This window comes from Phaseolus vulgaris, chromosome 3, assembly GCF_000499845.2.
Source record: "Phaseolus vulgaris cultivar G19833 chromosome 3, P. vulgaris v2.0, whole genome shotgun sequence".
In the NCBI taxonomy this organism is placed as follows: Eukaryota; Viridiplantae; Streptophyta; class Magnoliopsida; order Fabales; family Fabaceae; genus Phaseolus; species Phaseolus vulgaris.
The window spans coordinates 42,366,815-42,420,933 of NC_023757.2; the positions used below are offsets into that span (position 1 = coordinate 42,366,815).

General features: G+C 28.7%; 5 protein-coding genes across 6 annotated transcripts; 3 read left to right on the top strand and 2 right to left on the bottom strand.

The window, feature by feature from the left end:
• Positions 1 to 969: 969 nt before the first annotated feature.
• LOC137807854 (aldehyde dehydrogenase family 2 member B4, mitochondrial-like) lies at positions 970 to 5,729 on the top strand. 2 transcript variants are annotated; one of them, XM_068608682.1, is made up of 11 exons: positions 970 to 1,246; positions 1,571 to 1,690; positions 2,028 to 2,170; positions 2,251 to 2,404; positions 2,519 to 2,748; positions 3,356 to 3,445; positions 4,189 to 4,362; positions 4,445 to 4,582; positions 4,768 to 4,905; positions 4,995 to 5,056; positions 5,316 to 5,729. In XM_068608682.1, the coding sequence occupies exons 1-11, from the start codon at positions 1,159 to 1,161 to the stop codon at positions 5,587 to 5,589; spliced, it is 1,611 nt and encodes a 536-aa protein (XP_068464783.1). In that variant the 5' UTR covers positions 970 to 1,158; the 3' UTR covers positions 5,590 to 5,729. The 2 variants fall into 2 exon arrangements, with proteins under 2 accessions (XP_068464783.1, XP_068464784.1); XM_068608683.1 differs by having other exon boundaries at positions 1,013 to 1,246; positions 1,574 to 1,690.
• Positions 5,730 to 12,473: 6,744 nt separating this feature from the next.
• LOC137807853 (U-box domain-containing protein 19-like) lies at positions 12,474 to 15,125 on the top strand. Its single transcript, XM_068608681.1, has one exon. It carries the CDS (start codon positions 12,791 to 12,793, stop codon positions 14,837 to 14,839), a length of 2,049 nt encoding a protein of 682 aa, XP_068464782.1. The 5' UTR covers positions 12,474 to 12,790; the 3' UTR covers positions 14,840 to 15,125.
• A 3,660-nt stretch (positions 15,126 to 18,785) lies between these two features.
• LOC137807856 (bidirectional sugar transporter SWEET5) lies at positions 18,786 to 20,642 on the top strand. Its single transcript, XM_068608685.1, has 6 exons — positions 18,786 to 18,899; positions 19,305 to 19,341; positions 19,425 to 19,641; positions 19,736 to 19,897; positions 20,046 to 20,165; positions 20,253 to 20,642. The coding sequence occupies exons 1-6, from the start codon at positions 18,857 to 18,859 to the stop codon at positions 20,361 to 20,363; spliced, it is 690 nt and encodes a 229-aa protein (XP_068464786.1). The 5' UTR covers positions 18,786 to 18,856; the 3' UTR covers positions 20,364 to 20,642.
• Positions 20,643 to 23,283: 2,641 nt separating this feature from the next.
• Positions 23,284 to 27,538, bottom strand: LOC137807855 (serine/threonine-protein kinase 52-like). Its single transcript, XM_068608684.1, has 6 exons — positions 26,971 to 27,538; positions 26,334 to 26,455; positions 24,718 to 24,914; positions 24,443 to 24,617; positions 23,956 to 24,090; positions 23,284 to 23,838 (listed from the first exon to the last, which is right to left on the bottom strand). The coding sequence occupies exons 1-6, from the start codon at positions 27,293 to 27,295 to the stop codon at positions 23,632 to 23,634; spliced, it is 1,161 nt and encodes a 386-aa protein (XP_068464785.1). The 5' UTR covers positions 27,296 to 27,538; the 3' UTR covers positions 23,284 to 23,631.
• A 23,035-nt stretch (positions 27,539 to 50,573) lies between these two features.
• Positions 50,574 to 51,865, bottom strand: LOC137807857 (transcription factor bHLH162-like). The gene is made up of 3 exons (XM_068608686.1): positions 51,556 to 51,865; positions 51,085 to 51,420; positions 50,574 to 50,925 (listed from the first exon to the last, which is right to left on the bottom strand). The coding sequence occupies exons 1-3, from the start codon at positions 51,694 to 51,696 to the stop codon at positions 50,812 to 50,814; spliced, it is 591 nt and encodes a 196-aa protein (XP_068464787.1). The 5' UTR covers positions 51,697 to 51,865; the 3' UTR covers positions 50,574 to 50,811.
• Between the last annotated feature and the right edge of the window lie 2,254 nt (positions 51,866 to 54,119).

Genomic DNA, 54,119 nt, shown 5'->3' on the forward strand with positions numbered 1-54,119 from the left:
ATTTATAATACAAAAGAAACTACATTCTTTTCCATGGTCCCCGCAATCTTCCACCTCCACCTTCACAAAATTCTTATTGCCTAACAGAAATACAAGCATTTTTTGTATGACTTATCTCTTCACACTTAATTACAAATTTCAAATAATACTTTAATTTTATTCTAAAACTATCTTATTTCAAAACTCTTGGCCATGGGAAAAATTAGTGCTACATTCACTTTTAGGGAAGACAAATAAATCCCATTTCACTTATTATTACAATTCATTTTAATTTTCATGAAAATTTCTTGCATTAATGGGACACTTCAAGATATTTTCTTTCTATTCACAATTCCAATTATACATTTTTTTTTTCTTGTGTGATTCTTTTAATGATGTAGAAAACATAAACGTCACTTATATTGAATAAATCGTTTTTAGGAGGTACATCTAATAATTTTTATCTCTTTTTAGTATTTTTATTCTTTGTGACATGAGAATATCAATTCTTAGAAAGTTCAATAATGTAAATCTTTCGTTTATTCAGGAACCTAAAAATAACTTATATTTTTTTGTTTTTGTTTTTTAATTTTTGTTTTATTTAAAGATTTTTTCTTTCACTATATTAATATATAATTAATAATTTTTTGTTCTTTCTTTTCGTTCTTTCCAAATATATTAGATACTTTTTGCCTTAAAAAAATATTATAGTTGTTCTAAAATTTCAACAAGTAATTTTATTTTTTATAAAAAAAAATTAATTAATATTTAATAGAATTCTGGATTTATCCGATAAATAAAAAAAAACATAAATATTAATTTTTAGTTAAAAAAAAAATGAGAAGGGATATAATGAAACCCATAAAATGCAAACATTGATGTATTAGCGTCAACTTAGTTCGCAAAGGCTAATAATATAAACCAAGTATTTCAAATATCAATAACGGGGTGTAAAAACAAATAAAAAAAATATCAATTATCCTAAATTCAACACATTGATCTCCTATTCAAACCCGTAAGTTGAGCATTCACCACGTCACACTTTAAGATAGCGGTTATGATGGCAAAGCATGGATGCATGGTGAAACCATTCTTATCTATGAAAAAAGTCTGTTTTATGATTCATAAGAAGAAGAAGAAGGTGGAGGATAAGACGAAGAAGCAAGAAAACAATCTTTGATGATGGCTGCTCGAAGACTTTCCTCGCTACTCTCTCGCTCTCTATCTTTTTCTTCTTCTGGAGCTGCTTCTCTGCTTCACTCATTAGGTGACCAGCTCAGTTTCACCCTCATCTTTTTGTTATGTTAATACTTAATTGGTTTCCTACTCCTTTATGAATATGCCATGAGTTTCCCAGATTCCAAAGGATATGAAAATTCACTTTTGCTTTTGAACAACAAATTTATTGTATAGAATTATATAATTTAAGTTCAGGGACTCTCCATTTCTCCCACTGTCTATATATATAGTTTATAATGGTGTATGGAGTGTAGCTAATATCAATATTAAATGTAGTGATTCAAAACTGGATTATCAGAATGCATTATTCAATTCGTTTCATGAAACTTCCACATATTTTTTTTGTTTACAGCAGGAAGAAACATTAACAGATTTAGCACGGCTGCAGCAGTTGAGGACCTAATCACTCCACAAGTTCCAATACGTTATACACAGCACCTGATAAATGGACAATTTGTGGATGCTGCATCAGGTGTGTCTAGCTTGAAAAAATCTTGGCATAGCATGCTCGGATTCTTGTTTGAGCACCCTATAAATAAGGTTACGTTTAAAAGAAAGTTGAGAAAGTATTTTTGCAAATTTCAATGCACAAAATGAAGACAGAAGAATTTGTTGCTCGGAACTTAAAAATACTTCTGAACTCTTCCAACTGAAATTTGAACACGTACTACTATAACGTGTTTACCAAAATCACGGTTAGGTTGTCTTTAAGAATGAATATTGGGTCTCGATTCATGTGAAAAGAAGTTAGCTTATCCCAGTTGCAAAATCATGTGATGGACCTTATCTTCAATTTGTTGTCGTCTCAGGGAAAACATTTCCAGCTTATGACCCGCGCTCGGGAGAAGTGATTGCTAATGTTGCTGAAGGGGATGTTGAAGACATCAACCGCGCAGTATCAGCAGCTCGCAAGGCCTTTGATGAAGGGCCTTGGCCTAAAATGACTGCATATGTAGGCATTTCCTGAGTATCATCCTCTCTTGTTCAACCTTCAATTAATGTTTGATAATGATTTATGGATAACTCCTTCAGGAAAGAAGTCGAATATTGCTTCGCTTTGCTGATTTGGTTGAGAAACACAGCGATGAGCTTGCTGCTCTGGAGACATGGAACAATGGAAAGCCTTTTGAACAGGCTGCCAAGTCAGAACTTCCATTGTTTGTGCGATTATTTCACTATTATGCTGGTAAGAACTGTAACAGGAGTTAGGCCTGGGCGTTTATTATGTTAATCCATCGTTGTTTTTTGTTTTAAGAAGTTTCTTGTTGACTCCCTCATCCTAACAATCATTATTGTTCAGGTTGGGCGGATAAAATTCACGGGTTGACCGTCCCAGCTGATGGAGATTATCATGTTCAGACATTGCATGAACCAGTTGGTGTAGCAGGACAAATTATACCTTGGAACTTTCCTTTAATTATGTTTGCTTGGAAAGTTGGACCAGCTCTGGCATGTGGTAACACCATTGTCCTGAAGACTGCAGAGCAAACACCACTAACAGCTCTCTTAGTTGCAAAACTATTTCATGAGGTCAGCTCCTAACTCAACCTATGTTTTTCCTGTCTCCTATGCATGGACACAGTCGAATATCTAGTCATCAAGTCATAAACTGAACACTTGTTAGTTGACCTTGTAATTTCTTATTCCCCTTTAACATTTCTCCAGTGACACTTCATTCTGCTTTTACCTACCGAGAAAATTGGAAAACCAATGAAGCAAAGATCACGTTCTCTAGTTGGGGGAAGGCACCCCTTCCCCTACATGAACGAAACCTCATCCATGGACTATTAATAAATTCTACCTGACTGGATATAGCCGATGAACTTAAAAATCTACTAGTAACCACAGTTTGCTTTGTCAACGTGTACTTAAAATATGAAGTTTGTACAATGTTCATTCATGTCACAATCACAAAAGGTTTTCATGGATGTTTTTCTCTATAATTTTTCATGAGGTATTCATTATCTCAATAGGTTTTGGAGTAATGTTGCAGAAGATATAAAGAAATACAGAATGTTTTGATATGATATGTCAATTGTCAATGAAGTACTATAGCCGCTTAGTTCTGATGACCATTTCATTTATATTTGTGCTTCCCGAGATAATTTGTATTTTATAATTTTCACCCATTGGGCAGGCTGGTCTTCCGAAAGGTGTTCTGAATGTAGTTTCTGGGTATGGCCCAACTGCTGGTGCAGCTCTTGCAAGCCATATGGACGTGGACAAGGTATTTTGGGAACCAAGCATCTTAGACTCTCTTATTGCTTTGCAGTTTTGCAATGAGTCAAGAATGAACCTGTCTTGATTTTAAACATGTTTCTGTTCTAGTTCTAATCTTGAAAGTCTGAATTGCTAGTGTGAAAGAGTGGTGGATCTTTACCAATAATTTTCGAGAATCAAAATAATATACTCAAATTAAGCTTAGTTTTAGTGTCTAATCTCTATGCAAAGTCACTAGAATCTATTCTCCATAAGTCGCAAGGTATCTGAACCGACTCCTCCTTTTTCTACACGTGAATAAAGGATAAGGAACAACTATACCCACCTTAATCACCAACAATATTGGTCCCTTTCTCTGCTTTGGAGGAAGAAGGTCGAAAACGATGGATCTGCGACGGGGTTGGAGGAAGAGGCTCTCCCACCCTATTACGATCTGCCACTGGTGTTAAGGGTACAGTCTGTCATGGTGTATTATATTTGAGTACGGTCTGAATCCCATGCAAGTCTATTTCATGTTTGTTGTTGCCTGCTACTCATGACAGAAGAGTAATGACTATCATGGACATTAAATTAAAACTCATCGTACATATTTGGGAAAATTGGTTCATGCTGTCTAGTGTTAGTGTGAGAACAGTGGCATCCATTTGTTTATCGTCTGTGTGATTGTATCCTTCAGCTTGAGCATAGTGGTAAGCAAACCATTTTTATCAACATATAAAGTTAAAAAAGAATTCTATTATATTTTTGCAGCTAGCATTTACTGGCTCGACAGATACTGGAAAAATTGTACTTGAATTGGCTGCAAGAAGCAATCTTAAGCCAGTGACATTGGAGCTTGGAGGGAAATCACCTTTCATAGTGTTCGAGGATGCTGATGTTGACAAGGCTGTTGAACTTGCACACTTTGCTCTGTTCTTTAATCAGGTTTATTCCCAGATTCCATCGCTTCCTTTAACCTAAAATTTAAGAAGAAGAAAGCTAATGCCTAATGTTGGATTCATTGTAGGGGCAATGTTGTTGTGCTGGATCTCGTACTTTTGTACATGAGCGTGTCTATGATGAGTTCTTGGAGAAATCAAAGAAACGGGCTTTGAGACGTGTTGTTGGAGATCCATTCAAGAAAGGTGTTGAACAAGGTCCTCAGGTAATTTTCTTTCGAAGTGACAAATGTCTTCTTGTACTTGACTCGTTCTTTCTTTCTTTTACTTTTTTTTCCTCCTTAGAATCATGAGGGCATGCAAAAAGTTGATGTTTAATGGAACAATACATTGATCATACTATCTGGTGTAACTAATTGACACTATTTCACGGTTCATGCAAAATTCCCAGATTGACGGAGAACAATTTGAGAAAGTCCTTAGTTACATAAGGTCTGGGATTGAAAGCAATGCTACCCTTGAATGTGGGGGGAATAGATTGGGCTCAAAAGGATTCTTTATCCAGCCAACTGTCTTCTCAAATGTTCAGGTATTGATTATTTGCCACAAGTAATTTGCATAAATGGAGTAAGACAAGATTCTATACTGAAGCTTTTTCTAACAAGTGCTGATAATTAGGATGACATGGTGATAGCACAAGACGAAATATTTGGTCCAGTTCAGTCCATCTTGAAATTCAAGTGAGTGAAATTTGATTGCTCACTTTCCTATACTAAATTTTTTTAATCAAATTAATTCCGCAAATATGTGGTGATACATCATCCTAATATTGGTGGATTCTTCTAAATGAACTAATTTCATCGTCATCGTTCATGTTGGAAGTGGCCCACCTGAATAAAGAGACAACACCATTTTTGTAAATCCTAACAACAAAAACCAAACATGTTGATTTTAATGAAGTATCATGGGATTTTTTTAATAAAATTTTACTTATACTAGGGACATTGATGAAGTAATTCAACGGGCAAATAGAACACGTTATGGTCTAGCGGCAGGCGTGTTTACCAAGAACGTGGACACGGCCAACAGATTGATGCGGGCATTGAGAGCTGGAACTGTGTGGATTAATTGCTTTGATGTTTTTGATGCTGCAATTCCTTTTGGTGGGTACAAGATGAGTGGTATTGGCAGGGAGAAAGGAATCTATAGTCTTCACAACTACCTCCAGGTGAAAGCTGTTGTCACACCATTGAAGAATCCTGCTTGGATATAGATAGTCGTATTTTTGGTTCTTGTGTTCGAGAATAAACATAGCAGGACATCTTGAGTTGGTTATTCTCTTTGTTTTTTGTTTTGTCTCTTGCTGTATACATACCATGTTTCTTCTCAATAAATGGTATATATTATGTGTTATGTTCCAGCAATTCATATCGAGGTTCAAAAGAAGAGTTACTACAACCATTCTTGAAGAAGTTATCTTAGAAGTTTTCTCAAAGTAGTTATTGCTTCAATATAAACAACATCAAGTTCCATTCCCACGAATCATCCAAGATGAAGAACTATGATAATTGGAAGATACCTTGTATTTCAAAAAATTTACTTGAGAGATAAACTAGTTGAATTGTAAATTATAAAAAATGTGTTGTGTACATTATCACTGAAATTTGATCATATAGTAGTGTGATCAAGGAGTCAAGTTTGAAGTCATATGAACAAAGGAGGATTGAAAGGAGTGAAGAAAGAAAGACTAAACAAGCATTTCAATTCAATGTAACCCAAACAACAAACAACATAATGAAGAAAAAGAAGAAGAATAAAGATAGATTGAGGCATGATTTAGGTATAGTTGAAGGAAATTAGGTTTAAGATACTAGAAAAAGCATTGAATGTCAACAAAAGAAAGGATGTAACAGCACTATACGTATTAAATACTACGGTTGTAATAAGCTTGGTCATTAGGCCATTGTTGTTGGTATCCTAATTCTAGAGCAAATGAAACTCAAATGTCTCAAGAAGAGAAAAATAAAGATTTAAAACTAGTTCTCTTAATGATTCCCAACACTTAAAAGAGGAAGTGTTGGAGAGGGTTGTTGGTGTCTTAATGTAAAATGTTTGACACGTGATGAGAATGAAAGATTGGTTTGAAAATAATAAATCAAGAAGTAAAAATAAACTTTATTGATGATCGAATTTTGATAACAAAAGGGGTTGGAGAGATATTAATTAGGAGAAAAAATGATAGTCAAATTTTCATCACTTATGTATTGTCTATTTTGAAAAATATCTTAGTCTCATAACTTCTTACAAAAGGATATGTATTGACGTTAGAAGATAAAATGCTTGTAGTATATGAAAATAATGTTAATTGTTATTTAAATCACTTTTGATCAATAATTGAACATTCAAAATCAATATCAAAGTACTCATGAATCATGAGTGTTTTATAGTTAGTTAGTAAGGAGGAATGATTTTAACATTATCAATTTGGACATCTTAACTTCAGAGATCTATATACCTTGAAATAAAAAAGCATGGTAAAAGGATTTTTTCCTTGTAATCAACCTAGTGATGTTTGTAAAGACGACTTAGAGTCTTAATAGTCCAAAAACTCTTTCTCAACACATGTGACAATGAAAACAACAAAGATGTTGGAACTAATATATTAAGATGGCTATGGTCTGATTTAGAGTGAGTCCTTTGGACAAAATATATATTTCATTTCTTTCATTGACGATTTTTCAAAAATCAAGTGTTTACCTAATCAAAAGAAAGAGTAAAGTGTTGACAACTTTTTAGAGGTTTCGGTTGATGGTGGAATACAACAATGACATCTTAGTTTTTAAAAGTTGATGTAGGAGGTAAGTACATTGCAAGAGAGTTTCAAAAGTTTTATGATCAAGAGAACATTGAACATGAGGTTACTCCACCATATACATTCAAAGTATTTGCCTCCATATATTAAAAAAAAACTATTAGTGTTGTTAAAATATATAAAACAATGGCTACAAGTTGTTTCATCCAATTAGTAAGCAAATTGTGGTAAGTAAAGATGTTGTATTTGGTGAATTGAGAAGATGAAATTTGAAGTTAAGTTTAGATAATGGATACAATTGTATTGCCATTGATTATGAGGAGATAGAAATTAAGGACAGTCCAAAATTTGGTTCATCAACATGTAAAAACATAGCTCTAAGTTAAAGAAGTCTAATCGGAGGTTTTTAAATGATGTTAACTACAAATTTCAATAAAAAATGGTATCCAAAGTTGGACTTCTTAATTTTAAAGAAACTACAAGTTGTTTCTTCTTAATAAATAACATATGTGTTTTTTTAATTAGAAAATAAGATCTTAAGTGTAACTATGAATTATCTTATATAGTGGAATAATATTACATTGTATTAATAATGTTAGATATATAACTACGTAATTTTTATAATGATGGATCCTGATGAAAGAATAATAATAATAATAATAATATTATTATTATTATTATTATATTATAAAAATATGCATTTGATTACCTATGAGTTGTGAATTTTTTTTTATTTTACATCCAGCGTTAACCTTAACTAAACTTTTAACTCTATATTTTAATTTATTTTATTTAAATTAGAGTGTGTTTGATAAGATTAATAAGTTAGTTACTAACTTATAAATTAATTTGACCAATAAATGTTTGATAAATACTTTAAAGTAGCTTATTATAAGCTACAAGTTAATTTAACTAACTTGTAACTTGTAGTTTATTTAATTTTCTTATATTATTACTCCTTTATTTTAATAATTTTTTATTATCTTTAATTTATTTTATCTATTACTAATTGTTTCGGTTTTATAGAAATAATTAATTATTTCACTATTTTAGTATTTGCTAGGTTATCTTTTAATTTTTATATAGTTCAAAAAAATTAACATTGTAAATTGAAATAAGTAATATTTCATTATATCATCTATACTTATATATTTATATCTATATAGGATTATCCATTATAACGGTTTTTTATATAACATATATATATTTGTTCCAATTTTATCTTTATTAATATTTTATTTTATTAATTTATTTTGTCTATTTTGTAATTTCAACATTTATCAAAATAATTTTTTAGTTTTAAAATTTATTTTATTTGTTGTCACTTAGTTACTTAGTTGCTAGGTGTGGACTAAATTATTTGGAGAGAGGGAAAAAATTAATACGTTGCTGTTTTAGACTCATTTTTATTCTGAATTTCCTATTTTATTTTTATTAATATTTTATTTTATTAATTTACTTTGGTTATTTTTTTTATTTTAGCAGTTAATAAAACAATTTTTTTTAGTTTTAAAAATTTATATTAATAATATAAGTATGTGTATAATAACATTGTTTATTCAAATTTTAATATTAAACATAAATATATATAAATGATAAAAATAAATATTCTTGCACCTTACCAGTAATATATAAAAATTATACAAAGTGAAAATTGTAAAAAAACACATATTTATGAAAATTTAAATAGTAGTTTAAATTAAGAAATAAAAAAATTCCAAAAATAAATAGAAATAATTTTGATTAATAATGAATTTATTAATTCATTTAACTAAAATTACTTATCTAAATAAATAAAAATATACAAATTTTAAAAAATAAATAGAGGTGTTAAGAAGTTTAATAAAAAAAATAATTATTTAAAAATATCTAATATTATTGATATATTTTATGTAATTATATCCTTTGATCTAATTTCACATTTTTTTAATATCATTTTATTTCGTTTCAAAACAGTATTTAATAGCCTTTTTCTTAACTACATTTAACAATCATTTTAGTATAAGTGTAAGAGGCCAGATTTTTCCATATTTTATTTTTTTGGCATCGTTTTATCGGTAAAATATATTTGGTTTCTTTGTACAATTTCTAAAATATCAAATTATTTATTAATAGGTATACTTTATTTATTTTTTTTTTAATATATATGAGTTTTGGTTTAGTTCCTCCAAATTTTTATATTTTTTTAATAATATTTTTTTCTGTGATTGCAAATTATTGTTGTTACTTGAAGTGTTAGCCTAACTGAAATATCAAGTAGCATAATAATTTCTAATATGAAAACTTTTTAAAAAAAAATGTTATTAAATATATTTTATATTATATTTTTTTATAAAATTTAAATTAAAAGTGATTTTTGGTTTAATTTGATTTGATGAATGGATATTATTGTATTAGTACCGTGATGTAGATGGATTTTATCTATAGTTATAATTAAAAAATATCTTAAAGAAAATATCTATAAATTTGAGAGATACCAATAATGTCTGAACAGGTACATTTATTATCTTAGAAATTTTAGATATAGAAGAAACATATTTTGTTTTGATCCAAATAAATATCTGCCACTTCCATGATGTTATAATTAGGCCAATTGCTTTGCGTTTGTGGTTCAACAAGCCACCTTCCTACCTTCTTCCTGCTTTGAAGTTTGACTTCCACCAAAAACAAAATCAAACCAATCAATGACCTTCCACAATAATAACTATCTACGTTTCAACATCCCAATCACAATTATTCTCATCAAATATTCCATATAAACCCTTCAATTCAATTTTCATCAAACTTTACAAATCTAATAATAAGGTAAGATAATTATATCTATTCAAATGTAACTTAGATGTCAAAATCTTAGCAGTAAGTATTATCTTAAAATGTTCTACACACATGCTTGACAGAGATATCCAAAGATTTTTTTTCTTCTAGGGGTGCATGTTTAAATTCATTTTAAAGTGTTATAATAATTTAATATTTAATTTTAAAAGTAACAAATAAAGCCACATTTTCTTATACATCATTTTTCGCTTTCTTATTATATAATTTTAAAGTCGTTGAATGGGTCTATCGGCTTTAACACCAAAAGAAAGCATGACCTGAACTATTACGGCAAGATGGTGGTAGGTGAGTGATAACAACGGGTAATACATTTTAGTTAAATGAAAATTGCCATAACATTTCTAAAACAAATGAGATAGTGTTTTGTCTGAAATTAAAACGAGTATCCATGAATTCCCTTGAACCAGTTAAACCACAGTGTATAAATTGAAAAGTTTGGGTAAGTTTGTAATTGTGAAATGGTAGTAGGTGTTTGTTCTATATTATTATTATCCAATTTCGTGTGGTGGTGGCAACAGAAGAATGAAAGGATGCAGTTACGTCTCATTATAATTATTATGAACGCGTAGATTATGCCTAATACATGAAAGCGAGAGTGGTGAACAGTGGTAAGTGATTTTCCAATATCCAAGCACCAATAGCACAGCTCTCGCAGAGCAACAAATACCTTGAAGGGACAAACAAACATTTGTAAATAACTAACACATTTGTCCATTCACATACATAAACCACGTAACTCATTTAACAAATTAAGACAACCCACTTTGCCTGTTCAACCTCCATCTCCACTATCATCATATTTAGTTATTATTACCTTTCAAATGATAGCTTTCCACCTAGCACATGTCCAATCAAAGCGTTTTCATTTGGTTCTCAGAAGATGCATAAAAAAAGCAGAACAAATTTTATTAATTTTAGTTGAAAGCATTGTCATTTTCTCCACAATGACTTTTTACGTTATTTCTTTTATTTTAATTCAGATTTGCAATGGCTAACACTTTTCCTTCGATGGTATTATTATTGTGTTTGTTAAATAATTGTGATATAGAAAGGAAACGCGTTATATTAGGCACAGCGTGATTGGTCCACGTGAAGGGTGTTGGGATGGTTTGGTCAGATATCATAATTGGATTAGCGAGTAATTGAAGAAGCCATTGCATGAATGTGTGACCACAAATAAGATCAGTGCGGGAAAACCTCAAAGATCGATATGTGAAGTTAATTATGCACTTAATAAGGACATATGCATTCATTCATGTGTCACCACCATGCCGTACACTTCAACAAAACCGATCTTCTTAACATTATCAATTATTTATTTTCTTTACTTTATTTTAAAACTATTTAACCTTATAAATATATACAAATAATTTAAACTACCATTTGGGGAAGAAAGTATTCAGGTCATGTATGTCCATTTTTTATTTTCTTTATTAAATATTAAATTTTGTAATTATTACTATCCGAGTTATATTTATAGGAAAATTATCCTTATATTCTCTTGGAATAAATCATAAGTATTAAACAAATTTTTAACACTACAAATTTGGACTAAATATTAACTCAAGCTTCCAAAATTTTAATAACAAAATTGTGATTCCTACCAAGCTACAATAAACTAGGATTCCTTAAAAATAACAATGGAATAATTATTTTTACTATTTTTTAATAAATATGAGATATTACGTTACTCGTTTATGAGATATTATAAAGAAAATATCTTTAAAACCTTGAAATGAAGAATAGATCCATTAGAAAAAAAAGTTCAAATAACAAATTAGAAGGATTTAGGGCTAAGCTAGTTAGCAAATGAATAAGAATACTTTGTGTGACCATTAACTCTTACTAATTTACTAATATCATGATTGATCAATAAAAAATAATTTAAATTAAAATAATTAAATTATTTGTAAGTGTATAATTTAATTATGTAATTTATATTATTTTATATAATAAATAATATCTTCTTTTGTTTTATTTTTATTTTCACTTTTCATTTCGATAATTTTTTTATAAAAACTCATGTTAATTATCATTATAAACTTGACACTTCAATTAGACTATATTTCTTTTAAGTAATAACAATGTTCTTTTATAATTATCTTTTAAAGTAGTATGCTAAAGTAAATTATAAGCATTTAAACATTTTTTTTAAAAGGGGTCCGAATAAAATAATTTATAATAAAATAAGATTCTGCTTAGTAAAAAAATATTTATATTTTGTATATAAAAAAGAAGACTATTTACTCAGTGGAAAATAAAAACGAAGGTTGCTTGAAATTACATAGTGAAAGATTGAACTCGTCAGCAAAAGAAATTAAATTGTTACGCGACTTTGATTATTCTAGTCAGCAGCTTTAGATTTGTCTGGAGCAAACGTCGGCGCATGGTTTATCCACCTGTCGGTAAGGTTAGGGCGGTCAATGGGACCCACCACCCATCACTTCAACTTCACTGTAACCAAATCTAAATCCACTTACCCATTTGCTACTTTGCCAACAAACTAACCACGCACGGCAACAGAATAATAGTACTGCATTCAAGTTAAAAACAAAAACAATAATCAGGAATCTTAAACTTCCACGTGTCCCAATCCTATTAATCAAACGAATCTTTCCTCCCAGTCCTCAGAGAAGTCATAATACCGTTCTTAGATACAGTGCCACGTGTCCAGAAGATTCTCCACTGAGCACAACACAACCTTCCTCTTCCTATAATAATTGCTTTTGCTTGCTTCCAACTACCAACACCTGTGTCTATTGAATTCCAAGTCCAGACAAACACAAACTTCCATCTCTTATCTTCTTTCATTCATTCATTCACTCCAATGACTCAAAGGGATCGCCGCATCCTATCATTCCCGGCGGTTCACCCATGCGACGACATATCTCCGCCCACACTTCTCGCCTCTCTCATAACTCTTTCTCAGTCCGTATGCAATTTTCAACCTCAGTTATTCCCTACACAACGTCGCAACGCTCGAGAAACGATACGCCAAATCGGCATACTCTTAGTTCTCCTTCAAGAAATTCGAGACCGGGGTTTATCAATCCCTCACTCCACCATCCTCTGCCTCGCAGAACTCCACTTCGCCTTGCAGAAGATCCACTTCTTGATTCAAGATTGCACACAACAAGGTGCGCGCCTTTTAATGCTTGCCAAATCGCAACACGTAGCATCCCAGTTCCGCGGCCTCATTCGCGCCGTCGCCACCTCCCTCGACGTTTTGCCTCTTCAAGACTTCGACGTGTGCGCCGAAGTGAGGGAATTGGCGGAGTTAGTAACGAGGCAAGCGCGGAAAGCCAAGTTCGAAGTGGACCCCGGCGACGCGCGTGCGTGTAAAACTCTCCATGCTGTTCTTCGTCTGTTCGCGAGGGGAACCGAACCTGAACTCAGCTCCATGCAGGGAATCATGGACTACCTCCAAATTAGAACCTGGAACGATTGCAATAAAGATATTAATTTCCTAGAAGAAGAAATCAGCTTAGAGTGTCGCGATCGTGAGGAGCGAGAGGTTCCGTTGCTCAGCAGCTTGGTAGGCTTCTTGAGTTACTGCAGAGGTGTCATTTTCGAAACTATGGAAGACACCAATCAATCCGAAGGGAGGTGCAGCACGGATATGACTCCGTTAACGTTAGCATTACTGACGTCCGTTAATCCAGAAGATTTCCGCTGCCCGATTTCCCTCGAGTTGATGACGGATCCAGTGACGGTCTCAACGGGTCAAACCTACGACCGAGTCTCCATTAAGAAATGGCTAAAAGCTGGGAACACCACCTGTCCCAAAACAGGGGAGAAGCTGACGAACATAGAATTAGTTCCCAACACATCTCTCAAAAGACTCATCCAACAGTTCTGTATCGACAATGGAATCTCACTTAACAGTCCATCTAACCGTAACCACAACATCACCGCAGGTAGTCCGACAGCAGCACACGCCATGCAATTTTTAGCGTGGTTCCTAACAAAGAGGCTGGTGTTTGGAACGCAAGAAGAGAAACAAAAAGCCGCTTACGAGATTCGTGTGCTTGCTAGAACCAGCATTTTCAATAGAACTTGTTTGATTGAAGTGGGAACAGTGCCTCCTCTATTAGAACTTTTATCCTCTGCATCTAAGGATAAATCCACTCAAGAGAATGCAATCTCAGCTCTATTGAAGCTCTCTAAGCATCCGAATGGACAAAATAATATCATAAGCAGTGGGGGCCTAACCGTAATTCTCTCCGTGTTGAAGAACGGAGTTAGCCTAGAAGTTCGTCAAGTAGCTGCTGCCATCATGTTTTATCTCTCTTCGGTGAAAGAGCACCGGAAAATAATAGGTGAGAACCCCGAGGTGATTCCGGCTTTGGTAGAGCTAGTTAAGGAAGGAACAACCTGCGGGAGAAAGAACGCTGTGGTTGCGATTTTCGGGTTGCTCTTGTTTCCTAGGAATCACCAAAGGGTGATCGCTGCAGGTGCGGTTCCTGCGCTACTACACATTTTGGCTTCTTCGGATAAGGAGGAGCTTGTGGTTGAATCATTGGCGGTTCTTGCATCGCTGGCTGAGAATGCTGACGGGGCGCGTGCGATATTTGAAGGTTCGGCGTTGGCGTTGATTAGGGGAATGCTGCGTTCTGTGACGTCACGCGTGGGGAAAGAGCACTCTGCTTCGATTTTGTTGTCACTTTGCGTCAATGTTGGGGCGGAGGTGGTGGCGGTTCTGGCGAAGGACCCTTCGGTGATGCCATCGCTTTATTCGCTTGTGACGGGTGGGAGTTGTCAGGGCTCAAAGAAAGCGCGGTTCCTGATTAAAGTTATACAGGACTTCCACGAGACCAGAACTTCTGGACTCAAAGGTTCCTCTCCTCCGCAGGAACGATCGCTTCACGTTTGGTGATTATTGTTCCCATTGATTCATCAGTTGCAAACTAGAATGGAACCAACCCCTTCTCCCCTCTGTCAATACGCGTAATCCTTTTTTTTTTCTGTAAATACTAAATACTGTAACATGTTACATTGGTTTTTCTCAGGTTTTACATTTGTGAAATTAGCTCCATGCTCTTTTTTATCGCCCGTGAGCTAATTTCAATAAGTGAGCCTTTTGCCTAGCTCATATGAATACTGGAATTTTTTTTGTATATCTCTGGTTACGAATTGAAGTGGTGTGAAACTAGATGATGAAATTTTGACTCTGGATTTCTTCATTATTTTTTTAAAAATTTTTCCGATTCTGGTCTCTCTGTGGAGACATTCAAAGCTGTGAATCATTTCACAATCAAAGAACGCGCGCTGCGAGGTTCAAATAAATGAAAAGGGCAAATCAATTTGATGTTTCAGTATTTACCTTTCCTAAAACGCACGTCACTTCGGGGAGGACTATAAAAACAACACAATTCTTTTATACAAAGTAAATATAATTTTTTTACAACCTTAGTCAATTAAGTACTTATGCATTATTTTAAAAAGTAAGATATGGGGTAATAATTGGACCAGAAGATTGCATGGAGGAGGCAACAAAAATGAGTGAGAAAGAATTCTCATAGTGAAAAAAATACTTTTTTTCGATATTACATTAAATTCCTTCAATATGTGGTGATATTTTTAAATTAAATTACTCTTTAAAGACGACTATAAGGTAAAGTCGCCTTCTTATAATAAAGAGTTTTGTCTAAGAGGACGGTTTTACATTATGGCCTTCATACACAAAGCGTTTTCTTGTAAGAAAACGATTTTTTCTCATATTTGCCCTTATAGAATCTTTTTTTATTCTAACTCATAACACGTCAGTTACGCTTTGTCATATTTCTTTTGTTTTGGCGCTTCGTTTTCCTCTTCTTTGCTTTGCTTCTTCTTCGTTTTCCTCAAGTCATTGTCTTTTTTGTGACATTGGGTAAGTTGTTTTCGAGTTCTTCACTTCTTCTTCACCATTGCTTTTTTTTTTCTCTTATTTGTTTTTTTTTCTGTCATTGTTGTGAAGGTCCTCATTCCTACTATTTCATTGCCTTCAACACTGTTTTTTATGTTTTCGTTGTGCCTTCATTTGCTTCATCGTCGTCGTTGTTGTTGTCGTTGTCGCCACTCTTCACCACCACCATTGTCTTCACACACAAGGTTTGTGGTGTTTTAAATTTTTAGGGTTTAGGATTTAGATAGATAGGAATATAGGTAAAGATATATGTTATTAGTGTTTGTAATAGACCTTTATCAATATATATAATTTGATTCTCTGAATTTATGTATTTGTCTGGCTAGGTTATAATTGAAACATGTTAATTTAGATGAGAATTAACATTAAACAGAATGTACTAAAAAAATTACCATATACAAGGACGACTATTTACCATAGTCGTCTTCTTAGATGCTCTGCACTAGTTGATAATTCACTGTTCCTTATGGAATCAATATCTGTTTTTAGGGACAATTATTACTTCTGACAAACGCGGTGCACTTGTCGTAGAAAGTTATCAAACAACTTCAACAATTCAATGAAACTTGTATTAGTCCATCCATTTTGTGCTTTTAAATCAAACAATTTTAAAATAGATGATAATCACATAAAGTTATTGTGTCCTGTGTAAAATTGTTGCTCTAAATTAATATAACGACTAATTATTTTTTGTCTTTAAATTAGTTGTTATTTAATGACTTTTCTTTTAATAATATGATTTAGAAAGAAATATTATTAGAAATTCTTCTTTTAGGTGATGGTTAAAATTTATAGAGTTAATTGTGTTTGCCCTTATCAAGAGATACGAGAGAAACAATTATCACTACAAGAAAATCATAAAATTGCAATTAATTTTAGATACTAAAATAATTAGTTACTACCAGATTAAATGAGAGACCATTTTAGAGACTCAAAAAATTATTGGTATCTAAAATAGTTTCTATTACTAATAATAATTTATAAAATATTTTTTAAATTGATATCTAACCATTAGTTACCAAGGTTTTATCTACTAATATCTTAGATTCTAAATTAGTCTCTAAAAAACTAATTGAGATCAATTTAGAATCTAAAATATTAGTAGCTAAAACTTTGGTAGCTAATTTTGACAACAATTTAGAAACCATTTTATAAATTTTTAATAATAATATAAACCACTTTATATACTAATAATTTTTTAGTCTTTAAAATAGTATTTAATTTAGTTATTATAGTAACTAATTATTTTTTTTATCTAAATTTAATTGTTATTTAATGAATTTCTTGTATTATACTTAACATGATTACACTAACAAAATTATATTATACTTGGTTTGGATGGAGATTTGAATGATCTTGTTTGTTAAATTATTTGTGTTAACTATGGTTTTATGTAAGGAAATGTAACATGTTTATTGAAATTAGCCATAGAGGCATTTATGTTTCAAGCATACTTTATTTTATGATGGCTTCAAACATTTGGGGAGGAAGGGCTTTTTTTTTTTTTTATCAGCAATAAGGATTGAATAAAGAACACCTTACAACTTATCACAACTATTATGACACTGTGTGAGCCTTTCTCCACAACTAATCCTCACCATGGTGGTGATTCTGCAACAGCAAGGGTAGTACCTGTATCTTATAGAGGAGTTTGGATCTGTGATGAAAAACCAATGAAGCCACAGTTGGAATGTGGATTGTTAAACAAAAATGTATTAGTTGGGTTACTGAACCACGGTAGTATAAAGTAAAAGTCTCAGATTATAGATGGGATATGAGGGAGGTGATTTTGTAATTTGTAAATGTGTATACCTGGTTAAATTTTGTATTTTATATACGGAGGGATGAAAAAGGGACAATGAAGAAGAAAAAAGAAAGAAGAAGAAAAACAAAACACGAAGATGATGTCGTAAATTTAGAAGTTCATGAAAGCACATTTTATTAAAATTTGAAAAAGAAAGAAATATGAAGAAGGAAAATAGAAAAAGAAATAAAAAAAGTATTAACAACATGAATAAAAAAAAAAAAAGACGCTAAACTAGGGAGAAAAAAATAAAGAAAAAAATCACGAAAGAAAAATAAGAGACACAAGAAAGAGAAAAACTTGTTTTAAACCATTCATATATATTATTAATCTGATAAAGCAAAAACATATTTTTAAAACACTTGAATTTGGTCCGTGATGAGGTGGCAACCAGAGTAAAAGACTTGCTAGAAAATGATTTGATTTTTCTTACAAAGACTAATTTTTAAATTTCCACACTTATAATTATCATTTAGCCAAAAGAAAGAGACAAAAATATCCCAAATACTCTTCTTCCTATAATTTTAGTAAAGTATTAGAAGATAGAAAATGACTAGGCTGTAACATTTTATCATTTAGTTCATGGTGGTCCATCTATTTTAATTCATTACATTTATTATTAAATATTTAATGGATATTGTACATTGTTGAATTTAATGTTATGACATTTGACTTGGTTTCACATTTTATTTTTAATATTAGTAAATATGAGAGTTAAATTTCCAAAACTTTAGCTTATACATATTTGAGCTTATTCTATGAGAGGGTTATAATTAATCCCATAACATACCGTAAAAAGAAAGTCGTTCCTGTTTTTTTTACTGTACAAATCCTATCATCCGCTTAGAAAAACAAATGTAAAATAAATTTATCCTTAGAAATTCTAAACCTCTTGTTTTTATGTTTGTGGCAAATGCTGACAGTTAGTTAGTTGAACAGAGAGTTCCGTATAAAGAGTACATGCTTGTGGCTGAAACGCAAGTTGACAAGTCTGCAAATCAAACCTAGTTTCTTGGGGTCAGCACAACCCATAATTGGTTGAATCTTAGGATAACTTATATATATGCCACAGTTTTAACTAAAAACGCTAAAAGAACTTCCCTTCAATCAAATTTTACTGTACTTTTTCCTAGTTTGCTCTTCACCATCTTCTGTGATCAGTTTATTCTTTGGATGTTGTAGCCATGGTTAACACCAATACAATAAGAACTGCTGTTGGAATAATTGGTTTGTCCACAAAAATCTTAGACCATTTCATGTTTTTTTAGTTTGTATTTTATTTTGCCATGAAAGAACAAGGTAGTTTCTGAATGCTTTTAAAGTGGTCGTTTCATCTAATATAGTTACGAAAAACAAAGAAGGACATTCAAGGAGCAATCTAGTTAACACTTTCTAAATCCATTGTCTGTATTTCACTTGTTGATAACAGCTGAGAGAGATTTAGTATTTTGATGAATGAGGCATGTTATGTTATGATAATAATTCTTTTGAGGTGTATGAACATGTGACAGTGTATATGACATTTAGAATTTGGTAATGATACATTGGCATTGTGACTATTACTTCATGTAATGTAGATGAACAATTCAGCTTATAAGGTAACTGATTAATGACTGTTATTATTTGTTGCAGGAAATGTGATCTCTTTTGGTTTATTCATGTCCCCCGTGTAATCTCTCTTTCTTTCTCCATTCTAAATGATAACATTGTAGCCATAAGAATTGGTGATATATTTGGAATTGTAATTTGCAGACCTACATTTATATCAATATTCAAGTCAAAATCAGTGCAAAATTTCAAGCCAGATCCTTACATTGCAACTATATTGAATTGTGGAGTGTGGGCATTTTATGGATTGCCCTTCGTAACCCCAGATAACACTCTTGTGATCTCAATCAATTCATTTGGGTTCTTCCTTGAAATCTTCTACACTACGGTCTTCTTTGTATACTCACCCTGGAACAAGAGGGTGAGAAAAAAAAATAGCAAGGCCTCTTAATTTAACTTAATGTAATTATATATTCTTAACTCCCTAATTAACTGATGTTTTTTAACAATTTCAGAGGAAGATCATGCTAATCTTCCTTGCTGAAATAATCTTCATTGCGTTACTGGTGTTTTTAGTGATGACCTTTGTTCACACCCCCAAAGAAAGAAAGGTGATTGTTGGACCTATATGCATAGTCTTCAACATCCTCATGTATTTTTCTCCCTTGACTGTCATGGTACGTGTAATCCTAATTCTGCAAATTTTTTTATTTTCTTAAATATTTAAACATGGATATATTTATGTATATATATATATATATGATAATAGTTAGGTTTATTTTTTATTTATTTTTGTTTTCATTTGAACCCCATAAAAAAGAGCAGCGACAAGTAATTCGAACGAAGAGCGTGAAGTATATGCCTTTCTTACTTTCATTCACCAACTTCGCCAATGGAATTGTCTGGACAGCCTATGCCTTGCTTAAGTGGGATCCGTTCATTGTGGTAATTATTATTTTTCAAATGAATGATTTTAGGTAATATTATATATTCATGATATATAACTAATTGACTAAGTTTTTTAAATGCCAGATTCCCAATGGGTTGGGAACACTTTCTGGGTTGACACAGCTCATCCTCTATGTTATGTACTATAAATCAACCAACTGGGATGAAGAAGATGAGACCAGCAGTAACATATGATTTCTACTTGGAGACTGAGACAAGATACAAAGTCAAGGGACAAAATGAAGCTGCACCTCTCCTTAAAGAATAAGAGTTTGTTTTAACATAAAGTTACAAGACTTTTTTCAAAGCTTTTGACGATGGTTTTTTAAAAAAAGTCCCATGTTTAATTTATGTTGTAGTTTTAAAATTACAGCATTGGTGTCTTGAAGAGGATTGTTGTTGGCTTTAATGATGTATACGCTCATTTGAGCTGATGGGGATATTTTTGGTTTGAAACTTCAAACACTATTCTTAGTTATGCTTCTCAACATTCTTTTTGAAACACACTTGTTCTTAATGATGTATGTGAAGTATTATGTAGGATACAAGAAAAAAGGTAGAATCAGCCGTATTATTAATTAGCTTTCAAATTGATAAAGGTCTTCAGTTATTTGGTGCGTGATTCTCACTTTTGAATGCAAGTTTAATATAAACCCTTCTCATAAAGGAAATTGGCATTCAATGTGACTCAACCACATTCCAAACATAAGCTTATAAACATAACCTCCTAACTTAAAAAACAACAAAGCATATCATACTAATATAACTAAACATGAAGGTCAAGAAATTCTAAGGCTTCTAGCAACTCTCCCACTGACAATGGATAACAGATTATGCATCACATCTGCATAATGATCAAACCAGCACTAACAAGTTTTAAATTTCACAAAGTATTTCTGCCCTGTTATTACAAAAAAGCACACTGTTAGTGATAGAAAACAGGTTCCTCCTCTGCCCTTTTGCTGCTGCATTCTTCTTTTCACCTGCACCAGAACCTTTGAGCACCTTCCTTCCTGCATACAAAGATCTTAATATTCACCACAGCCAATAGAAAAATTCCCCTGCACATCTTACCCACATATACAGCATCGGGGAAGAGAGTCTTTGATGCAAAACAGACCCTCCCTCCATTGCCTCTTACACTCTTTCCTGATTTCCAGCATTTTCCTGTAACAATTACACAGTTTTAAAAACCTTAAAAAGCACCACACTAACAACAGAGAACAGCATAAAACCTCATCCCCAGACCTATATCAACATAAGGAATATAAACAATTTAAAGAATAAAGCACCTAATCAAAGAAGGAAAAACTAAAATTTGTTATTTTTCTTCTCAGACCAAGTTTGTAACTACGTCAGATTAAAAATTTCTTCTGCATCCACACCTACCTTCCTTTCTTTAAAGATCACTAAATTCCTTTGATTTCAAATACTCCAAATCACGGCTACCCTAACACCATTTCATGCACGGTTCCTTTTCGCATAAAGGTTAAGCAGACATCAAATCTATTTAATAAAATTAGCACGTCAACAATCCCATCAAATTTGTTTTCAGTAGTGTTTTCACAATTTTCTTTGATAGCACTTGAAACACTTGCCCACTATTTTGGTAATAGTCAAAATAGGATCGAGAAAAGGAAAAAAAATCTAATCTATCACAGTATTAAAGTTAACAATTCAAGTCATTTTAATTTACTATATTTTTTTATATTATTGTATTTTTTTAATATAATTTCAATTTAATTATGATAAGTAAAAGCAAGCAGATTAAATTAGAGTATAATAAATACACTAATTACATTAATGGGGGCAATATTTAATAATTTATTTCCGGTAATAAAAATGGTTTTCGAACAAATTTTATCTATATTTTTGTTAAATGATTTGGATATTATTTCCAATGTGTTTGTATTCAATCAATTCTTTCTCGTCAGCAAACGCTTCAGTCATCTCTAAATAAATAAATAAATATGTATATAAATTATAATTTGTAATGTTACCAACTAATTATGTTTGTTCTCAGCTTGCTTAAAAAAATATTCATGTGTGAAGAAAACAAAATAAAATAATCAAGTGATTCACTATTGTCACTTTGACTTAATTTTTAGTTTATGATTGTATGAATGATTGATTATCATGTATTTGTAATTACTAGTTTCACTGATATTTCATAGCTCATAACATCTTTTTCGTAATAGTAACTCAAATTAATATGTCAAATTGTTCAATAGAATATATTAAATTTCATCAAACTGTTAAAAAGAAAATTAAGATTTATATTAATATATAAAAAATCCACAAAACAAAAATATTATTGTCAAAGAATATCATATCATTCATGATCAATTCAATAAATTTGTTCTGATCTTGTCTGAATATTGAAAGTCTCCTAAACAAAACAAATCTAATTCACAATTTCAGATCTTTTTATTGTTTCGTGCGTGCAACTGCATCAATTTCCTTTTAATTTTCTCATGCAAACAACTCATTTTACTCTCAAAAATTTTAAATTCATCAAATAAATGAATTACTCTCTTAAACTACCTCATGCAAACACACTACTAGAGATATTAGAATTTGAGATGAAGTCTTGAAAAAAAATAGCATTGAGTAGTAATGGTGTTTTTGAACCAATAACGGAAAAGACGATCAAAGTCCAATCACAAAAGAGAAGTTCGGTATTCGCCACTTCAGGTGGGTTCGGCATAGAGAAAAAATAGAATAAGACCACCTCAAAGTATGGATATGCAATCTTATTACTTATGCTGTAACTATTACAAACGAGGTTATAAGAGATGAGATAAGAAGTTTTTAAAAAGTTATTAAACCAGAAAATGCGAGCAAATTGTATTTCAACGGTCGAACAATGATGGTAGAAGAAAATAGTTTCTTTTTGTTCATGCAAAAACTCATTTTGTCTACATAGAAACTCATTTTGCTTGTGCGAAAACTCAAGTTTTTTGTATACTTTTATCTGATAATTATAAGAAAACGGAAGAGTACAACGGTTCTCTAAGCTATTAAGAGTTTTTTTCTTTGAAAAGAACTTGTATTCAAGTGACCAAAAAGGTTTTATTTCTGGTTTAATAAAAGCAAGTATTATTTTGAAAGCAAATGGATCCAACTTAATATCATCAATTATGATTGCGAGTATGTAATAGTATAATGAAGATCCTGCAAGTTACAAGTCAAATCCGGCAACATTGCCAAGCAGAAAGTAATACTCATACCCACAGAACCCAAACCAATGTGGGGAAAAAGGTAAAAGAAAATCAGAGGTACAGTTTTACACACCCAACATATTGACATGTCACCAGCTCGTCCTACCTGTACTGTACCCCTTACTGTGTATTTGTCTCATCTAGTATCCAAATACTGCTTTCTCACTATAGATACAAATTGATTCTTCAAATAGTGAAAAATCACTATAACCAAATTGTTTGCAAGACTAACGAATAAACCTTCAAGGCCCTCTATGCTTGCGGAAGCAAAAACAACCCTGCTGCTGATCATGGGGGATCATCCCTCCACCTTTGGTTGTGTCAATGGCCTCCAGCATGGAAACTACCTCATCCATCTCTGGCCGCTTATCTGGAGTGGCATCCCAGCATTTCTTCATTACATTTGCCAGAGAACTTGGGCAACATCTTGGCATTTCTGGTCTTAAATTCTAAAATTCCAACAGAACATAGTAATATAATTATAATGGATTCACAGACACTAAACACAGTGATAAACAGGTACTTCTCAAGTTAGAAAATCAATCAAAACAGAGAAGAAAATATACCTGGCGAACAACAGCTGATGTAATTTCTGAGAAACTTAGGTCAGGATATGGCATGTCACAACAATATATTTCCCATAAACAGATGCCGAAACTGTACACATCACATTTCCTGTTATAGGGGTTGCCGTTTAAAACCTGTAAACCATCCCCGATGGGAAAATAAAATTAAATATTCAATTGCAAGGATTTTTCTCTTTGATCAATTAAATATTTTTATCTCATATTTTTCTTCTCTTATTCACAGTTTCACACTATATGCTCCACATGAAAATCGTCATTTACCCTCATTGAATAACTATAGGATTGACATGAAAATTGGAAACACCTATCCTCACTTAGATGAAATATTGGGACAGGATATGCTAATTCCCCATCACTTGAAATCTATTGGTACACAGCATGCCTTTGCACTAAGACTTCCACTGTGTCACACACTAGTACAACAATATCTAATTTGTAAAGGATTGTACAGGTATTGACTACTCACCTCTGGAGCCATATAACCAAGAGTACCAGTCTCCCCAGTCATATCGTTAGGATTTGATGCCTCAACACGTGCAACCCCAAAATCAGCAATTTTAACTGTGCGTGTCTTATCCAACAGCATGTTCTCTGTCTTAACATCTCTATGGACAATCTTCTGAGAGTGAAGATAACTCAGCCTGTAAAACCAAGTGAATTCAAGTTGAGTAGTTGCACACAAAAATTACGAGAATTATAGTTCCCAACCTGCTAAACCAGGGAAAATAAATAGATAGATACCCTCTTGCAAGATCAAGTGCCAGCTGAATGACAATCTTAAAAGCTAGCTTCCTCCTCCTGTTCTTTATTAGGAATGATTTCAGATTTCCTCCAGCGAGATACTCCACAACAACACAACAGACATTGCTTGGCATGCCAATTAGACCATTATCAGTTTGTATCTGCAATTCTGAAGACCCCATTGTTGCTCCTATAAACTAAACATGGAAATGTAAATGGTTTAAAAATATTGGGTAGAAAATAATACCCTTTGGAAAGAGAGAAAAACAAATCAACTGAAAATATCAAAAGATTGAACAAGAAAGAGAAAATGTCATGATGAGAAACCAAAACAGGCACTAGGGGGGGAGGAAGAGGCTCGTGCTCCACACCTACATACCAAGTGAATGAAATTGAGTCTAATGAAGATACAGGGTATCTTTTCTTGAGTTAGAAAAGGTTTATGTTCATTTTGAGGAGAATGTGACAATAGACAGATAAACTTTTCCAAGGAAAAGGTTGCCCAAAAACAATAGAAGTCTGAAGATTAAAAGCTTTCATTGCAAGTAAATTTCAAAAAATGCTGGCAGGCTGGTTTATTTATTTAAAATCTTTGTTCAACAGAACCATGGATGCTGAACCAAATGGAAAAAAGTCTATTCATAGTTGTTTTCACCATTCATTGTAAAAAAGTTCGAGTTCATGACAAACTGAATTTTCTATGATTAATGTATAGAATAAGCATATGTCAAAACCGACTCCGTTCTATTTAAAGATATTAGTATTCATTTTTTTCATCAACAGAGTATAAAACAGATTAACAAGTTATAAATTAAGAGCCCCACACTTCAGCTGGAAAGGTTGTAGTTAAGTTGTGTGTTCTATAATCAACTCATAAAGGATAGGCTACGTTACAGTCAGCGGTCTCCACAAAACTGCTTTTTGAAAAATGAAAGAAATAAACTCCAAATGTATTAAAGTGCATTGAACTAAAGATTATCTAAAAACTATGGAATTCGAGCACTGTATCTCGTTAATAAGGTTAGTATCCGCAAATAATGCCACCAAAAGTTAATGCAGGCAGTGTATCTCTGAATATTCTCTACCAGCAATATCAGATTATAGACAGAGAAACAATATGAAAGAAAAACATATCTAGGACAGTTAAGCTCATATGTCGTGAAGAAACTTAAATTTTATACGAATCGTATAATTTCCGCTCCATAAAATACTTGTACTTCTCATATTTCAGTATTTTTTCCAATAAAGATACAGTAGGCTAACTGCATACCTCGTGTTCTTAAAACAAAGTGCATGTATTTTTCAAACAACACGGACAATAATAGTAGCCCTCAACTGCACAAAAGAAAGTCCTTCTACAATTTCAAGCAAATTCTAGTTGAATGTAAGGGAAAGGAGGATATAGAAGAAAAGTGGAAAAGTGGGATGAACCCTCAGCTGATAATACAAATTCATAGGACCTGAGATGACAGGAAATTCTTTGTTTGGATGGATCCCTCCACCCAAAATAAAATAAGATAATATTAACATACACAACTATGAAACAACAAGCTCAACATATTATAATGACAATTACACAAATAAAAATAAACTTATGTCAAAAAATTGAAATCAACCTTTGTAACATTGGGATGATCAAGTTTATGCCAAACAACAACTTCCTGTGTGAACGCTGCCCTCAGGGAAGCAATTTCTGCTTCTGTCCTTTGTCCTTCTTCACCCCAGTCCAACAATTTCACTGAACATTAAGTAATCACAATAACTGTTGATCAGGTAAACACAGGAAAAGGAAACCAGAAATTCTACCCAAAGAATAAATAACCACTGAAACAAAAAAAAACACCATATTTATTATATTTACCACACAACAAGACCAAATCCACAATGGGGTCACTTGAATTTTATGACAGTAAAAGCCCAATCCCAACTTTTACTATTATTCCCATAAATTTAACTCTACACTAAATCATTCTAAAAGTCAACTCTTCTCCAGAAAATCCAGTGGAGTAAGGGATTAAATATTAACTGGAGTAATTTACTTCAAGTAACAATTTTGCTGAAGAAATTAAGAGCTTTTACAACTGCATCCATGGATGTTTATTCATGCAAATTAAACAGTTAACCCACTAGTAGAAAGATCGCTGCTTAAGAGATATATTTAAAGAAACTCCTCCCACTTGAAGTTTGGTGAGAGGTGAATTATGCATCTGAATCTGATAAGTAAATATGGATCCGTTGAAAGAAATAACTAACCAGCAACATCTTGGGTATCATAGATACCACGATGGACAGTCCCAAAAGTGCCACGAGCTATGACACTCTTGATGATGAGTTTAGAAGGATCAATCTCCCACTCCTGCTTCTGCTTCTTCAAGCTTAGCCTAGTAGAGGCAGGTCTGAATTTGGGAGAGGCAGTGGCACTGGTGTGAACATGAACCTGATCAGCATCTTCGTCCTCATCAGAGCGCTTTTTTTTGTCTATGGTGAGCACCTTGTTGAGGTGCCTCTCCAACTGTTCATCTATGCTCTTCAGATCAATCTGATCGGCTCTCACAAACCCATCACTGCTTTCCTTCATCTTCTTCTTTTTCTGTGCCTCCCACACAATTAACAAAAAGAAGAAAAGAGGGAGAGAATTATGGGTCTAAGACGTTTCAGTTGGTGTTGGTGTGTTGCTTGATGGTGCTGTTGTTGATGATCTTGCTCTTCTTCTTCTTGCTCTTTCTCTTTCTCAAATCCATGTGGCCACATGGAACTGTCTGCTCATAACGTGTCCCTCTGACCCACTTTCAATAATAATAATAATAATAATAATTCACATACTCCTTTCTCTTATTTTTTTTTAATAAATATAATAATTATTATGTATTTTCTTTCTTTCTGTTTTATTTCGTCACAGTGGGTCCTATACTTGGATAGAGGGAAAAATAATAAGAGTGCGAAAAGTAAAAATAACTATTATGAAAAAAATTAATAAAAATAAATAACTTTTATCCTAATAACAATAATTTGAGTTCCTTTTTATCATTATCTTTGTAATTGGTTAAATTATTGAATTAATTTTTTATCTTTTAAATAAGATTTAGTTTTTCTTCTTTATCTATTTTAACTACTTCTACTTCTTTTTCCTTTTGCCTTTTTCTTCATAAATTTTAAATATATAATTTGCGGTGTTTTTTTTACCCGCCGCTTTGCATGATTGGGGACTTGGGTCGGTCGACTTTTTAAAATATGAAAATGTTATGCTTACACAAAATATTTAAATAACACTAAATATTTTTAAATAAATAAATATTAAATTTTATTCAAATAATTTAAAATAAAAATATAATTAATATAAATTATTTATATTTAATTAAATTATTTATAACACGTTTCTTTAATTAATTATACTGGTTACTTTAACGTCCTTTAACGCCCCCTGTATTTCCTCTCTTGTATCTGATGATGAATATTTTATATTATCCTTTGTTGTTATAACAATAGCCTATATATCTCTAATTTCATCTTATTTATTAAAAATAATATGTTATGTAATTCAGTTGGTTATCTAGCATTTTTTAAATAAGGTATTCTATCTGGTTTATACAATAAAATTAGAATTAAGTATTGAGTTATCAAGTATCATGCACAAATTAATATAATAACAAAAATTGTTCTTTTTAAATAATAAAGTTTGATTTTTCTACTTCTTAAAATATTAGGTGAAACTATTAAATCACATGAGGAATCATTAAATCATCTTATTTGGATTTCCTGCTCTTAAATAATAATAATTACAAGGTTTGTTATTGTTAATCTCAGTCAACACACTAAGAAATATTAATATATTTGTTTGATTAATCTTAATAAGTGGTGAATCTAAACTGAATAAAACAATTTGATTAAAATTTATAATTTAATTAGATGTAAGCTAAATCAATCTAATTAAATTTGATAATGGATAATTTCAGTATTAAATTTATAATTTGTAAATTTAAACAACTTGAACCAGAATAATGGAATAATATTTTTTTAGTAGTTATTATACATTAAGTTTTTTAACATAATTGTATTTTTATAATTTTTTATAACTTAGTTCGAGTGAGTTCATTATATAAAATGTTATTTACATTTTTTGTTAAAAAAATCATGTGTGATATTTTTTATTTTTTTAGGTTGCCTCAATTATTACTAATGAGATAGAGTGGATTGAATTGTTGTACATTGTGGAAATTTAAAAAAAAATCTAATTCAATGAAAATTAATTAGCTTAAATTTTATTTTTCAAGTCTAATCCAAACATACAAATAAACACATACCTAATTATTACTATTTCATTACATGGTATTAAGGTAAGAGACAATTAGGTGAAGTAAATATATGAGACAATAAATTATGTGACATTTGTATTTATTGAAATTAACAAAGCTTGCTTTTGTTCCATGTTTACTTAAAAACTGAAAATTAATCTATTTCTTAAAATAAGATAAGAATATATTAATCATGGTTTTAATTCAACTTTATATGTCTAAAATAAAATTAAAGAAATTACATACTCACATGTTGTCATGTTTTTTTGGGAAATGTATTGTGATGTTCTCCCATGCTTCAGGAAATTTGAGTGTTCAACTTTATCATTCATTAAAAAACATGATAGAGTAGACTGTTTAATCACCAAATCAGTTGACTAAATTTTAGGATACTAATTCAATGCAGAGTTGCCAATTGTGACTGCAAAATCATCTTATTCATATTTAAATTACTTATAACACTTTTACCGCTAAAATTACTTTTATGTTAAAAGTAGAATAATGAAATAAAAATAAGACACACAAGAAAAAAAATATTAAACAGTGAACAAAATTAGTTCCTACTAGCTAAGGAGATAAGTATTTTTGTGTAGGTTTAACAAAATATTTCCTCCTCAAAAAAAAGTGAAAATAATGTAATTTGAAAATTAGTAAAACTTATATTTATTCTTTCATTGATGACTCATCTAACTAATTGTTACTCTCATCAATCCAAATACATTTCATTTCAATATATCAATTTTTATTAAATATTCAATAAACATAAGAGAAACATTAAAAATATACTTATATATATATAATCAAATAATAACTATAAAATTAAAGTCACTTAATCAAATTAATTAAATAGTCACTTAACCAAATTAACTAAATAGTCACTTAACCAAATTAGTTAAATAATAAGGGGACAGATTTTAATAGGAATATGTTAATGGAATAAAAAATTGTTGAGCCAGATTTGGTCAATAAACACCAATTTTTTCGATCAATATGATTAAGTGAAATCCTTTCTAACTAATATACACTCTTTGTCTTAACCAATGCCCTATGCACAATCGAAACATATGTAAAAAAATACTTTAAGGTATAAAAAATAATATATATATATATGATTTTCTTTTATCCAAATTTATTGAATTAAAAAATATACTTTTACTGTATTATTTTATATTTATTTAAATTGTAAAAGGATGATGTTTAAAATAATATAAAAATAAAATAAAATTTAAAACAAAAAGTTTAAATAAATATTTATATATGAGTCAGTAAATCTCAGAAAAACAAATAAAAGTATAAATGAATTGAAAAGAAAAAAACAATATTTATTAATAACTAATAATAACGTAAAAGAAGAAAATAACATATATATTGAAAGTAAATTAAATAATAAAAAATAAAAAGACAAATACATAACTAAAAGTAAATTAAATAAATTAAATATAAATATAAACTAAAACATATGAGCAAATTAGGTAGTAAACTAAACAAAATAAATAAATAAATATATATATATATAATATGTAACTAAAAATAAATTAAATAACAACAATATAATTATTAAGGAGGACAATAATACATAATTAAAAATAAGTAAAATAAAACAAATATAATTTAGTAAAATGATACTTTTTAATTAACATAAATATAAATTAAAAAAAAGTGATACATAACTCAAAATAAATTAAATAACATATATATATATATACATAAAAATTAGTACTTTTTAATTAACAAGTGATCAAAATTATTTTTGTACAACTTTAAAAAAAAATATTACATGTATTAAAAGTTCTCTAACTTTATAACCATGAATGAATTGTAATGATGTTGTTTTGCTCACTCCACTTAAAATATAATTATGTTTACAATAGAGATGTGTTAGTTGAAATGCACTTATATTTATTATGTAATGAATAATGTTAAATTTATCTTTGTAATAAACTTTTAATTTATTTATTGAATTTTATTTGAAGTGAACAAAATCACACTATTATGTAATTTTTTAGAGACTTACACGAAATGGGAAATAATTAGTTATATAATTAGTATAATTTAAAAAAAAAAATACAAGTTATAAAACTAGCTCTTCAATGTATGGAGTTATGTAGATATGTCGTGTGAGTCACTCATCCATGTTTACAAGTCTATTGCTAGAGTTGGACATTTGTGTTCATAGATTTTTGGATGGTTGATGCTCAACAAATCCATATATTTTTTATTTGTCTTGTTTGTTGAGAATCTCCCCTTAATTTAGTGAGAGACCATGACCAATAAATATTGGTAATTGAAAGTGTATCACTCTTGAAAACTTTGAAATTCAACCTAGAAAGTTGAAGATAGTGTTTTCAAGGTATCTTGAAAATGTGATAAGTATTAATTATCCATTATCTCTTTATGAAGAAGCCTTATTTCATTCTCCATATAAAGGGAACTTGCGAGGAAGTCAAGTGAGGGAAGAGCAACATAGAGAGAAAGAAAATGAGAAAATAGATATCCATCATAGTGTGAGATTAGAAATCTTAGTGAGATGCTAGAGAAACACTATATTTATCCTTGTTAGGTGAGATTGAGTGTTATCCTCACAGAGTAAGAGAAACAAACATTGTAATCATACTTTCATAGTGGAGACATTTTTTGTACTAGGTTCCGTGGGTTTTACTTCTCAAGTTGTGGAGGTTTTCCCAGTTAAAATTCTCGATGTCATTATCCTATCTTTATTTTCTTTTATCTGCTTATTTCTTCCGAAGTGTCCATTTTGTATATATATCAAAGAGGGAGAATTAGTTCTGATTTTCCCAACATTGTTTCACACTAAAATTGTTCATATACCTAACACAATGAATTATAAGTTAAATGTAATTATTATGTTATGGAAAATATACACATAAGAATATGTCTTTATATGACCCAAGTTGTATAACTGAAATGTCTAAGAAGGTTCCCTCAACAATCTCTAATGTTTCTTGTAAGAAAATGTATAGAGAAATAATAGTAGTATTGACTCCAAATACTCTATTGTTCCATTGTATTTGCAAGGGATTCCTCCTCAAGTTGGATAATATGGTTCATGTCATCATCATCAATAACAAGTTCTCCCATACTCAAACAACCTTGGAAACTATATAAGGTGTTCTTTGAGTTTGTTACCGAAAATAAGTAAGGAATTTTAACTTCAAACTTTCGTTACAAGGATTATCATATTTGATTAAGTTTTTTCTTCAAACTGCGTCTCCATCTTATGCAAGGTCTTATGTATGTAAGAGTTAACACTTGTCCATGATGGTGGACCTAAGTAATCACAGAATTTCCAAGAACCACCAGTACCACCAGTACCACACATGCGTTATAGGTACTCTGATTTTCCTATGACCATGGGAAACAAATGAGCCATAGGTCAAACTTTAAACAATTTAACTTCAAATATTGCATAGACGCAAAACTTTTAACATTTGAATAGTAAACTCTTAACATTTGAATAGTACCCTGTGACAATTTCACACTGTATAAACAGTAACAAAAGCTTTGATTTTTCTTTTTTAGAAAAGTGTGACATGTTTGAGGCAAGTATAAAATTGTTTTCCCACTATGGATGCAACTCAGAAAGTATACTCAAGACAACCAAATCAAATCTTGTCGTGTTGTAACTCCATCTTTTGTCTTTCCTTTTATGTTGAGAAATGTCTCAATTACACTATCATAAACACTTTTTTTTTCATATGCATCACATTTATATAGTGTTTAACATCTAGTTTCCACAAATATGGAAGATTAAAGAATATTGATCATTTTTTTCAAATTTTTATTCTCAATAACTTTTGTTTTGTCTTTCCAAACTACACATTAATTGTTGGAGATCTCACATCAACTAGAAAGAACAACAATTCATAGTATATCAGTGAGTGTAAACCTTACTTTATGGGTCGATTTTAGGATTGAGTTTTCAATTCTTAATACAGTATCAGAGTTATTTAAAGTGTATTATAACAAAAGTTTGTTAAGTTTATCAAGTCACCCTATATTGGACCGCTATCGGACCAGACCATCCATAAAAACATTTCATAGTATATAATTAATAAATATTAGATATCATGCAATTTCATTTTCTTGTCATCCTTTCTAACTTTTAATTTAATTTATTAAACATATATACTTTTATTATCATATTCTCCTAAATATATTAAAAAATAATTCAAAATTTACATTAACAATTTTAATATATTCATTAAATATGGGCATATGTGTTTTATTACTTATGTTTTAAGAGAAAGGTTGTTTAGAAATGTTCTTCGGATTCCTTCATGTATAAGAATTAGAACATCTTTTATATTTTTTTATATTTATTTATTGCTTATTGATTAAAAAAATGTTTTAAGAGAAAAAAATGGTTGTTTTAAGAGAAAAGTTGTTGTCTTTTATATTTTAAATATTAGATTATTTTATTTTAGTTTTTACATTCAAGTAAATTAACTATATTATGATTTTTTTTTACTTAATAGAAATAAATGATAACACCATAAAAAAAATCATTGTTAGTTTAACTCTTGATTTACGTGCAAATATTATTTAGAATTTAGGGCAATTTTCAATTCGTAACAAAATAAAAAAATCAAAACATTAAATATGAGATTACACAATTAAATGTACAATGTAAGCACTTTGTAATCCTTAATTTTAACGTGACACAAGTTTATCTTCTTATATACAAGATAATTATTTTTATTTTCACTCTGTTTTCACCACATCCATTACATAACAATTTTTTTTAATATAAATATAGTATAACGTTATCTTTTACAACAAAATGCAGATGAATTTTTTAGTGATTATCTGATAATATATATTAAAAATAATTGAAAAGTTGAACATAAATTAAATTATAAACAATTTTCATGGCATACAACAAAGTTTTTTTTTGTTTTTTTTTTGCATTTTAATAGTCAGATAACTCACACCTCCTATAGATGAATCCTACTTTAATCTATTATGGCAACAATCTTTCTACTACTGTAATGAAGTGGGAAATTAAATTTTATGAGAAGATCTAAATAATCTAAACTTTGGCTGGAGATTACTTGGAACAGAGAATAAAATTATGGTCAAATTAGTCTAATAGTTACCCAAACCCTCAAATTTAATGAAAAACATGACGATTAATTTTATACAATATATGATTGGTTTACATTTTTATAATATTTTTTTTTATAAAAACTATATTTTATTACTCTCATTTAAAAAATACAAAAATACGGAGGACTAGACCAAAATTCATATGTTAACAAGAACAATACATATGTAGACTATATCTATTCATAAAAAATTTCTCTAACCGCATACTAGATGGTAACTTATTATACTATAATCAATAAAAAAAATTTCTATAAATTAATTAACCAACTTATTAGCAGATGCATTTCCTTCCCGAAAAATATGAATAACCCTAAACTTAATTGTTACACAATAATTAAAATAAGTAATTAATAACTCTAAAAAAATTAAAAAAAAAATGAGTGCAAATGTAAAAATACTTTCAATAACAAATATGACCATTAAAGACTAATTAAAAAAATAACATATAAATATTTTTTATGAAAACTCTACAATTATATATATATATATAAAATAAAATTGTGTGTGTCTTAAATCAAACATATCTATCAGGCTAAATCTAGTTCAAGTTAATTTAATTTATTTTTTATATTTTCCGAATTTTAAATAATTATAAAATAGAAAAACATTAATAAATTATAGGGTCAATGGCATAGGTATGGCCGTAAAAATGATTTATTGTTCCTAGGTAACACAATATTCGATGAACAGTCGGTGCCATTATCACAGACGTTATCTTATTTTATTATCCGATTATAACTAAGTTTATATAATTTTGTTTTACTATTACCTGCTCCCAATTATAGCTATGAGGTTAATTCCAGTTAAATTCATAGTTTATTCTTAACTTTAATTTATATAAGTTAGAGTCAATGCCTTAGCCGTCTCTCCCTAAATGATTTTATTCTTTCTATGTTATAGAATATTCAAAGAACAATCAATGTTGCCATCCATACATCTTATTTTATACTTATATCTTTTTTATTGTTTGATTATAACTATGTTTATATATCTATATATCATCACCTTCCAAACAACTTTATATAAACCTATATAAATATATATATACTTGAGTTTACAATGCACAACCAAATAAAAAGAATTTATAAGTCACACAAGAGTAGAATTAACATGTTATTGTCTCTCAAACTAATGCAATTTTACTTTTGACCTTTTATAAATGGATAATTTTTTTAATTTTATAATTGGATAAATAGTATGTACTAAAAACGAGTTCAATATTTTTTGAAACAATTTTTTCCATTAAAACCTTAATTAAAAACTTTAAACGGAGCACACTAATCTCAGTTTTAAGTCTGATTAAAGTTTACTATTTATGTCTGAGATTTAGGAACTTACTAATTTAATTTGTTATCCAATTAGAATTATTTTAATATTTTTTCTTAAAATAATTTAGTTGTGTTATTTTATATCATAAAAATATTACATAATTAATTTAATTAAAATAATTTAAATGTATTAAACAAAATTTATATTTAAAATATTTCTATAATATATAAAAAAAAATAATTATAAAAAATTACTTTCGAAATAACTTACATCTTAGAATTTTAATTTAAATTCGTACTTCTGAATTACTATTTTTATATAAATTTAATTTTATAAAATTGTGTTTGAAATTTATAATTTTCTAATTAAATTTATATTTCATATAAAAAAAATATTTTGAAAAATATTGAATTTGTATCTAATGTATATGATTTTTGTGAAATTTTGAAAAAAAAAATGGTATATGAAAATGAGGATTTAAGTACCTCTTTAAAAAATTAAAATAAAATTTCACCAGTTTGAAAAAAAAAATCTTATATCTGCATGCTTGTTAACTAAATATTAATAAATGATTATTACATCATATTGATAAGAATTACAGGTGGAGAGATTATTTTATTACATCAGTTGAAAATTTTGTCACTACTATAATTATAACTATCACAATAATTATTTCAAAATAATATATATATATATATATATATATTAATTAGATTAGATTATATGTTGATTATCATCAAAATACATTCACATTAAAGTTTTACATAAAAACTAAATTTTGTAGAAACAATACATACTTTAATTCAATATACATTTAAATTTTTAAAAGTTCTAAAAATTATTTTGATTTAGAAAAATTAACTAATATTTATAAAGTAGTTTATCTTAACACTTTCGAAAAATATTGTAAGAAACACTTTTATGAATAATTATAAAAAAGATGTATCTTGGTAATACTGAGGTGTGAATAACAATTATCAGACCATCTTAAACTTTATTAAAAAGGGTATTTCTCCCTGCACCCAACAAATGGCTTCCTTCTATCATTCTTGAAAAATATTATTTTACCTCTTTTAACAATTACTTCCGGATTACTTTTTTTCAAAATATACTTTCTATAACACATTTTTTTTGCCTTTCAGATTTTCTATTTTAGAAACACACATTACTTATGCAACCTCTATTCTAGAAACACCTTTTTCTTAGAGAATCCTTATTCTGGAATCACTCAAAATATCAAGGATAATTCTGATATTTTAAAGAATATAAGGATGTAGGAAGAAAAATGTAGAGAAGAAGAAATTAAAAATTTAGAATGGCCTAGGTCCATGCTTTGTTTGATCCAACCCGTTTCTGCTTTTATTTTATTTATTTGAAACAAAAGGAATAAGAGTATTTTTTTTCCTACACCCCTACATTTTTCTTCTTGCACCCTGACATTCTTTAAAATACCAGAATTATCCTTAATAATTTTGGGTGATTATGAAATAAGAATTTCGTAAGGAAAAAGTGTTTCGAATAAGAGTTCCGTAAACAAAATATGTTTCAAAAATAAGAAATTTGGAAGATAAAAAATCATTCCATAACATTTTTTCAGAACACATTTTTTTAATTTTCAGAATTATAAATGAAGAATTCATAAAATTTGTTCTGAAAATATGATCGGAAATATTTCAGAAACACTAATCAGGAAGTCATTTTAAAAGGGTAAAATGATCTTTTCAAAAAATGATGGGGTGCAGGAAACCATTTGTTGGGTGCAGGGAGAAACATCTAAAGAACAATGATATTGTTGTGTTCTTATATCTAAAAAATAATCAATACAAAAGTATGTTTACAGTATTAGTCGAACAGAAACAGTAGTAACAATACCCTAGTTAAATATAGGAAGAAAATAAAGACAAATATTTAAATTTGAGACGTACCAAAATGTATATTCTCATATAACATTAAATTTGATCTGACTTTTTAAAGTTAAAATGATATTTTATAATATATAAAATTTAAAATTTATTTTTAGGATAATTTATTCTTGAATATTTAGATTTAAAATTATATATATATATATATATATATATATATAACATATAAATATTCCTAAAACTAGCTTTTATAATAAAGATATAAAAAAAATCATTAAAAATGTAAGGACTGTAGTGCTTACAATTATTATTTATTATTTATATTATCTTTTTCTATCTCTCATTTTGTTCTTTTTAGTTTTTTTTTAAATTTTTTCTGGAATGGCTTCGTATCCTGCTCTTCAATATATTTTGTTAAGTGATTATAACATATGTTATTTTAAATTATAATTTAATTTAGAATAGTTTTCTCTTTTATTTTAAATTTTTTATATCTTTACTCTTTTATTTCTATCTGTAAGTGCTTCAACGTTTCAAAAGTTAGTTTAGTTGAGAAAGTAATTTTTTAAAATAATTCATTTTCTGATAAGTGTTTTCTAGTATTTCCTTATATTTCTACAAATCTTGGTGTCATATTTTCTTCCTTTTGTTAATATTTGGAAAAAATAATTATGTATTAAGATAAAATCGGTTATGTCCCTACAATAAATTACTAAATAAAACTAATTTTAAACATAATAAATAATTAGTTACTATATTGATTAAGTTAAATATTATTTTATAAACTAAAAAAAATATCTAAATTAGTTTTTATTATTAATAAAAAAATCATAAACTAGTTTTAAAATTGTTATCTAACATTAGTTATCAATGTTTTAACTATTTTTAAATTAATATTTATAGTAACTAATTTATAATATAAAGTAGTTTAGCAGTTAAAATCTTGATAACTAAGATTTTATAAATTTGTATTAATAATAGAAACCACTTTAGATACCAATAATTTTTTTAGTTTATAAAATAGTACCTAACTTAATTAATATAGTAACTAATTTTTTTATTTTTTTTAAAGTTAGTTGTTATTAATTATTTTCTTGTAGTGTGTATATTGAAGATAGTTAAAGGTTTTTGGTATTGGAGTTGGAGTTGTTCATATTATAATTTAGTACATTTGGAATAGTTAAATTATTATTATTTTATTCATTGTGGTTGGAATATGAATTTTGTTTTGAATAATATCAATTGGAAGGAGAATAACTATAATAGATCAATTTTACATTTAAGTATCGTAACTACAATAAATAGTTAGAAGTAGTTCTGGGAGAAAACTAATTTATAACTACGTTGTTTTATTGGTTAGATCTATTAATGACATTTGAGTCTCGAGCTAGTGTGTGAGCAATGTTTAAGCAATGATCATCAACTTAGGTCTAAAGCAATATGGTCCACTTCATCACTTTAAGTAATAATTATCCTTGCTCAAGTTGTAAATTGAAGTTTCTGGAGAGATGTATGTGTCAATTCTTTCTTCTCTAAAACTTGTATTTCTTAAGCAATGTCAAATCATTCAAGTGATGAAGAATTAATGTTATTATTAGGTTTGGAAGATCTTTTAGTGTGAAAACAAAATCTTGTCACTCAAATAATAGTCAGGTCACTAAAACAATATAAGGTGTCATTCAAGTGACTTACTTGTAGTTCATGTGAGAAACAAAGCGATCTCCTTCAAAGTCGTATCACTCATGCATTAGTGTAATGTTGAAGTAATATAACATATAATTTAAGTGATGAAGTTCTTGCACCACTGTTATAGTTATTTGTGCAAATAGTTTACCTCGACTTATGGAGCTGACCAAAAGACTTAGAATAAGTCACATGATATTTATAGTGGAACATGTCTAATACAAATATTTTGAAGAAGTCTAGATATTATTATGTATTCATTAAAGTGGATTTTTTTAGGTCAAATGCTTTAAAATGGATAAAATATATTTGGTTTGAATTAATTGGTTTGATTGAGATAATGATTTCTCTATGTAAGTTATACTGACTATAATTCCTTGATAATTTAATCTTTTTATATTTTATGTGTGATTTTCTATTGGGATCATACATGGTACTTGAAAAAAAAAATGTTATAGGCTTCAAATGTTATTTCTAGACACGAGTAGTGAGTTTTGTTATGTCTCTATTTTGAAATTTATGTCTTTTCAACAATTTTTTATTATCGATTGACATTGGCCAAAAATACTCCGTAGTAAATATTAGTTGAAAGTTATTAATTTTTAATTAATTAATTTTTAAATATTAGTAAATATTAATTAATTTTTAAATGCTTTGAGGGAGCTCAACGTCTCACATTTTACATATTAATATACTATTTATTATATATCCATAATCCTATCTATTTCATTATTTGTGTTGTAAGTCTTTTCATATTCTTCTGTTCATTTCTTCCTTTCATTTACTAGGAAGACATTGATGACAACTACTGACAATTATAATATTAATTAATATTTTAATATATTAATATTTACAAATCTAAAAATATGAAATGAAATGAAATATTATATTAATATTAATTAATTTTGAAATGTTTAGAATGAAACGTCAGAATGGATGGTGGCAAATTGGAAAACCCAAAAGTCTCACATATTGGATATTAATATGTTATTTATAGGTGTGGTTTATGAGATTATTGTATACACATAATCCTCTTTCATTGTTTGTGCTATAAGTCCTTTCACATTTCATATTCTTCTCTTGATTTCTTCCTTTCATTTACGATGAAGATGATAACAACAACTGCTAAGGAGGATTGGATACCAAAGGCATGTTCTGGACAATGAGTGTTAAGGGTGATGTATGTGTTTTATTGGTTATGTTATTATATTTGATTTTCCAAACTTCAATGATTTGCTTACAATTTTTATTTTGATTTTTAAATAACAGTATTGTATTGTGGATCGCGCTTTTGCTATTGAATTTCAAAATGAACTTGATGACCACTGGCTGCTGGCAGATAATAACGGGGGGAACACCCATGTTGTGATGTACAACATGGATTTGCTGAATCCTGAAATAACCTATGCATGGGGGAACTTACGTCATTTTTATGATCTTAAAGGAGAACATCGTGTATATTTTCGATACGTTGGTGATAACTGTTTTCATATTAATGTTTACATGAATGTTTTTTATTTTTTATTTTTTATTTTTATTTTTAATTTATTATGTTTATATTTATTACACTCTTTATTTATGGTTTTCTTTGTGGTATTTGTTCTGACCATAAAATGTCATATACATAAAATAACTGTTTTATGATTTCACTTTTATTTATTTTTCAGATTTCACTTACAACATTAATTTTTTATTTTACTTTTATAATATAGTTTAAATCTTAAGTTATTTTTTATATCAATAGAAACATCAAAAGCAATCAATTTTTTATAAGAAAATAAAAAAAGAAATCATTTTTATGTTGCAACAAACACAAAAACAACAATATGAAAAACAATAGAAGAAACAAACCGATAAAGAGATGAAAAGAATCGACATAAATGATAAAAAGTAAGAAACTTTAATACAAAAAATACCATAAAAAAAGTCAAAAATATAATATAAAATATTATTAATATAATAATAATAATAATACTTCATCAATAATTGTACCTAATAATTATATCTGTATTTAATAACACTAGTATTTAACATTAGAAAAAAAATATTAAATGACTTCAAGAAAAGAAAATAAAAATCACAATAAATATCAATAAGAAAATAATCTCAACAAATATCAACTAAAAAAATGGTAAATATCGAAAAAATAACCTCAAATTGTTTGAGAAAAACTCTTGAATAACATTAACTGATAAATAATCCAAGTCTACATCAATGAAAAAAATGATATTAATGTTAATAAAAAAATAATTAACTGAAAAATTCACATTGGTAAAAAAGTAGTTTTATTAACACCAATAAAACAACCTTGGTTAACATCAATTAAAAAGTAATCTTTATTGACATTAACTAAGAAATTTTTTATTAATATCAACCAAAAATAATTATGACCTGTTGAAAAAAAAAACTTTAATTAATGTTAGCATAAAAACAACCCCAATTGTCATCAACCAAAAATAATGTCGATGTGAATATAAAAGGATATGATGATGTTAATAAGAAAATAATTTCAACCAACTTTAACGTGAAAATAATGTTTGATCGACATTACTAAAAAAATAATTAAGATACAACAATGTTCTAAATGAGATCGAGTTGGCAATATTTTGGTTGAGGTAAATCTGATGATATGTTGTTCAAAATTCAGTACAGGATTTCCCAATCAAGATTCAGTCAAAAAATAAAAACACTAGATGTAAAAAAGAAAAATTTAAGATTATTACTTTTTTATAATTTTAAATAATTAAATTACTCATAAATTTCTAAATTACAATTTACTTTAAAAAAAGTTATCCAAACATATTTTTATTGTCAAAAATTCAAATTTCTTATATAAATTATTTTTTTTCTAAAAAATCTTTATTTAAACTCTCTAAACGAATTGTTTTGTAATAAGTTTGTTTAAGTTAAAATTAATTAATACATATTTTAAAACATAAAATATTAGAAAAACTATATGAGAATATACCATTAATATACAATATTTTTCTTCATTTTGAAAGTGGTTACGATAAAATAAACTCAAATCACCGTTGACTCACAACATCAAGTTGAGTATAACTGAATTAAACATGATCGGATTTTCATTTCATTTCCAACCTATAGTGTGAAAAGTAGCAGCCATCAAAGCAAATTTCAGGCGTAGCAACTTCGAACTGAAATTGTGAAATATACTGACTCGACACAGAAATAAAGCCAGTTCCTCAGTTGCTTACGTTAAAAATATATAAAAGAACTTCACACGTGAAACAAAACTGGTACCTCAGTTCCCCATCCCCACAGCCGTAATCACAGCCCACTTTGTTTTGTTCATAAAATATCAGACCGACTTCATCAATCATTCTCCTCGTCAGCAGTCAAAAAGTGGAAACGCAATTCATAATTTCAATTTTTGATACAGAAAAGGTGAGAAGAGAAAACAAGGCCATTATACTCACGCCATTTCAGCACCAACAAAAAATATTATTCTAAAATATAATTATAAAGTAAGAAATATTTTTTATCAATTTAAATAATTTAATAATATAAAATAATTTTACTAAAACTAACGAACAACACCTTTTTTTCATATTTTAGATGTAAATTCACTTTGATAAAGTCAGGTTAGCAGGAAAGTTTACAATAAGTACACTATATGCCTTGAAATGAAACTAAAATATATGCGTAACCTTATGGATACTTTTGATTTTGTTTTTCTTAAAACTGGAATATCTTCATAATCATAATTAATTTGGCATGGGTAAGCTTAAGAGGTGTGACATTAGGCATTCTCTAGATAATTATAAATTGACAGGGAAAACATGACAAAAGCATAGAAATTCTGTGCAATTTTGTCTTAAAATTACTAGGATAATTTGTTTTTATTACGAAAACAGTTAAAGTCGTGATCTAGACAGAAGAAAAATTTGTAAAGAAGTCCTCTAGGCATAGTAGAAAAAAAATTGTAAAGAAATTATTATTTTCATGCACAGTTTTAGTCGTATGAAATTTATATTGAATTTGTTCAAAACATTGAAATAATTAATGGGATTATTAATTTTATCAAATTTTATAAAATTAAAATAAATTAATTATTTTTTAATTAAAAAATGACGATAAAATTCTAACTATAAGGACCAAAAAAAATAGTCTTAGAATATAAATGGTACAATTAAAATGACATCTAAATATTTTATTGTTAAAGTTAAAAGAGTATATAAATAGAAATTCAGTTATTCAGATATCATTTTAAAAGAACCATCATCTCTCTAAAAACTCATTTTTCCTTTCCTTTGACTTCTGGTCTCCTCGCTCATTAGTTTGACGATCAGAGTCCACCATCAGAGTCCGCCATTAGACACCTGGCAGTGAATACTACAAGATTGTCTGATTATAATCTTTAATAGAGTAAGTTCATTGTTGGAGATCCCACATCGACTAGAGATGAGGATAATTCATTGTATATAAGTGTGTAAAACCTCACCTCATTGAGCCGATTTTATGGGGTTGAGTTAGGCTTAAAGTCCACTTTGTAACATGGTATCAGAGCCATTTCAAGCTTATCCTAGCGAGTGTTTGTTGGGCTTATCAGGTCACCCGCTATCGGGCCGTTATCGGACCACCCATCATATGTTATCTCACGCACGAGCTGTCACTCTCAGCATGAGGGGGTGTGTTGGAGATCTCACATCGTCTAGAGATAAGAGTATTTCATTGTATATAAATGGGTGCAAAGGTGCAAACCTCACCCCATGAGCCGGTTTTATGAGGTTGAGTTAGACTTAAAGTTCACTTTGTAACATTCATTTTTGCTCTTCACATTGAATTAGATTTTGAACTTGTTATGGATGTCTCTGCATAGGCTTTGCATTTGATTTTTTTTTTAGCTTCAAGGTTAATCTCTGTTAGCTCAGGGTCCTAATGTTATTATAGTTAGATTTTATAGCTGGACTTTGTGCTGCAGGTTAAGTTACCTTTAAGTTTTTTGTAGATTTGGAGCTCTTGGTGAACATTTGCTAAAGTTCAGGTAAGGGAAGCTAGTCTTATTTTTTTCAATAGAACCCTAGGTTAGAAGATCTGGATGTGGGGGTGACGTGGTCGCCAACTCCAATCTTTGCTTGCAGGATGATCTCTTTTAAGAGTAAAGTAAAATATTAGTTGAAATGGTTGATTTTGAATATTATATATTGATTTTGAGGTGAATAAGTTATTGAAAGTGTTTGTGGTTGAGAATTTAAAGTGTTTGAATGGTAATATAAATGAGTTGAATTGTATTTGAATAGTTGTTGAATTACTTAAAATGTGATGTTTGATAAGAACTGGTTGTTTGATATTAAGTTATGTATGTAATGAGGTGAAAGTATGACATAGTATTTTCAGGAAATGAAATACTGTGTTGAGATTGTTATTAGGATGTATTGATTTGTGAGTGTCATGTGAACGAGACGATCCTGATTTCACTTCACGCAATTTTACTCAAATGGTGTATTATAATATTTATTAGTATTTTTTTATCACCAAGAAAGAATAAATAAATGAGAACCACTTCAGGGGTGATTCAACTTTTATATAAAATAAAAAAGAAAACCCTTAGTCTCACCTTAACAAAACCAAACACCTCCAACCAAGAGAAAGCACAACTCTTGTAAATACCCACAAAACAAAAAAGAAATAGTCCAACACTTTAAAAAAAAAAACCGTCAATTAACTAATCTCATACAAACCAAATGATCAAGACACCAGTCACAATAAGAGAAAAAAGATAAGGATGTCTGGGAAGTGACAACGACCAAACCTTCAACCGAACAAGAGCAAACATTTCTGAAACACATCACCTTTAAAATTAAAAATAACATTGTTCTTGAACTTCCAAATCTCACTCACTACAACGATCCATATCACAACCCAAACGTCATTACCAGAAACAAATGCTCTACCCAATAAAAACTATTTATTGAAAGGAGGGGCACAGCCTACCTTCCCGCCACTACTTAGATGTGTCTCTATTAAAATTTAACTGAAAAAAAAGTAACATTAATAATTTGACTATATAAATATAAGTTGGAAATCAAAATTAAAAGTTATTATAAGTATTATATTTTTTTTTAGAAGTAAAGCACTTTGAATTAAACATATTGAATTAAGAATTATAAATAGTGTGTACGCAAACGCATAATTTAATAAAAAAATATAAATTTAAAATATATTCCTTTAATTCCAAAATGATTGACTATTAATGCTTTTTTACATGGATTAACTAATAACAATAATAAATAAGTTATTCAGGAAAAAAATCACTTATTCAAATAATTTTACTAAAATATTTTTATTCTTAGTAAACTCATAACTATATATTTTTATTGAGATAATTTTTTTCCTTAACTTGAAATTAATCCTTAGTTCTAATAGTTTGAAAGAAAAAGATGCTAATTAGTAATTTTTTTTTTCAAATACCATTAAAAATCTCACTTGCACAATTTACTAATTTTTTTTTTTTACATAAGGATCCATTGTGATTTTATATTTTTATCGCAAAAACACTTAACTAAAGTTTGTTAGTTCTGATCAAGTTTAAGTAGAAAAAAATTGAGATTTAAAACCTTTTCTTAAAAATTACACAACTAAAAGTAAATATTAAATTTGAAGAATAAAAAGGATGATTATTTCCAATTTATGTTGTTACAAAACATATTTAAAGTTATAATATTTTATTAAAAATTAATTAAAAATGTAAATCAATGTAAAAATTTAGTAAAAAATACATTCTATATATATCTTCTTAAGATTAAATAACACTCATATATCCCTTTCAAATTTAAAATAAATTGTAATTATCTTTATGTTTTTAATAAATCACAGTCATCTTTCTTATTATTTAAAAATCTTAGTTTATCATTATTACTTTAATGATTTTGAAGCATAGAATAATAGACTTTAATGATTTTGAAGCATAGAATAATAGAATAACATTCATCTGATATTGTATATTCAAAATTTGTATGTCTTCTAAACTACATAATGAGTTTGTGGGTCCCGTCCATTCCTAATGATCTTCATTACAGTGAGTGTTTGGAGCAGTGTGTGTGAATGGCAACAAGATGGTGGCTAGTGGTGAGTTTCTCCGAAGGATCTTGCAACTTGCTAAATCCACGTGTCTTCTTCTCTTCTTACTTCGTCAATCTGATTCATTGAATACAGCTTAAACACTATTATTTCTTTGAAGAAAAAACACCAAAAGGAATACTTTGACTTGACTAAGCACACTATTTTGATTGACTTTGTGCCTTTTTAGATCTCCTCTTCCTCCAATAATAGGGTACATGTAACATCTCATCCTCAAATCAACCCCAAATCATGTCACCCTTGCATTATTGATGATCACGTGTGTAAAACAAAGTCTCAATATAGGTTGTAAAAGTGAAAGCACATAACTCGTGCATGATGATAATAATTAGTCATATGATATAAATGTATGTTTGAAACCGTTGTAGATATGAGTGATTAGAAATATATTTAAATAAAAAATATGTTTTTACCACCACTATACAACATTATAATAAAAAAATATAGTAATATTTTTAAAAGAATTATTAAATAAAAATTAATTTTAAAACTAAAAAAAATTAGAGTCTATCATAATTAGCAAAAAAGTTTGTTAAATTTATTACGTCACATTATTTAAAGATAATTATATTTCATAATATATAATTAATTAATATAAATCTAATATTTTTAGTTAGATTTAAGTTAGATTTAAAGTACACTTTAGGATCTAACATGTTTTTGAGATTAATATTCTTTAATTCAGTTTAAACATTTATTAACTGTAAATATCAAAATAATTTTAAATATCAAAATAATTAGTTACTAACTATTTGACTAAATTAAATATCATTTTAAAAAAGTTTATTGTTATTTAAAATAGTTTCTATTATTAATAAAAATTTATAAAATAGTTTTTAAATTGTTATTTAATCCTTAATTACTAAGACTTTAGCTACTTATTACTTTATATTTTAAATTAGTCTCTAGAGATTAATTTAAAATCTAAAATATTAGTAACTAAAACCTAGGTAGCTAATTTAGATATCAATTTAGAAACTATTTTATAAATTTTTATTAATAATGTAAATCACTTTAAATAGGAATAATTTTGTAGTCTCTAAATTAGTATCTAATTTAATTTTAAATAGAAATAATTTTGTAGTCTCTAAATTAGTATCTAATTTAATTAATATAGTGTATAATTTTTTTTCTAAATTTAGTTTCTATTTAATAATTTTCTTGTAGTGTGTATTTGACAAAAAAATAAGGAAGCGACAAATAAAATATGTTGAAAAAAAATAAATAGTAGCCACTGTAATCAAATACAATAAAATAATTTAGTTTAATATAAATAAATAAATATATTTATTGTTATTTTAGATGTGAAGTGAGATATAAGTTATATAATAATGTAATATAAAAAAGTTTATAAAAAAAAAACAAGTATATTTTTAATATCTATATACTTGGCTGCTCAAATGTTTGTATATTGTATATCTTATTTGCTGACTTAATGGAGAAAAAGTTTGAAGTGGGCGGTATAAAAGGCATAGGATGCGAAGTTACAATCCAAGGACTTGATTAAAAGCTTGAATTTTTAAAAATACATAATTTAAATATTGCATATCCATTCATCCATTTTTTATTTTTTAATTAAATTTGAATTTTTGAAAAAAAGTGAGGTGGTTAAAAGAAATTAAAAAAAAAGTTAGATTTTGTTGTGTCGGTACTCTCCCAAACAAAATTCTGTAATTTAAGCTTGTGGGGAAGTTAAATTCATGGAATGGCCATGGTTGATAGCCGAAATTGTTTTTGTTTCGTAATTAATATTGATATTGACATGTCATACCATTACTTCGTGCCTAATTAATTGACATGTCTCTCTTGATCACGATTGTTATGTATGCCTCTGTTCTTTTAGTCTGTGAAAAAAGAAGGTCCATACATTTAATTTTCATCTTCTACACACGTCGGGGGAAAGTGACGGATATTTTATATATATATATATATATATATATATATATATATATATATATACGGTTAATATCATTTTCGTCAGGATGGTATGTAGTGACAACAAAAATATCATAAAGACGGTGAGTAATGTAATGTTTCAATGAACACAAAACTATAACGATTATTATAGCGGAAAGAATTATAATATTATGATGATTATTATAGTATGATGTGTTTAATTAATTTTATTTATATTTAATAATTCAAGAATTATAATATTATTATGATTATTACAGTATGATGAATATAATTTTATTTATATTTAATAGTTTTATTTATGAATGATTGAATTATAATAATAAATAAATCTATTGTTTTAATTAAGATTAGTTGGATTTTAACTATTATTTTTGTTAATTTTGTATTTTTAAAGTAAAAAGATTTAAGAAACTTTTTATCTTTATTAATGGACTAAATATGCCAGAGTCAAAGTTGATTCTCTAAATCAAAAGGGAAGCAAATATTTTAGAGATAGATTTTTTCCATTTAAGTATTAGTTGAATTTTCTTCATTATCTTCTCCACTAAAAGTGGTGTTTCCATCATGGAATGTATATGGTTTTTTTTGTTGGAGAGTCAAAAAAATACCAATATATGAGTGTGAAGCCTCTTTCTTTGTATATTTTTATGTATTTTTTTATCTTAGTATTTTTGCCTCTACATTTAAGGTTAGACCTTTTTTTGTTGATTATCTTAAAATGTTTGCCTAAACTTTTTTTGTGTAAGACTAAACTTTTTTTAGTTGATTCTCTGTATTCTTCATCGAACTTTGAGGTTTTGATCAATAAAAGTTTCGTTTTTCGATTCTCTACAACGATTATTTTAATCTTGTAGTTGTTTTAATCTTCTGATCTCTTGGAAAACTAATTATTGTGAGAGATTGTACTTGAAGATTGAGATTTTTTCTTATCTTAAAATTTGTTTTCTTAGATAGTTCGTATTGTTATAATTAATTTCTTGGACGCATGATTCAGAGTAGATAAGCATTCCCATATAAACATGTAACAAATTGTCTACTTATTGAACCAGTAAACACATGTTATACTATAAGCTTCAAGTTGAATTACATTGACGCATGTTTCAATCTGATTTACCTTGAAGGGTGATAATCTTTATATAACTTTTGAGAAATTTATTGGTGAAGAGATTAAGAGTCAACCTGCATATTTTGCTTTTTGTAATCTCTTTTATATTATCCTGTTAAACAAACATAAATTCCCTTTTTACTTGTACTATTATTACTAATATAATTGTGTTGCGGATAGTATGTTGGGATCTAGTTTTCATTGGATTCAAATATCTTTGGGTTAATAAACCTTCTATACTATCTTTTCTCATTGTTAGACAAATCTCTTTGGATAGTTTGATTGCGTAAAAATATTGATTTGAATGCCAGACAATACGCATATCATAGTACCGTAAATAAGCTTTCCAAAAAAAGTTATTTAAATACAATACAAAAATAAATTTCATCTAAAAAATTCAAATGCATGGCTATAGTCAATGGGCAAAACGGAGATAACAGCCAAAATCCGTAGGTAAATCAGTATTACCCATGAAAAAAAAAATGTATGTAATTTACCTACGAAATTCTATATACTTTATTTTTAAAATTTTAATTATTCAAAATCTTTTTTTTTCAAATATTATTTTATTTCAATTTTTATGATTATTATTCACAATTATCATATAAGTTATGACAATTGTAATTAAAGTTAGAAATAAATAGTAGGTGAGACTCAAAACCAGGTCCCTTAAAGAATGTCCAAAGAAGTTTTAACCATTACACCAATCAAGTTTTGTCGTCACATTATGATTATTATTATACTTATTAGTAAGATTATCAATATTAATATAGTTAATAATATAAAAATTAGTAACATTATTAATATAGTTAATAATATAAAAATTAGTAACATTATTAATATAGTTAATAATATAAAAATTATTAACATTATTAATATAGTTAATAATATAAAAAATATTAATATTATTAAATATTAATAAATATTATTAATTTATAATATTAATAATATGTTATACTTATTAGTTAAGATTATTATTATTTATGAATATTATTTATGATTTTATAATTAATTATATTATAATAATATTTTTAGTACTATGTATATAATTATTATGATAGTAGTTGGCAAGTAATAGAAATTTGTGGGTAAAAGTTCCTAGGTAATAAGATTCGTGGATAAAAGTTGATAGGTAATAAGATCTATAGGTAATAGTTGGTAAGTAATGTTGAATTTACTTACAGATTCAGATCTGTAGATAATATCTATAGGTAATGTTGTTCTTAGATAATATTTGTAAGTAATGCTGAATTTACCTACGCATTAAAATTCGTAGATAAAAATCAATAAATAATTTTTTCTTTTTAGTGTAGGAAGCAAGAACAAACGGAATGGTCGAGGTGGTAAAGTGTTGGTCTATGATTTTGATCACAACTCCAACCCTGCATTCTAACTATAGAATAATTAAATTTAAGGATGCATTTGTTTTATGGGAAACAAATGATCGTTAATTAACTTTCTATAAATGATCAAGAGTATCTTAACACGTGAAGTGATTAATTTTCCGAAAGCAAATGCAACATTTTTTTTAATAAAAAAATAATTAATATATTAAAAAAAAAAGAACATAGAGTACATAAGGTGCTCTAACCTTTAAACTGTTAAAATTCTCACCCAAAAAATCGCTTAAAACATTACAAGAGTGGACCACCCTCTCTACAGCATCACTTGAGATATGGCTTCACTAATTAAAGTGCTATGATCGATTCATGAGAAGTCATCTTCTGATTCATGACCTTTAATAATTTTGCTTTCGATCACGATATGTACTACCAGCTTCTAGTGGTTGAATCAATTCCTGAAGCCTTTGATATATCCTTGTTGACTCAACGCCAACTCTTGATATTTTAACCTGCAATAGAAAAAAAATGGCATATCAATATGAGAATAAATGTTTTGGTTGTTCTTTACCCTAACAAAAGCTGGACCTGAATGGGAAGCTTTACCCTAACATTAAAAGTAGTAGTAAGAAATAGAGATAAAGACCTAGATATGGATATGTCCATTGTACCTTAGCATGAACTGTGTAAAATATCTTATTAGCAACAGTAGTGAAGTTGGCAGTGACAACTTCAACACCCTCTTCCTCAAGGACACTAATTACTTCATAGAGCATGAAGTTCTTATTCACCCCACTTATCAACATCACTTCGATGCCCGAACCCAACTCCTTTATCTCAAGTAGAGGCAACTGAGACTCAATATTGAAAATCCCGTTATTGGTTTGGGTTGTTCTCATCATGTTCATGGCTTTCTCCTTCTCCCCCTTCAGTTTCTCTAATCTTTCTCTCAGATGCTTTATATACGTGGCTGCAAGATCAAGCTGGTCCTGCTGGGAAAGCATGTCCTGAAACATTCGTTCATTTAATTAATATTATACCTCATTAGTTTTCTATGGTTTTCATCATCAAAACTTAATTTGCAAAGAGGGACAGGGGGTGATTGAGTTATGCGAGTATGAACCGATCAACCATATACCAACCTTGGTGGGTTTGAGGTCCTTGGAAGGAATAATGGAAACAAGCTTGAAGCAGAGACCTTTCATGTGGATTCTGCGGTTTCTTTCAATAGTTTTGCGATCAAGTTTTGATGAAGCAGTAATGGTAGTGTTTGTGTTCTTCATGTTTGGAAATTTAGAAAGGGAAGTAGGTATGGTATGTTATAGCATGCAGTGTTTGAGCTAAAACTAGGGTTTGGTTTGTGATATGGAGTGTGATGAAGATGGTCGAAAAGAAGAAGTTTAAATAGATAGTTTAGAAGGGAAGATTTAACTGAATGGAAATGGAGTGTTTAAGTGAGGCATACAACAGTATCACTGCAATATATTAGAAAGGATGACGTGGAGCACCCGCAAAAATAAAATGACAATAAAGCCCTCACAGATACTGATGGTTACACGGCACTCTCGATGTGGGCTCCCAAAAGTCTGCTAAATAGGGGCAGAACAGTCACATGGTGCTACTAAATATCTTGTCACTCTCACTCTCTCGTGCCGTTATTGAAATGGAACAGATTTCACACCCAACAATTCAACGAAAAGTTTTTGTTAACACTCAAATAAAATAACATACTTTTTACACCCAAATATAATAATATTTTAAATTAAAAAATAACATAAAAATAATTCAAATAATAATTTATTGATATGTAGAATAGATGTAGTTTACTATTTGTATTTGTGGTGTCAAATATGACCATTCAAAATTAAAACACATACACTTCACAAACCTATTGAAATCCATCGTGTTAACATTTTATTTATTATTAAAAAATATAAATTGTCCAATAGGATTATTAAATACAATTTGCGATTCGTACAAAATGCAATTTTAATTAATAAAAAATATGTCCAAAATAATACACCAAATAATGCGTTTTCATAATTGTTTTCCTCTAGAGAAGTTTTAAATCAAATTTGTGTATTAGGTGTATTAACCATTTGTTTTACTCTTTTTTCTCAAAATGTAGTTTATTTTATTGTTAACCTAAATTAATCTACAGTCTCAGTATCCGTTTTTGTTTAGAACACTGATTAAAGAATTGAAAAAACTGTTGAAACATCTGATATAGAAAAAAAAATTCATAATAGAACATGTCTTTAGGCGTGCTAATGGAAAAAAAAAACTTTAAATTACTAATAACCAATGTTGTCAGTGCAGTAGTTAGTGCACATTAATCAAATTTTGATATTTAAATTTTTCAAGAAGTTTAAATTCATTTAGAATTATGATATTTAATAATCATGAAATATCCATTTTAAAAATAAATATAACACACAACAAAATATAATCATTTACAGTCTCAATAAATTACCATCTATAATGTGGGATAAGTATGTTAATTTTTATAATAATTACATATTAATAAGTTTATGTATAATATATATATCATTACAAAATATCTATATCTATATCTATATATATATATTTAATTAATATGAAATTTTCAACACACATTATTATAAATATAAAAATAAATAAAAAATTGAAAATAAAAAAAGACGAAGATAGAACGATAAATTTAATAAATTTTAATTTAAATAAATTCCTAATAATTATTGTATTAACTTATATATTATAGATCATATTTATAGAAAACTCCAGCATGTATATTATATTAATTTATTGTATAAGAATGAATAGTTAAAAAATAAAAAAATCATTATTATATATTGTGAAAGTATATAATGTGTTAAAAATAAAAATAAAAAGTTTGAAATGTATAATATTATGTAAATTGAAAAATAGAAATTAAAGCATGAATATTGAAGTAATAAAAAAGAGTTGGAAAAGGAAAGACAGGTAAGTTTTGTTTTTGTGTGTGAGTAAGAATTGAATAGAGTATGGAGTGTGAAGAAAAGCGCGTTGGACAACAAGGGAGGAGTCGCAAAGCCTGACTCTTGACCATGTTGTTCTTTCGCCGAAACTGTACCGAAATAGTGCTGTTCTTTCACTCTTCACTTTTTTCTGCCCCCGTTCATCACACGCAATACATACGCAATGCCCATCTCGGTTCCAAACGGATGCCCCAACCTTTTCCAACACAACATTTCTCCTAGGGGTGCAAAGCGGCCAGTCACACGTTTGGCACACAAAAAATCGGGTTAGGTTGGCCCGCCCCGTAAAATTATTGTGGATTAGAATTTTCGATCCGTTCCGCATAAAAATTGATCTGCAGGTTTGTGAGTCAGTCCATATTCTTTTTTTTTTAAAAATTAAATATATTTTTTTTACATTTTGTTTTTAAAAAATTATCAAAAAACTAATACGAGATAGACTAATGCAGGTTAGCGAGTTGAAAAGGTCAGTCCGTTGCCATCCTAATTTCTCCGCACATCAGAACTCAATTCACTGTTTTATCAGAACTCAATTCACTGTTTTATAATGTAACCATAAGATGAGTTCAGATTCCAATTTCAAAACTTTGCATCATAATTACCATAACTAAAAAATGCTTTTTCTTCCAGCTACGTTCCATTGTTAAGTGCATGCATCTTAAAAATGCGTTTTCATTTATTTCCCTTTTTCCAAAGAAGCAAGGTGCTGG

Excerpts from the sequence above, each read along its gene's own strand:
- LOC137807854 (XM_068608682.1), top strand. The coding sequence starts at position 1,159 with ATGATGGCTGCTCGAAGACTTTCCTCGCTACTCTCTCGCTCTCTATCT. Across the intron at positions 2,405-2,518 it reads ATTATTTCACTATTATGCTG|GTTGGGCGGATAAAATTCAC; the intron begins GTAAGAACTGTA and ends ATTATTGTTCAG. Across the intron at positions 4,906-4,994 it reads CTGTCTTCTCAAATGTTCAG|GATGACATGGTGATAGCACA; the intron begins GTATTGATTATT and ends GCTGATAATTAG.
- LOC137807853 (XM_068608681.1), top strand. The coding sequence starts at position 12,791 with ATGACTCAAAGGGATCGCCGCATCCTATCATTCCCGGCGGTTCACCCA.
- LOC137807856 (XM_068608685.1), top strand. The coding sequence starts at position 18,857 with ATGGTTAACACCAATACAATAAGAACTGCTGTTGGAATAATTG. Across the intron at positions 19,342-19,424 it reads GGTTTATTCATGTCCCCCGT|ACCTACATTTATATCAATAT; the intron begins GTAATCTCTCTT and ends TGTAATTTGCAG. Across the intron at positions 19,898-20,045 it reads TTTCTCCCTTGACTGTCATG|CGACAAGTAATTCGAACGAA; the intron begins GTACGTGTAATC and ends AAAAAAGAGCAG.
- LOC137807855 (XM_068608684.1), bottom strand. The coding sequence starts at position 27,295 with ATGAAGGAAAGCAGTGATGGGTTTGTGAGAGCCGATCAGATTGATCTG. Across the intron at positions 24,091-24,442 it reads TTGGTTATATGGCTCCAGAG|GTTTTAAACGGCAACCCCTA; the intron begins GTGAGTAGTCAA and ends GATGGTTTACAG. Across the intron at positions 23,839-23,955 it reads CATCAGCTGTTGTTCGCCAG|AATTTAAGACCAGAAATGCC; the intron begins GTATATTTTCTT and ends TTGGAATTTTAG.
- LOC137807857 (XM_068608686.1), bottom strand. The coding sequence starts at position 51,696 with ATGAAGAACACAAACACTACCATTACTGCTTCATCAAAACTTGATCGC. Across the intron at positions 51,421-51,555 it reads AGGACCTCAAACCCACCAAG|GACATGCTTTCCCAGCAGGA; the intron begins GTTGGTATATGG and ends CGAATGTTTCAG. Across the intron at positions 50,926-51,084 it reads TTTACACAGTTCATGCTAAG|GTTAAAATATCAAGAGTTGG; the intron begins GTACAATGGACA and ends TTTCTATTGCAG.